Source organism: Simochromis diagramma, unplaced genomic scaffold, assembly GCF_900408965.1.
Source record: "Simochromis diagramma unplaced genomic scaffold, fSimDia1.1 OVJJ01000545.1, whole genome shotgun sequence".
Taxonomy (NCBI): Eukaryota; Metazoa; Chordata; class Actinopteri; order Cichliformes; family Cichlidae; genus Simochromis; species Simochromis diagramma.
The window spans coordinates 7,367,107-7,437,509 of NW_024387371.1; the positions used below are offsets into that span (position 1 = coordinate 7,367,107).

The 70,403-nt window shown below is 40.6% G+C and overlaps 6 protein-coding genes and 3 long non-coding RNA genes across 10 annotated transcripts in view; 8 read left to right on the top strand and 1 right to left on the bottom strand.

Annotated features, from left to right (window-relative positions):
• The window catches only part of scrt2 (scratch family zinc finger 2), a 5,860-nt gene extending 2,686 nt beyond the window's left edge, over positions 1-3,174 (top strand). The window contains exon 2 of the mRNA XM_040008224.1: positions 1,164-3,174. Coding sequence (XP_039864158.1) covers positions 1,164-1,963 — 800 coding nt within the window. The 3' untranslated portion in view covers positions 1,964-3,174. The remainder of the gene's footprint in view (positions 1-1,163) is intronic.
• Positions 3,175-9,444: 6,270 nt separating this feature from the next.
• LOC120719226 lies at positions 9,445-12,858 on the bottom strand. The gene is made up of 2 exons (XR_005692636.1): positions 12,671-12,858; positions 9,445-12,580 (listed from the first exon to the last, which is right to left on the bottom strand). It is a non-coding gene; the product is annotated as an uncharacterized LOC120719226 (long non-coding RNA).
• Positions 12,859-12,919: 61 nt separating this feature from the next.
• On the top strand, positions 12,920-15,058 carry srxn1 (sulfiredoxin 1 homolog (S. cerevisiae)). The gene is made up of 2 exons (XM_040008263.1): positions 12,920-13,223; positions 13,979-15,058. The coding sequence occupies exons 1-2, from the start codon at positions 12,984-12,986 to the stop codon at positions 14,186-14,188; spliced, it is 450 nt and encodes a 149-aa protein (XP_039864197.1). The 5' UTR covers positions 12,920-12,983; the 3' UTR covers positions 14,189-15,058.
• Positions 15,059-22,992: 7,934 nt separating this feature from the next.
• tcf15 (transcription factor 15) lies at positions 22,993-24,646 on the top strand. The gene is made up of 2 exons (XM_040007629.1): positions 22,993-23,987; positions 24,387-24,646. The coding sequence occupies exons 1-2, from the start codon at positions 23,508-23,510 to the stop codon at positions 24,447-24,449; spliced, it is 543 nt and encodes a 180-aa protein (XP_039863563.1). The 5' UTR covers positions 22,993-23,507; the 3' UTR covers positions 24,450-24,646.
• Positions 24,647-24,782: 136 nt separating this feature from the next.
• LOC120718929 lies at positions 24,783-29,109 on the top strand. The gene is made up of 3 exons (XR_005692595.1): positions 24,783-27,148; positions 28,484-28,537; positions 29,037-29,109. It is a non-coding gene; the product is annotated as an uncharacterized LOC120718929 (long non-coding RNA).
• Positions 29,110-35,682: 6,573 nt separating this feature from the next.
• On the top strand, positions 35,683-40,507 carry LOC120719231. Of its 2 annotated transcripts, XM_040008270.1 has the most exons (5): positions 35,683-35,813; positions 35,922-36,047; positions 36,142-36,352; positions 37,192-37,364; positions 40,251-40,507. In XM_040008270.1, exons 1-5 carry the CDS (start codon positions 35,787-35,789, stop codon positions 40,299-40,301), a joined length of 588 nt encoding a protein of 195 aa, XP_039864204.1. In that variant the 5' UTR covers positions 35,683-35,786; the 3' UTR covers positions 40,302-40,507. The 2 variants fall into 2 exon arrangements, with proteins under 2 accessions (XP_039864204.1, XP_039864203.1); XM_040008269.1 differs by having other exon boundaries at positions 37,192-40,507.
• Positions 40,508-49,404: 8,897 nt separating this feature from the next.
• On the top strand, positions 49,405-50,658 carry LOC120719228. Its single transcript, XR_005692637.1, has 3 exons — positions 49,405-49,609; positions 49,702-49,819; positions 49,909-50,658. It is a non-coding gene; the product is annotated as an uncharacterized LOC120719228 (long non-coding RNA).
• Positions 50,659-58,194: 7,536 nt separating this feature from the next.
• slc13a3 (solute carrier family 13 member 3) lies at positions 58,195-70,195 on the top strand. The gene is made up of 13 exons (XM_040008248.1): positions 58,195-58,646; positions 59,262-59,527; positions 59,766-59,944; positions 60,563-60,632; positions 63,974-64,153; positions 64,254-64,379; positions 64,514-64,606; positions 64,711-64,815; positions 64,927-65,024; positions 66,268-66,380; positions 66,752-66,913; positions 68,375-68,512; positions 68,591-70,195. The coding sequence occupies exons 1-13, from the start codon at positions 58,539-58,541 to the stop codon at positions 68,771-68,773; spliced, it is 1,821 nt and encodes a 606-aa protein (XP_039864182.1). The 5' UTR covers positions 58,195-58,538; the 3' UTR covers positions 68,774-70,195.
• A 157-nt stretch (positions 70,196-70,352) lies between these two features.
• LOC120719212 (osteoclast stimulatory transmembrane protein) overlaps positions 70,353-70,403 on the top strand; it is a 3,581-nt gene continuing 3,530 nt past the window's right edge. Inside the window, exon 1 of the mRNA XM_040008249.1 lies at positions 70,353-70,403. This exon is cut by the window's right edge and continues 1,088 nt beyond it. The gene's annotated coding sequence lies outside the window, so the exon portion shown is untranslated.

A 70,403-nucleotide genomic window follows, 5' to 3' on the forward strand; every position in this document is an offset into this window, starting at 1 on the left:
ACTGATTTCTTAATGGCTTGTTTCTTGGAGGTACTTCAGTGTGCTCACTGCTGCAGACAGGTGACCTTCTTCACAAAAAACGTGCATGATGCCATTTTGCACAATATCAAGCACGCTCTCAATAGACTGCTATTGTGTGTTGCAGGTACTTGATCTGTTCCTCGCATTATTTCTGTCTTCTCCAGCACTCAGCTGTTCTAACAGCTGCACTATTTTTACAGATGATAGCCTATTGATCACTTCAAAACTTTGAATTTCATTAAAAAAAGAAGTCAATACCTAATTTCCACTGCTTGCTGCACACGGTGCAGGAATGGCTTTTTTTCTGCAGTTATGCACTATTTGTCAGGGGAAGGAAATTTCACCACATTTTATGTTTGCTCGCTTATGTTTAACCTATAGAATATCAACCCTGAAGGTAGTATATGCTCCAGAGATTCATAACGTAAGGCTAGATCGAGTTACGTTTTGATGCATTTAGCTGCCAGCCAGCCTTCTAGCTCCTGTAGCACTGAGCTGCTTCGGAGAGAAAGGAAAGACTTGAATGATGCCAATAAAATATATCACTCTGAAACCATGCTCTGCGCAGTTTAAATCACTTAGGGGCCTTGCTCTACTGCATCATGTTTAAACCTGCTTGAAGAAGTAGCACAAAAGACCTGCATTAGATATGCATGTATCACATTAGTCTGTTTCACAACAAGCAAAGAAACACATTTAATTTGTTAAACCTGTATAAAAAGCTTTCAAATAAAATAGTAAAAAAAGGGGAGATTTTTATTCTAGGATTTAGTCTTAAAACATAATTCTCTTTGATGTCAGCAGTCACAGTGAAAGACGGGCCAGTCAGTGAGCCTACTACATTTAAGAAGGGTTTTAATATGCATCTTCCTACACAGGAGACTTCTTTGATGAGCTATTATCTAGCGCTCATCTTTATTGTAAAATTGCAACCTCTCTAAACGCAGCTGAGCTTGCACGTTTCCCTGCATCACTGAGCTATTGTCTGTACAACCTGTGGGTTGTGGAAAAAATGAAATTAGCTCTGCCACTCAGTCTTTCACCATCATGCAACACTACAATCATGTAATCATTAGCATGTCACTGTGTCCTTACTCATCACAACCCTTGGCCAACTGTGTTTGTGTGTTTCTCTTGTCCAGGATACATCCAGGATTACATCACGCCATCTGTATACCAGGGGGAGAAGAAGATGGAGCACAAGCTTGCTTCACCAGTGTCAGACCCCCTGTACACCCAGGTGAGCAGCGGAGGGGAGTACTGTGACCCTGACCTGAAGCACCCCGACAGCCCCCAGTCTGGCATGACCGCCAGCGGCTTCTACACTGGTGAATCGGAGGCCCTGGCCGAGGGTTACACCATGGATGCCTTCTTCATCTCTGACGGGCGCTCGAGGCGAAAGGGAGATGGGGAGAGTCGTGGTGGAGGCTCCAGAAGCAGCAGTGCCAACGGTGGGGCTCAGGAGAGGGGAGCCGGCACGCCTCGCCACACCTGCAATGAGTGCGGCAAGACGTACGCCACCTCCTCCAACCTCAGCAGACACAAGCAGACGCATCGCAGCCTGGACAGCAAGATGGCCCGCAAGTGTCCCACCTGTAGTAAAGTGTACGTATCCATGCCAGCGCTGGCCATGCACATCCTCACCCACGACCTCAAGCACAAGTGCGAGGTGTGCAACAAAGCCTTCAGCAGGCCGTGGCTGCTTCAAGGTCACATGCGCTCACACACGGGGGAGAAGCCCTTTGCCTGCGCCCACTGTGGCAAAGCCTTTGCTGACCGTTCAAACCTCCGCGCCCACATGCAAACACACTCTGCCTTCAAACACTACAGATGCAAGCGCTGCAATAAGACCTTCGCTCTCAAGTCCTACTTGAACAAGCACTATGAGTCAGCTTGCTTCAAGGGCTCTGCAGACGAAGATGACTCTGGATCAGACAACTAACCACAAGGAAGAAGTAAAACACTGAACCCCTGTTGTAGGTTCACAACCAATAACCCTGTTCACTCTGCCCTCCATGCCTTTTTTCTTCCCTTTTTTTAGAAAGCAATATTTTCACTGAGATTACGTGAAGAAACTCTAATGATTATGGCAAAGACAATTTCAGAAGATGCTGGATTTTTTCCCCTGCACAGTAGCTAATCGTCCACAGAAACATACAATCAAACAACCTTCCCCCAAATAGAGACTGTAGATGATAGATGTACACAATTCAGCAACATGCTTGCCACGGATGTGGGAACATGGAAACACACAAAGACATGCGTGCACACACAGACACACACAGACACACACACACACACACGATAATATATGAGGCCTGGCATGTGAATTTTTATCAATGACTAATATGATATTGATATCAATAGTAATAATATTTAGAATCCTGATATTTTATAGGAAATAGTAATGAAAAAAGAAAAAAAAACATAAAAAAGGACTAACAGTGTTCTTTTGTTTTTTAGAGACAAAATGACCTCTTGTATTTTTATGCTGCTTTTTATTTGCTAAGAATTGAATTCTTTTGCAACTGCCAACATGAACTTTTTATGAAAATGTGAACTATGACAGTATTTGCAAAAAAGGGAGATCATTTTAAAAGGTAAAAAACACAAACCCCTTTTCCACACCAGTGTTTCAATTCAATGGATGTTATTTTTCTATTTGATTTTTCTAAATTTATTTTTTTGTGCTGATTATCCCTTCTTAATCAAATGCTTCTTTGTAACTGTGGGTACTCACAAAAAAAAAAAAGCTGAGTTAAATAAGCTATTTAAGATCATAGGTCATCCAATTCAATTCTGCAAGAGCAGTGGTTTTAAAACGTTGGCCTGTTGAACAGGTTATCACGCACTCCGCCTGATCAAATTCATAGTCTCACCCTGATGCACAGACACTGAGAGCCAGACCAAATGATCTCGTCGTTATAATAAGTGCCATGTGCGGTTGACTCGTCTATAGCAATGAAAACTCGTTGTTCTTCCTCCACCGTGGTGGCTTCCATAAACTCCAGTCTTTACGAGCAATCTTCACCCAGTGTTCGAGGTGCTCCCCCCCCCCTCCGCCAGTGTTACCTCAGAGTGAAGGTATGGACTCACCCACCCTCAGTTACAAAGTGACAGTCAAATTTTTCTGTTTGTCTGTTTTATATGTCGCTAAAAGCTCCGCCCACGGTTTAGATGCATACCATCTATTTATCATGTAAATACTTTATTTATTTACCTATTTATCTATTTATTTATTTATTTACCTGATTTTGTGTATTTATTGAAGACTTGCTTATTTATCATGTATTTATTTATGGTTTATAATTTTTAAAAAAGGAACATCCATTGACCTTGTAAGATGCTGCTGATTTTCAAAGAAAATGTTTATATGCATGAAAACTGTAGAGAGTCCATGGGACTTAGTTTTTTAAAGAGGAACAATGTACAGTAGCAGCGCTAGAAGACTTCAAATGAATGACTGCAGAAGTATTTTTGTTTTTGTGGCAATAACTTACCTGACATAGCAATTGACATGTATAACAATCATAACTCCACCTAGGGCAATAAAATGAAACAACTTTATCTCACGGTTTCTCCAAAGTCCACCTCCCCCTCCTCTTCCTCCTCATTACTGAAGATTTTCCGGGACTTTCTGTCTTTAAATCTCAGGCGACAAGGAATTTTTATAAACGGCCGACATAGACATGGATGTAGATGTAAAAACAAGTCAAATGATGTAGGTGTAATTAAGTTACACCAAGTCTGCAAAGGTGAAAAAGCAATAATAATTGTGAGAAAGTATCCAAATCTGTTCGTATTCACCTGAAAGTATTACTGTTGTTCAGACCAAGCAGGTGCAAAAATATCTTCTGGCAGCTTGAGTAACTGAATTGCTAGAAGGTTTACAATAAATCTCATTTAACACACTGACATAATAAAGCAATTAAATATAGTTAAATAAAGTCGCAACCGATCCCAAACGTGTCACGTGCCGTTGAAGGAAATCTCTGAGGCAGAATAAAGCTGGCTGCACGTACATCTTAACCAGCACTAATGAAAATGATCTTGACATGAACTGCCTTGGTGGAGAAAGTTTTCAAGACTGTTGCAATAAAACGACGCGCTGTAATGCACTTCTAACTCCCACATCATTTGTCCCGCATCCCTCCCCACCCCAACAGCCGTCCTCATCCTGTCCCAACTGCTTCTAAACAGACGCAGCGAGGATGAGATGTGCTGAAGTGGGATTGGCGGAGGGTGGCGGAGTGTGGGAGGATAACAGGTGTTTGCAGACAGACTGCAGATAGGGAGCGTAATTGAGTCGGTGAGCGACCTCCAAGGGGAAGGTCAAGCACCAGCAGGCAAATGCACTGTCAGCTATTTGCATATTCCAAATGGATGGCACGATCACAGTAATGCTGAGCTTGCCCTTAATAAAACAAAAACACAATGCTGAGGATAAAAGAGCGTAAGGATGAGCTTCTGCTCTGTTTGTCCGTCCTCTCCTCCCCGTTTCACCATCATCCTGTCAATGCTCGCCTAACCGCTACAGCTGAATCACTGCATGAGAGCATCCAAACCACCTGTCTCCTGATTAACTTGCCGAACACACGTCGCTGTATTAGTGAACTAATGCAGAGATCACTGCTTCCAACTTACTCTATGTTTTACATTTCACCATGGCATATAAGGCATCTCCAAAACCTTTACTAAGGCAGAAGGCACCAAGATCATTAAAAAAAGATTGATTGGACATATATTATACCTGTAGGCTTCTATCTAAAACTGCGAGTATTACAGCTAGTCCTCAGAGAAAATACTAATTGCAGAGAGGGAGGCACAATTTGATTCCAAACTACTGATTTAGACGTAGGGAAACATTGTTCCTCTTTGATAATTTTGTAAATATATTTGTAAATATATCACAGCAATAATATGACAATGCATGTAGACATTTAATTGCTCTTTTTCTATTCATGCTGTCTTTTTTTATTTAAAGAAAAAAAAAAAGACAAATACAGGTACCAATTGCAGTCTGGGTGGCCACGTGAATCAGGGAGTGTCTTGATTAAAAAGCTATCTGTTGTAAGTTACAAACAAAAAAAACCTTCAAACTCTGTGTATTCTCAAAGATTTGATCATGTTCTGTTTTTCTTTTTAGTTGTATTTTTTTTTTCTTTTTAATTTATTTTCTTCTATTTATGTGCCCGGCTTGGCTGCGCAATGAAAAAGTGCCAAAAAGTATGATTTCCATGACAAAAGCCTTCAACATATGGTTGGCTGCTTGAAACCTTCCATATGGTCCTCAAAGAAAAAAAAAACTGATTAAGATTTTCCACTTTCATCCTCTCTTTCTCTCTATTTATCTTCCTTCTCTCTCTCTCTCTGTCTGTCTTTCTCTGTTCCAGCTGAGTATGAAGAAACTTAAGCCATGATTGCTGAGGGGTGTTTTGATTTTATCTTGTTCTGCTACAATTAATAATGATGACAACAATAGCAATGATAACGTTAATAAAAACAATAGCACAAGGAACCTGCAAGTCCACTCTTCCCTTTAAAACAGTCAAATATGATTTTATTAAATGATAACGGGGTGTTTTTGTGTTTTTATTATCAACACATGCACACACACATGTATCCTGCAGATGTTTGCCCACACACTTAGAAAATGGCCAGCCTGGTATCTGTTTGGAGTATCCCTTAGTCAACATTAGCAGAGTGAGTAATTGTAATTATGACTATAATGTGCCATCAGCTGTAGCCTCCTCTGTCAATGTTTGAGGGATTTTATGAGCTTTACTGTCAATTTACTAACTTTTAATTTCACCGCTCGGAGGCACAGAAATGCCAATATCCTTTGTTTTTCACAACAGCTCGGAACGGGAGTGGTCAGAGGACCTGACAGCACCAATGTAGCTTTGAATAAGAGTTCCTGAGATGTCGGCGTTATCAAAAGCAGAGGCATCTGTTCCACCACTATTAAGCCCTTCCTGGTCATTAAATTTTAATGGAACATTGATTTTATGCTGGAACTACTCTTTCTGAGTGACTCAAAAGCCAGAGAAAAATATGGAACAAAATAAAAATGAATCATGACAGCGGACAGGGATTATTATTCTGGGGCTTTTCTTGATTGGTTTCCAGGGAATATACAACACTTGAATTCAATCGCTTGTGTCCTTCAGTGTCCTCCAGCAGCACAGCAGCAGTATAATGAGACAGCAGGCAGAGCAGAGCAGGGGCTCAGAAACAAGACGCTTAGCTGCACACTCCTTCCTTCAACATGGGGAAGCGGTGATTATCCTGGCTCCTGCCTCCATGGTAGTTATCCTAAAGTTAAACACGTAACAAAATAAAGCGGCATATCGGTTTTCACGTGTGGAGTCAAATGACAAGTTTATAGCCAAGTGCTGATTAAGCTCGCAGCACTGCAGACCGCACATCAACATTCACATGCGGCGCTCACTCAAACTTTACCCCGGCAGATGTTGTCCCTTATCAGATTTTATGATGAAAGTAAATAACTGATTTCATTACACGGCAATGGACTGTAAAATGGGGACCCACAGAATCCAATTACATCACCCATGGGTGTGCTGTGTGTGTAACAACAGCCACTGTGAGCGATCGCCATCAGGAGGCAGGTAGGGCAACTGTGGCCCTGCATACTATATCACACCCCCTCATCTGCAACGCTCCAAAACCCGGCACACAGCCAGCACCTCCCACTGCCCTCTCGCTGGCAGCAGATCAGGTAAATTATTTAAAACAACCTGCAAAATTGAGCGTGCTACACCCACACTTCAAAGATATTGACTTGAGAACACCATCATCTTCTGAGTGACTGTCTGAGAGAAAATATTTCTGCCTTCTGAAGGAGTAAGGGGTTAATAAAATGCTACCGCACAAATCTAGAGCAACAGGAACCGTTAAACCTCGCACACTGGAAAAAGGGTAACACTGCACACAAAATGAAGTAGCTGTGTTTTCTTTGCTAATACGTCAATATATTTGCCAATTTTGCTAATATGTTATCTGCCTTAATCATGCAGCGTTTGATAAAGGTTTGATTACAAAACTGTGATTAAATTTCTTTTACTATATTATGACATTTGTTAGATTAATCAGTAAATTGGGAATCTAATAATAACAATAATCTTTAAAGTATAGTACGTGCTCTGTCCAGCATGATCTTCTCTAAAAAGTTGAACTTTAAAAAAATCTATCAAATAGAAATTAACCTGGAAAAATTTTTTAATACTCAAGTATCTGTGCAAGAATTTTTAAAGCAGAAGTACTAAAATACTTTGTTGTTGAATATTTATTTTAATTCTTTAGCAGCTTTTAAATGAAAGATTTGAATATTTAAAAAACCCAAAACACTCCTTTCCTATATTTTAAATATAAACTAACTGAAAAAAAAAAACATCTGCAGTTTTTTTTTTAAAATTATTAATTTGATGTAGTTCAAATTCTGATTTGCTGCTCTGCACAGGAAAGTCATACACAGGCTATTGTGGTAAACACGGCAAACAAGCAGAGCTTAAACAACAATTTTGTTAATCAGTGAGTCCTTTCAGGTGCTCGCTCCCAAACATTTCCAGGTTCTGGCTTCTGACATGTGAGACAAAAGAGTTTTATATAAATAAATATTTCAGTGTTTGGGGCACATGCCGAGATCTCTTTTTTTCACCGTTCATGGAATAAATGGCTCATTAATTCATCAAAGATCGGTCATAAAATAGACTTAATGGATGCTCCTGCTGAATTTACAATCACTCTTTATTTCAGTTGCTGCAGGTGTCTCTCAGTTACTGGCTGGTGAAAAAGCAAACAACTAATCATTTTTGTAATTATCTAAATTATCATTAACTAATTCAACTCTCCTTTATCTGGTGCCGGCCCTTGCTCTGACCCTTTTCATACATCTGGCGCCATCTGTAGGCTGTTCACCAACTGTCAGCGTAAAAAAAAAAAAAAAAAAAAAAAACAGGCTTTGATGTTGATGACAGTGCTGTCAGTTCAACTGGATGATTCAGCTGAAGGAGAAAATCTGCTCTGCATCGTTTTCAAGCTCCTAAAATCCACATGCAAACAGTGCCCCACTGCATAACCAGCAGGTATGCACCCTGACCAAAGTCACTCAACAAGAGGTTGGTAAAACCAGCCAGGACCAACCAACTGTAACTGCCCCTTTAAGAGCTAACAGTTTGTCTTTTCACATTCTGCATCACAGGAGAGATGCTCATTAAAAGCGCCTCCATTCCTCACTGTTTCATCAAGTGAGACTGCCAAGCTCTTTAACTCAGTGTTCTTGATGTTTGTGCTGTTTGTGTAAAACCCATCTGTTTCCTCATCTCTCTGTTGGCAGAGGGTCCACCTCATCCGTATGCTTCTCTTTTTGAAGTCATGTCAAAATCGCATTTTTATGCATCTTAGATATCCAACTTGTCATCAGCACTCAGGCAAAAGTCAAGGAGGTTATTCCTTAAATAGCTCCTTTTTCCTTCATATACAATGTACGCAGTAACAAGGACAGCACTGCATTGCATTATAATTAGCAGAGCTGCAATAATTAGCTGATTAGCGTATAAGTTCATCAATCAGCAACTATTCTGATTACAGAAAAATAACAAAGCAAATTTTAGACCAAAATTCAAAATATTTACTTCTTAAATGTGAGGACGTTTACACAAACTTCAGATATTTTTTTTGTTCTGATGAGGATTCAAAAATATTTTACAGAATTTGCTGATTATGAAAAGGGCAGTTCAAACCCATATTCAATTGTTGTGCTTTTTTAAAACATACTAATTAATGTCAGTTGAAACATGATAAGAAGATAGTACTGAATTGTGTTCAACTCGATGAATTCGGTAGGCATGTCTGATTATTTTATCACAGCCTTTTTGTCAGGTCACTCTAAAAAGGACTAGTGATTCATCTGAAAATGGAAATGTGCCTGTAAAATAGCAAATATGACCTTCATCGTTTTTGATGGAGACACATTAAATGATCACGGTGTATAAATTCTGACCAATCTTGTAGGAGAACTGACTCTTGTGAACAATGAATCAACGGATGGACAGACAGACGCTTTGCCACATAAAAAATAATCGTTAACTTTCTTTATTGTGTGCTTTTTCTCATTTTTTTGTGAATGAATTACACTCAGAAGATGAGCGTTGGGTGCAGGCGACCATAATTGTGTAAAAGCTAACTAACAGAACAACTATCTAAGATTTTTCAGTACAATTGTGGCTTTAAAATAAACACAATCCATTTTCTAAATAAACATCAACATATAACAATATAACAACAATAACAATAATATAATTACAACAATATTAAAGAACTCAAATCATTTTCTGTCCTGTTATTTCTTGTTTAGCCAACTCAATTTTTAATACCTTTGTAGTTCAGCATATCACACTGGGAAAAAATTACTAGAACTATTTTTGAACACACACATTGTCCTATACATGCATAGATAAACAACGAATAATTTAATAGGGATCACTTTGCATGAGGTTACTGTCTGTCTGATTTAAAGAGGCCAGATGCTTATCCATCAGCTGTTATGTGTTCACATGTGTTTAAATGTTGGCTTGCTTAAGTAAGTGGAGCGCCCTCTGTTGGGTTTGAGTTAAACAGCAGTAAAGACTCAGTGTAGTCAGTCACCTCCAGGTTAACTGATATTTACTGACTTTTGGAGGTTGTTTTGTTTTTCTTTTATGACTTCATGAAATGAGATCATCTACAGGCCGGTTCTGGTCCTCAGAACAAACTGTTTTGATGTGAGTTGGTGAGTTATAGAGATACACTCTCTGGTCACTTTACTAGCACACCTGTTCAACTGCAAATATCTAATCAGCCAATCACATGGCAGCAACTCAGAGCATTTAGAAATGTATACATGGTCAAGATGACCTACTGAAACTCAAACTGAGCATCAGAATGGGGAAGAAAGGTGAATTACGTGCGGTATTTTCGCCACACAACCATCTCTAATGTTTTCAGAGAAAGGTCTGAAAAAGAGAAAATACCCAGTGAGGAGCACTTCTCTGTGTGATCCCTTTAGCAATGCCAGAAGTCAAAAGGAGAATGACCAGACTGCAATCCTTCCTTGTATCAGTGGTTCAGGTTGGTGGCAGTGGTGGTGCAATGGTATGAGGGCATATTTTCTTGGAACCTTGGGTCCCTTAGTACCATGTGAGCATTGTTTAAACACCACACCCTACCTGAATATTGATGCTGACCATGTCAGTCACACATCTTCTGACGGCTGCTTTGTCACAAAACTCTAATCATCTCTTGGAACAGGAAATTCACATCATGGATGACAAACCTGCAGCAACTGTGTGATGCTATCATGTCAACATGGACTGAAATCTCCAAGGAATAGTTCCAGCACCTTGTCGAATCTATGCCACAGAGAATTAAGCCAGTTCTGAAGGCAAAATGAGGTCCAACACAGTACTAGCAAAGTGTATCTAATTAGATGGCCAGGGAATGCAAGTTATACCTTGTGGTGCCAAAAAAGAAAAGAAAACTCAGCAGCAATGTCTATTGGAAGAAATCATGATTTAGTTAATCAAACTTGCGTACAAATCTCTTTCTATACCAAACCAGATCTGCCAATCCTATGATTCTGCAGAAGAAAGAGTCCAACTACCCGTGACGAGATCTCATGTTGGAAAGAGCATGACAGGATAAAAGCTGAAGTGTTAGCTTCACTGGAATGGCAGACGTAGACCGAAGAAGAAAATAGTTCCTACATGAGACTGCTCACTAGATGGTTTGTGGATTTTTGTTGAGTAGCCAGGTCGTGATTTATATAAAGAGACACCGATGCAGACTTTCTCACATGCATTTTTTTTTTATCACCTCGAGCGCCACAAGATGAGTGACGTTTACTTCTTATATGTTTAAGGGGAGACGGAAAACTCCAAAAACTGGAAACTCACACCAAACAATCTGGGAAAAACAGCACTATAGGCAAGAGGGAAATCATGTTAATTTGATTTTTGGATGAACTGTTTCTTTTGGCTTTACTGTTGGAAAAAAAATGTCTCTGTGCTTTTGTTTTTGCTATAAGGTCAATGAATGGTGCACTGAGTGTGACTGCAGTTTAATCCACATCTAAATAACCTCTCTCCGAAGCACCACTTGTTCTCTCTCTGTAGATGAGATTTGGGGTGCAAATTTATTTCAAGGCGAGGAAGATCATTAAACAGAAATCTCATTCTCATGTACTTGAAGGAGATAGTGCAGAAAATAATTTCATAGATTTCGGCAGCGACAGCCATCGGCGAGTAATCAACATCACTGAGCGAATCAGTCACACGTTCGGCCGGAAACACGCAGACATCCGCTGTTGCTAAACTGTGCTAAGATCTCACACACATTCATCTATCACAAAGAAGACTGAAAAGCAGCATCAGAATAATTATCACTTTAAAAGCATGTCAACTTGTAAAAAAAAATAATACTGCGTAAATAAATATAGCTCACTTCCTTGTCTGAAAGCTGGCAGGTAATTTTCTCCAGCTGCTCTAAGTGTGACAATCCCACGGGGACTGAAATCTAATATTAACAGCAAATCATTATGTGGGAACTGTTCTTCCGTGACCTGCCGCTGTACCTGTGTGACTAACTCAATCTAAGTAATTGAGATATGTTAACAACTCGCATACCACCCTGCTGTGACAGCAGAGGGTCACGCAGAGTGTAGTGGGACTCTGAACACACTTTAACGCTGGAGATGATTTAAATGTCTATACTGCTTGACTGACACGGTCTCTTGTCTTCATGTGACGCTGGTTTCTTTTCAAACGGCTTTTGATTGACGGCAAAGCAACAATTCGACTATGGTATGAAGTGGTGAATGAGAGGGGAGAGACATGTCACCGTACTTATTTACTATACTGCAGTTATTCATGCAGGAACACCAAATCGTGGAGCCAATGTCAGCATATTATGATCCATGTCACTATATTAGAGTTTAAGTGGGGTTTTCAGTATTCTGGTGTCAGCTAAATTGCTCTTTCGGAAACAAAGTAGAAAATGTGAGGCAGTTTTCAAAGCTAAGCTGTTCTCCAGTGAAATAAACAGATTGCTGTTTCTACACAATCACCTGACAATGAGGCAAAAAAAAAAAAAAAGCTGATTACACCCACTGCAGCATAACAGGATCCATTTTGTTCAGCTTTAATCTGTAATACTATATTATATGCTGATACCTCTGTTAATGATTACACACTATATATAGGCCACTTTCATGTTCTAACTGATCCCCGTGTGACCAATTAATCACCATAAAAGGCGCTGCCACTGCATTTCAAAGAATTTCTAATAATTCAATATACTAGGCTGCCTCTTCTGTCCAAGAAATCAGTTTTAATTGTCTCATTAGAAGATGATGCTGTAGCTTGCTGTAGCTGTGGCTTGGAGAAAACAATAGTTGTTTCCGCTCCACCGCCGCAGATCTTTTGAAGTTTACTTACCTGTGTGAGCCCAGACATCCTTTTTTTTTCCATGTAGCCACAGCAACCTGGCTGGGTCTTTGAAATCCCTGCAAAAATAGAATATGAACAAGTAAGGAGGAGGAGGAGGAAGAGGAAGAGGCCCATATCGTGCAACAGTCCACAAAACAAACAGTGACCTCATTAATAGAAACCACTGCCACCGAAGGGCTCTGGGGTTGTTGCAGCTCTACATAACTGCACGATTAATTTCTGGAGTGAATTTTAATGGGACACAGCAGTTTTGCAGGCATGCGTTATATCTACACGTCTTTAAATGCTATCAAACGCACACCTAAAGTTTCTACTTCGGTTGAAACCCTGTGACCGCTGCCCTCGAGAGGGCATGGCAATTGTGTGATTGACAGAGAGAATAACCAATCAAAACCTTTCATTTTTAACAACAGGAAGTAAAGAAACAGTCGAGTGTACTGTAGTCGGGGGGTGTGCTAAATGTTTCGGCTGTACTGTGGTGCAAAATCTCCGCTGAAGCTGGTGTTTTTAACCGGCAGAAATATGTCGATAGCGCCCACTGACCGTGGACCGGCGGGCGGTGACCAAAGCACCGACAACAGGTCGATTCACTCGGACACCGTGGAGGAGGTCCATAACATCCCGATGCAGGTCATCATCAGACCATTTCCTCCAGTGCTGGACGAGCAGAAAGTCCAGAGCCTGATGGACACAATAAGGGTGACACGGTTGTTTTATGTTATCATTTGTTTGTGGATGATGAAGTTTCAGGGTAAATATTGGCCTCAGTTTAGCTACACACCTCTGCAGTGACAGGTTTTACTATAACAGTGCCAAATACGCTAAACCAGGCACTGTTGCGTTACAAGAAAAAAAAAAACCCCAAACATCTGCAAACATTGGAAAACATCTTTGTTTTCCAAGTGCCTTTTTAACTTCCCAAACACTGCCCCAACTCCTCCCAATAAATGACGTACTTGTGATGAAGACCGTTGGCGCCCCCGGTCCAGCTGAAGACATGGCAGTTTTTTTCCTGCATTAACCTGCATGGCTTCTCTGCTTTCTCCACTTTCACTGTATGCAAAACAACTACAGAAAAGTGGCTGTCACCTCATTAAAAAGAAAATCAAAAGAAGCTGGTATTTTATCAAGTGTTGACTTTTGTAATTTTGAGCCAATCACAATATAGGACATTGTTTCAGTATGATAGATAGATAGATAGAGATTACACAGGATTGGTGTTAAAGGGTGGGATTTTCTTCAAAAATCAATATATATTTAGTTAGAAATAGTTCCTTCCTCACTTTATTGGGAAGATTTTAGAATTATTTTAGTTCTTTGGTTTATCAGAAGAGGTAATAAATAGAATATATGTATGACACTTTTTACTTTAAGACATTTTCTTGTCGTACTTGCTTAAATTTCACTCCACACCTTGTTGTAGGCTTTAACTGACACTTTATCTTTCCTTCCAGGAGACGGCAGACATCAGCGTTGTTCCTCCTATTGATGTGCTCTGGATCAAAGGCAGCGAGGGAGGAAATTACTACTACTCCTTTGGAGGCTGTCACAGGTTTGCTGCCTATCAGAGGTTGAACATGCAGACCATTCCAGCAAAGATCATCAAATCTAACATCTCAGACCTAAGCACTTACTTGGGGGCTTCAACGCCTGATCTGCGGTGATGCTGGAGCAGCTTGGAGCTTTCCACCTCACTCCACCCCCCGCTTCAAATGTACTTGCCTCAGGTGGATCATACATAATATGGCTGTAACTCTCCTGTTGGTGACTGCGGAGCAAAGGCTTTGCCAGCAGGGGGAAATGTAGCTCTTTAGTTAAATATGTTACATTTTGTGATTTGAAACCACTTAAATGTATGCATGTTAATCATGTGATAGCTTTAATGTTGCCAAATACCATCTGCACATACACATTTAACAGTTTTCTTAAAGTTCTTTATTTAAAAAATATGACAGCTGAGATTGGGCTAAGATAAGTTTTTTTTTTTGTTTTGCTTTTTTTTTTTTTTAACTTAAATCGACTTATAGTGTGAAAGTATGAAAGAGAAAATGAATTTAGCACATCTTCATCTTGGCTATAAAATGAAACCTTAGCATCGAGCCCAATAACAATAGACAAAAGTGAGAGTGTCGGTCATCTTACTTCATGGTAGGAGAAAACGAGGCACCAACTATTCCATAAACCCAATTTTAAAAGTATAACCCTATATAAAATAATTTACTACAAGCTCTCAATTTTGCTGGTTTTATTGGTGATCATGGAATAAATATTACAACTAATTTACCTACATTTATTAATGATTCATTTTTTAAAAAGAAATAAACACCAGTCTTAAATTAAATGAACCTTTTATCCATTTGCTTTTTTCCAGTCTGCATTCTCAGCTGTTTGCTAATATCATAAAGATGATGTGAAGAAGATTTTTATAATATCAAACTTCTTAAAAAGTGACATAAACAAAGACATGCTACATATGTATACGATTCAACGCTGCAAAAAATTGTAAAGAGAATACGACTTGCATCACTTTTTTTTAAAGCATGTAGAGCCTCTATTTTCTCTTTTCCATCATCCTCTATGGTGTCACAACTCTGCTTCATCTAAATCTTTGCATATATAATGCCAGTTACTCATTATTTTGATGCTAGTTGTCTGTGGATGCTCAGATGCAAGTAGTGGATCAGCTCAACCCCGTCAGGCTTTTTAATGATGAAGCAGTTGTTTTAGCAGTGTGTTTATTCTGTAAACATAATCGAGTAACCCCCCCCGTGGAAGATGGTTGGAGATGATCAGGTGTTTTCACAGCAGACGTTTCTACTTGTCAAAGTTGGAGAAAGCACAGCTGTTGCTGATAAAATGAACAACTTCTCATTTCTGTCGAAGCTCTCCTGTGACAGCGAGCCAGCCTGCACAGCGCGGCAGCAGAAAGAGAAGCAGTGAAACTGAATTCAGCTATCATTAATTTTACTTATATGCTTTTACTGTTGTGACACTTGCTTACAAAAAAAAAGCCTGTTGTATCCACCAGTGGCTTTTCTTCAAATTCACCTCTTGAGGTGCTTCTGAGTACTGAGGAAGATTTAAATACACCTTCCCTGTCGCTGGTTGAAGTTATTTTTGTCTGAATTGTATCAGAAGGTCCCCATGGATCTAGTTATAATTTTAGAATCAAATAGATGACTTTATGTTGCAGCTGCATATTTTCTTTTCAATAACTAAGAGACAATTACTGCAAACTGCTGTTTTTCTGTTTTTTATAAATCCCTGTAGCTCTGGTGTCACACAACCCTGCAGTTTTTCAGTCATATTCACCCACGTTGTTCATGCACAGTCAACTTTGATTTTGATGTTCCAGACAGCATAAGACAACGAGTTAATAGAAAGGAGCCTATAGACCAGATGGCTTGCCGAAGGAGTGAGGTGTTATGAGAACATCAAGCTGACAAAATGCAAGATGTTAAGTCTTGCTGAATCTGCTCATTGTGCTTGCCGTCAGTCTGTCTCTTTCTGTTGTTTCAAAGTGATCCCCAGTGTAACCGTCCAGATTGTGTTTTGACAAAGAAAGCGGAGGATCCTTCATCGTACAGGTCAGCTCGTATCAAATACTTTAACCAAGGCGATCTCAGATGCATACGAAAAATACCCTGATTAGTTGCTCGCTCTTCAGGCTATGGTCCAGACTACAAATGTTTCTGTCTTGCCCTACCTCACATAAATAAATGCACACCTCTTTTATGTAGCACCTTGTTTATTGTTGTGGTTGACCTTGAGGCAGGCCTTGCTTACTAAATCAAGCCAGACAGCAGTTCCTTTGCCTCAGTCTTAGAGGAAGGAACTGTCGTCTTACAGAATAATATAAGTACGCTATACATTGAGTCGTGGCCTTTCCAACATCAGCTGAGAGCAACCTGCTGATCTCCCTTTGTGGCCATCAAGGAAGTGAAGGGAGACCCGGGGCAGCTTTTACCGAGCGGCCCCTAAAGGACTCTAAATTTCACCTTTGAATCGTCGCGTGTGAGAAGATTTCCTGTGGCTCCCTCACTGTCTGGAAGTAACCGTATCCTCAAAGGGGTTTTGACACGCAATACTGGTATGAAAAAATACATTGCACCTGTTGCTTCAGGGGAGCGGTTTCCATGGGTGGTTCTGCACACTTTATCTTTGAGGATTTAAACAGATCAAGGGGATTTGAGGGTTAAGAAGAGGAACTGTTTGAGGCAAATGGATGGATTCTAACACACACACACACACACACAACTCACAAATGAATTTTGTTTTTGGGAGAGGTGGTTGGTGACGTTCTTGCCAATTGTTTGCCCGACTTGTGTTTCAGCCAATTTCCTGTTTCCGGGCTTAATCACATGTTGAAGGCTGTCATTATTCAGAAAGAGAGAGAAACGCCTACAGTTTATGAGTATTTAAAGAGCCTGCTCCTGTACCTGAGGAAATTATTTTATTGATTAAAACAGTGCAACACATTGATCAATAAAACATTATGTGACCACAGCAGCGTGACGAGGCACCAGGATAGCACACGGATAAATTGAGGCCACGCCACTTCCATAGACTGGATTTCCATTTCTCATTTACTTTTTGGCTGTTTGCTGATGTATTGCTTTTACTGGTATTTACTTCATGTTTACAAGCCTTTTATTTGGTGATGCTTTTTTGCACTGAACAGGGTTTGATGTAGTTACAAATATTTAAAAAAAGAAGCACCGAAACAAATACACAGAAGTGGACAAATGAAACAAAAACTGGTTATTTTTGTATCAAACATCAGCATGAATAATAATGGAAGACTATAAAACAAACTGACTGATATTAAAATTTATGTTTTTGATGTGCACACTTATAAAATAGTTCTGACAGTATCTTAACTGTCTTTCCTTTTTTGTGCTATTTTGAGGGAACCCATGCAGATTGTGGGGCTCTAAGCAATAACTTTTATAATGAGGAGGTTGGGAAGAGTTAATAAACATGTTGGACTTTAAAAGCTCTATTCACATTAAAAAGCACTAATTAAGGAAAAGGTCATTAGATGAGTATCTTGTTTATGTAGCTGTTAGAGTGGCTTCAGATTTAAAAAAATTAAAAACGTTAGACTTCAGTAATGAATGGCTTTTGAACCTTTTCTGATTACAGCAGGCTTTGTGTCTGCAACACATAGACATCAAATATCTTGGATTCAGTAAAAAAAACAACCAAAAAACACACACTTAAAATCAGAACATGTCTTTCATCTTCACTTTGTTTTGGTCATATCTGCTGGAAAAGAACCGGAGTATCATCTTCACTTCAGCATCCAAATCCTATTGAAAAACATTTTTATCATTGTTGAAATTATATGCCAACTGTATGAATTAAAATGATGCAATTTTCTACAATACTAACCAGCTTATTGTTGTGTCAGATATTCCAGTAAAAATCTGTGTAGAAATCAATTTTTCTCCATGTTTGTGGATTTCATTTTTGTGGCAGATTCATCTTGAAATGCATTATAAAGTCATCAATCTTTATCTAGAAAGTGACTCAGTGGCGCAGTCAAACTGCTTACATACTATTAAGTTGATTCTGGCTTCCTTGTTTAGTTTGTCCACATTTTAAAATGAAGCTGAAAAATGATCTCTGGTTAGCCAGCTCACCCATTTGTTCCACTTGGGGAGGCATTACAGCCAAACCCTCTTGAAAGAGTTTAGGTTTAACTCCGTTTAAGTCGATGAGGACTTCTCACAGCTTCCTATCCGGAATTCCCTCAGACTGCTGGTGGCTGCAGGCGTGTAATTTGTGCCAGATTTGCAACGCCGTATCCACCCTCTGACCTAAAAACAGAGACACATTGTGCACAAACTTTCTACTCTATGTAGCTTTGTGAAAGTGTTCATGTGGCTTAATGACAATAGGCTGTATTTCACTCAGCCTGCAGAACTGTGATGTGGCTCTTTTGGAGAGTTTCCACTATAAATGATGATCAAAGTAATTGGAAAGCATTGTCAGTGATCAATTATCGGGTATTTAACATCTGCTTACTTCTCTAGAATTGCTCTGTAGACTTTAGTTGGAGGTGTAGGAAAAAGCCCAAGACGCCTGTTGTGGCATCGGCTAAATATGATACAGCCAGGGGACAAACAAAAACTCTACACAACATTTTTGCTCAGCTTGCATGTAATAACTTTAATGCAAAACAGAACTATTGTTAAAGGGAACACAGTCTTTTCATTTTCAAAACCATATTTGCATTATTGGACTTCCTTAGAAAACCTACGCTTTGGTACAGCCCCTCCATTCATTCACTTATGGAAACTTACTTTTGATTGGCTGCCCCTCATAAACTGAAGATTGTGAAAAGGAAAGGGTGCGTTAATGAAAGTATGAATAGCAAGACTCATCTTCTCAAAACTTATTCATAAACCTAAAATCTGTAACAATTTTATTTATACAGCGCCAAATAACAGCAACAGTTGCCTCAAGGCACCTTATATTGAAAGGTAAAGACCCTACAGTAATATATAGAAAACAGGGAAAACCCTAACAATTAGATGAGACCCTATAAACAAGCACTTTGGTGACAGCGGGAAGGAAAAATTCCCTTAGAAGAAATCTCCGGCAGAACCAGGTTGAGTAAGTCCCTTCTGAGGTTAGGGGAGGAAAACAGGACAAAGACACACAAAACTCAACGCATCATGGGAAGCCGCTGGCAGCCTCGGGGTATTGCAGTATAACGAAGGGAGGATTCAGGGTCACCTGATCCAGCCCTAACTATATGCTTTAGGAAAGGAAGCTTTAAGCCTAACCATAAAAATTAGAGATGGTGTCTGTCTCTTAAATCTGAGAGTTGGTTCCAAACAAGAGAGGTCTGAAAACTGAAGGCTCTGCCTCCCATTGTGCTTTTATATACCCTAAGAACCAGCAGTCTGAGAGCAAAGTGCTCTATTGGGGTAATACAGTACTATGAGCTCTTATGTGTGAACTACAATTTCAAAAGATCTTTGAATGGGAGGAAGAAACACGATGGTAAGTGACACAAGAGAAACGAAACAGACATTTAGAAACCTCTTGAGGTGGGTGATGCACCCAAAATCTAAGGTCAAATGACCGTGAGCATCTTTTTCCAATGAATCTTTACCTAGCCTTAGTGCTGCTGAAAGAAAAAGTCCCCAAATCCTAAAAGACCCACAATAAATAAGTCCCTCCTACTGATATTTTAATTTTTTCCAGCCTGTCTGTGGCTGCAAGCCTTGAGCTACTGATGATGTAATTTGATCACAAATGCAATACATCATCTGTAAAATGGCTAGTTTCTTTCAGTGTACCCAACATCACTAAACCGGACAAAATACTGCATTTACTGGAATCTCTTTGAGCTCCAGATTTAGTGTTAAAATGTGTATTTAGCACAGCAGGAAAGTGTGTCTGAGGTCAGCTCAAAATAAACTTCAGAGCCCATGCTGATTGTAAAAAAAGAAACATGTCACATTGTGCAATAGTGTTGAGCCCACTGATGTCTTTTTAATAGCTTTTGAACAACAATGGAGCTTGATGTCACAGAGGAATAAACTATAATTGCTAATACACATGCAACACTGGTTAGTAGGAACTATCCATTGTTGATTTTCTAGCATATGAGTGGATTTCTTGACAGCAGAACAAACACAGTATCACCAGACATGCCCTTTGAAGGGATGTATTCATTAAAAAGGGCATTAATCATCTGTTTTGTGTCACAGCACAGGACATCAAAGGCATGGGGCAGAGCACCAAAGTGGTGTTGTCATGCTCTGCACAGCAGTCAGTGACATAAATCAGAATTTAAAGATAGAAGACTGGACAATACTGTGCCTTTGCCACCTCACAAAGAAATAGAGTGAATTTCTTTCAACTTTTTTTTATCCGCTCTAATTGTGGAGTTAATTAGACACTAGCTCTTTGAAGTTGCACTTGAGCAAATATCTGTTTTGATCTAAATGTTCATGTCAGCGTATTCAAATACTCAGAAATGTCCATTTTTGATGTACACTGCTTAACAAATTTATTACACCAATGTAAGGTCTATGCCACAGCCGCCCTACAGTTACAGTACTGATAATTAACCAGTTCATTTTTCATGGTTCTGTAATGGTTAACTCACCAGTAGGCACACCTACCTAAAACATTTTTTTAAATGCTGAAATGTAATTATTGTAATTATTGATTAATTTTCAAATATATTGTTTTACAAGAAGCAGAACAAGATAGTAAAGTACTTCATTATCATTATTATTATTAGTATTATTAAAGCCACTTTTAAATGACTAACCATTTTATGCTTTAGTAAATTTACATCTATTTCACAAAGTATATTTTCTAAGTTTTGTTGCAGTAGTAGTGCTTTTGTACAGGAAAAAAATGCATGGTGTGACTGTAAGTAGCAGTTCCTGCACCAACCTTCTTAAAATGTCGGTGTGTGGCATTAATAACAGATGCAGCCTGGTCCTTGGTAAAGTAAAATCAATGGTTTATTTCTGTTTATCCCAAGAGTGTGTACTAAATGTCATGAAAGTCCAATCAGAAGCTGTTTTAACTTAGCACCAGACTCATTAGACTAGATACCTCATAGAAAAAGAGAACCTGAATGCAGGACACCAGCAAAAGAAAAAAAAAGTTCAAATAATTTTAATTCAAGGATAGAATCATACAGGAAAGCGTAAGTCATTAAGATAAAAAAAAGGAACTGGCAAGAGGAAGACATGAGAAATACCTGGAAGGACTAGAAAGCTACGCTACAGGAAACAACAATCTGGCCTAAAACAAAGGCGTTGGTTACCTGGCATATCAGTTGTACCTAAAGCCAGAAATGTCAGCCTCACCAGACAAAAATCACAGGATCTTAGTCCCGATTCTCATCCTCTTTAAAGACCACAAATTTATATACAGAATTCTGCACCCCTGACAGCCATCAACAGAACAGCAAAATGTCCAACAGCTCACACAGAAAACCTTCATCTGTGTGATCTGCTGTTCTCAGAGATATCTAAAGCGCAATGATACAGACCTCAGTGGGTGGCAAACACAACATGCTTTTACTTCATCACTCTAGATAATTTGAGCTTCTCCTTTTTGCAAAGGCACAAAAGTCTATCACAGTTCCATGAAATGCGAGAGTTGTTCTCAGAAAGCTTAATCTTGGTGCCAAGTCAGAATTCTCACAAACTACTGTAGGGCACGCGAACCGGAGCAGCTGCAAATTCACATACTGCACAAAGATAATAAATTCCCGGCAAGACTTCCTGATAGATGTAATTAACCGTACAGCAATCTAATTTGTTGGTTAATAGTTGAGCGGCTTCGTTGACCTTTAATGTGTTATTACTGGATCATCAGATTTCAAAACAAATTAAAATCGTTTGGCGTATCTTCTTCTAGCTCATAATATTTTTAATTAATTCAGATGAAGTTGAATCTCTGGAGAGAGTATCTTAATTCTGAAGCTGAACATTCACACAGCCTTTAGCTCTGCGGGGTCCTGTGTTTGATTCATTTTGTTTTGTAAGCCCTCCCTCAGCAGACAGTTTGGGTGTCTGACTGTTGATGCAGCTGAGACACACTGAAGTGGCTGAATGTGCTGCCGACTTGCCTCTGCTCATGTGGCTTCAGAGACACTGAATCATCCGTTTTGCACCACTTTGTTTTTTTAAACTATGGGCAGCAACTGAGTAAATTCTTGTGATTCCAGGATCATCTGTTCATTGTTTGTTTACTCTTACTTAACTTTCTCCCACTGTGACCTGTGATCCTCAGTAAGAGCTAAAAACAGCTTTCAATATGGGGGGACACAACAGTAGTATTATTTACTCAAGCTAGTCTAAGTCTGTTGCTGTGCAGTAGATATAGTTAATGTATTCTCCCAAAGAAGAAATAAAAATAAAAATACTTTATTCTTGTTATCATTGTTACTACTAGTACTACTACTACCAAATATGACAGTGGAGAAATCACTTTATAAACTGCATGTGTATGCTTTAAGTTAATTTCGTTTTTGTGTTTACCGATGTGCTTCACCAGCACACAGAAACAGACCTTGGTGGGCGGCAGAAACAAATTTCCTGTAAAATAACTAGAGAGCAAACTTCAGTACCTAAATGCCTTTAAAGCTTTACACATTGATCAGTGCTTTGAATTTTGAACATTTCTAATCATGCAACTTCTAATGAAGCATTTATTATATATTAATTAAGAATGGTTGCATCTCATGCACTGGAATGTAGTAGATTTAGTTCAGTACTACACCTTGTACTTTGAATGCTTCTGTGTGATGCTACTTTACAGTTAAAATAAGTACAAATAAAATAAAACAAAAATAAATAGAGCAAAAGAAGTAAAGTGTTTTTTTTTACCCCACTTCCCCTTTACTAACAGTTATTAGTTTGGTTTTACATACAAGGCAAATCAGGAAATTAAAAACTTTAATATTTTTAGACTTAATGAATAATTTAAAGTGGTTTAAAGTAAATAAATACAACATTGCCATGCCACTTAATAAATAAATTCTACTATTCCTACTAGCTACTACTGCTATTACATTAGATGTCATATTCCCATATGCTCCACCTTTTTGGTGACCACACTGTGTTTGTGAGTCTCCAGAGATCCCTTTTTCTTCTAACAACTCTCTCTTGAGTCTCTCCTAACGTTTCCCCTTTAAGTGGAAAGGACCGCAGTTTATTGAGTCCGTTTCACTGGAGAGGCTAGTGTAACTGTAAATGTTGCTGTCAGCTCCTCCCATCCAGCTATAAGAGCCCAGCTGACCAGGTAGTCTGTGTCCATCCCTGAATAGGCCCTGCAAAACGGACTTATGAGAAATTGGTGAGCTTTATTAGAGCCGTACGTTTTTGGTTGTACGTAGCAGGCTTTGTGCCGTATTGAGATGTAGGTAGGGACGGTCCCTGAGGTTGTTTTCCGACTGGTTGCACAGCGGATCGGGAGTAAGGACTGGTAACTTTTTCAATGATGACTTTTGCCATGCTGCGGCCTGTGGCGACGCACATGATCTACTCGGACTTCACTGTCACCTCCGAGGACGATGAGAACCGCAGCGAGAGCGATGGCAGTTCGGAGCAAAGTTACTGTAGCTCCACCGACAAACGAAGACGGATTTCCAGCAAACTGGAAGGAGACTCCACGGTGGTCGTGAAACAGAGGAGCGCGGCTAACGCCAGGGAGAGAGGCAGGACGCAGAGTGTCAACACCGCTTTCACGGCTCTCCGGACTCTCATACCCACAGAGCCCGTGGACAGAAAGCTCTCCAAGATTGAAACTCTTCGACTGGCATCCAGCTACATTTCTCATCTGGCCAACGTGCTTCTGATTGGAGACGGTGGCGCAGATGGGCAGCCGTGCCTCGGCGGGGTCCATGCGCAAGGAGAGTTTGGGGAGAAGCAGCCGCGGACCATCTGCACCTTCTGTTTGAGCAACCAGAGAAAAGGGGTAAATGTTTTATATGTCAGAGCTCGATTTAAAAGGCTTAGATTTAACTGCTGGGTTAAAAATGCCGACAATTTTATGTCAATAATCGTGCGCAATGAAATGCACCATGCCTATTACTTAGCAGTGCAGCTCATTTTTAACCTATGTATTTTTTATGCTGATGTTTGTTCGCAGTATAACACAGTGTATTTCTTAACCATCACTTTAAATTCCTCACACATAGTGTCTTTTTAATTCTGCAAGAAAACCAGAGCCACGCAAAACACTTAGTTGTTGATAGGAACTACGTTTATTCACGTGACATCGCTTTTGTAAGCCTTTATGGCGCAGATTTTTTTTGTTTTTGTTTTGTTTTTTTTGGAGTGCTTATATATGACCCAAGAATGTCTTTCTTTCCAGATCAAAGATGGAAAAGACTGTTTGAAAATGCGAGGGCTTGGTCCGCTGCGAATGACGCGCTGACTGAAGACCAGTGAATGACTGACAGCCTGAAAACCCTCAAAGACTTTCTCAGGGAAGAGTCGAAGCTGGTTTTGGAGAGCGTGCTCATCTACATATACACATGCTGGATCAAATAATGGAACCAAAGAAAGGAATATTTATACTTGACTGGAAATTTACGCATAAGCCTTTCAAAGATGCAGTGCATTTTTTTTTTTTTTAAAAAGTTGTGGATTATTTTTTGTTTGGTGTCTTTTTTGTTGGCAACATTTTAAATAAAATATATTTTATAAAACAAAAACAATTCCCGTCTTTAAAAGAAAAAAAAAACAACAACAACACATTTGACAAAAACAAAATGATTTGAATCATATCATAATGTAGTTCAGATTTCCTGCACTAAAGAGGAGATTAATGGAGTGTATATATCTGAGACCAACAATCTGTTGAGGTCTTCTATTTCACCACCCACTTTAAAAAAAAAAAAAAAAGAGTACTTCCAATATACAATAAGCAGCTGCAGTTTGCAAAATTGCTGCTCTTTTCTAATAAACATTTGAAAACATTGACTCTAATAGCAAATTTGGAGGTATAAATGTTTTTTTATGTCTTTGCTGAAAGATGTCAGACATACAAACATTTCCACTGTTTACAGTGATGGTGCCAGTGTGTTGTTTATGAAGCCTTGCAGACCCACGGCAAAAGGTTCAGGGTTTCCAGTGTCACTGAGTGGTGTGTTTTTCCCAAAACTCATGATTGGTGTTTTTTTGAAGTCTGTTATCGATTAGTCACGGCAAATAGTAGCCCACACTCTGTTCAGAGCCCCCAACACAGCTGTTGGTATGTCAGAGGGATAAATCACTGCTGTGGGCCCAAAAGACAGGGAGATGGGGTGAGAGGTCAGAGGTCACAGTGTAGTATTGAAGTGAAAGCTAAGTGACACTTAGTGACTGCAAATGATGCAAATTTAATCTCAGAGCAGATTTTCAAGATATGTATATTTTTATCATGTCATTTCTTATTAGTAGGAAACATCGCTGTATTTGATATTCAGGTTCTCACATCGCTATCAGCATGACAAATGATTACTGTTTTATTTATTTTCAGCTGCAAAAGAGAACTTTCTCTTGTGCTTGCCATCTTTTCGTGCACTCTGGTTTCTGTAGCACATAGCAAATTCAGATAGCTTTCACTGACAAATGCAGATAAAGTAAATGCTATCATAAAATGTCCCAGTAAAGTGTTCAGGCACCACATGCTGTCAGAAAAGCTCCAGTGTCCCTTGGCACTTGTTCTCTGAGCCCCTGAAAATCTACTGGAGGGAAGGAAGACCAGTCTTCCAAAAGATTTTCCCTCATTTGACATTTTGAGGATGATGATGATAATGATGATTATGATGATGGTGATGATGTTGGAGACCACTGTCTAACATGTTCTTCCACAATCTCCATAGCTATGCCAATATCAATCGCATATCTATCACATTATCCCTTTTCAAGCATTCCAGTAGATATCATAATACTCCAGTGGAGGGGGCATTATCCTCCCAAAGGACACCTTTCCATGAGGATAAACAAGCTTTAAATGGATAAAGGTGATAATTCAGAACTGTAACTTGATTTGTAGTGCAGCTTTTCTCTAAGACACATACATGCACATCAGATAACTGGCAAGATGAAGAGTAGTTTAAATGCTTATTAAGTATTTAGTTTGATTTATGTTTGCAGTGCTTTTATTACCTATAAACATTTTTGGATTAATTTTTCCAATGCGTGGCCTTCAATAACTTTATCTAAACCAGTACGATCCCCTGAAAGATAACTAACTAACTAACTAACTAACTAACTAACTAAATAAATAAATAAATCAAAATACAACCAGACTCAAATAGTGGCTGTGAAATGCTCCCCACAGCACAAAAAAGATCCCCTACCTGTAGGGGTCAAGGGTTCAACTTTTTCCTTTAATTTGCCATGTGTCTGTATTTCATAATGCTGCAAAGCAAAAGCCGCCCAGTCTCTGTGGGCTTCTTCTCCAGTCTGTAATGAAAGCTGTAACAGGCAGATTGCAGCTCAGCGACACACAGCTGAGCCCAAGTTCCCTTCTGGCATCTCTTTGAATAAGACTGCAAACTCAGTCCTCTGAATGACAGAAGAAAGCTCCCTGGTGAAACAGGAGGCTGTATGGAAAGTTAATTTTAAGGCAGCTAAAGGTGCATGCTGGGGGTCTGAGTTTCCTTTGCCGTCCCTCCCCCACCTGCTCTGTCAGGATAAGTCGAATTTGTCCTCCTCACTCAGGGACCGGGCCTCCTCAGATGGCTCCCTGAGGCTCCCCCCGGCAGGAAGATGTCACGTAGGCAGAGGAAGGGAAAACAACACGCAGCCGACCTCTCTGAGGAACTCTCTGTGCGGCGGGGCTTTGGGTCATCGCCAGTCTTGACATCATCCGGCACTGGGACCCAGATGTACGGATCTCTAGTGATGCTTTTCAGAGTGAGCGAACAAAATACTGAGTGTTCAATCAAATCAACAATTTTTTAGTTTTTAGTAAGATGAAATATTTAAAAAAAACATGGCGGAGATGATCAGAAGGAAAGGGCGGGAACAAAGAACTCAAGTAAAGTCAGTAAAAATCAGTCTGGATCTGTTTAACATGTCTGACAGGCGAGCGTCCAGAGGATCCACCTGGAGATCACTGCAAAGGTTTACCGCTTCACTTTGGTAAGTTTTTCCTCCTCCTTGGACATCCCAGTCCCAGCAGAGAATTTTAGCGGAGCTTAAATGAAGCCAGACGGCAGTTCCACCTCCTCCTGCCAGTTTTATGTTCTGTGACATGACGATAATAGATGGAGCTCTGCTGTCTTACCTAAAACTACTAGAAACAGAGCATTTTCTACTAAATTAGGTAAATTATTTCTGCTGTATCATGTATCTTCATTGAAGGAAGGTTTTATATTTTTCTTCTCTTTTTTTTTTTGTATGTATAGCCAACTGGATACTGGATTTTTCACATATTGCTCATTGCTTATTTTTCCAAACTTTCAAGCGAAAGCGTTTTGGACTTCCCCAAATAAGTGTTGCATGACTTGGGTATGAGATGCTACAATAATGTTTAATTGTGCAATAAAATGCAAAGCTCCAACTGCACTGTGTGTGTACAATGTGTTTCTTTGTAATTCTCATTGAGAAGCTCAGCGCTTTATTGTACACTACAGATTTATGGTACAGAGTTATTCATGAATAAAAGTAGAGAAAAACTGGTGTCATTTTAGATCTCGTTGTTCTTCTTGGTGATTGACAGTTACTTAAGAAGAGGAAGTGGCACAATTTGGAAGCACAATTTAATGAGTACAACTGAGCTCGGTCTATGAAAACACCTTTGCAAATGAGACACAAATCACGGTTCCGGCAGCTCAAAGTGTTCCTGTCCTTGCCTCACTAACATAAAATAGAAAAAAGTTAAAATAGATGATCCAGAAACAGGAAGGATGTAAAGCATTTTTCAGCATCATCTGGGAGCCCAGGACTGATTCCCACATGGGTGCTTAGCTTCATCATTTTGTAGTCTTGCCAGAGAGCTGTTGTTAGACATAAACCTGCACATGGTAATATTTTAATGGCTTTTGCTCTCAGAGTCTGCTTCAGCATGTTTCAAACACTCGCTGGCTGGAGAGATGGCCCCTGGCTCCACCTGCATGTCAAAGATATTGATAGTTGTGAGTCAGTGGTTCCAGGCTGAGATACCTTTCTTCTGATTTTACTGAACATGAACGCTTTCCCAAAAAGGAGGAAGAGGAGGTAGAGGAAGTCTGTCTGTTTGACCGTCAGCTGAGCTTCGGCGGGGGAGAAGCTCGCCAATGCAAGGAGACAGTTGTGTCTCCTCAAACATGCAAGAACAATTGTTTTCATGTGCCAGACAACTTGGCAAGGCCTTCAGAAGGAGAGGGAGGATGATGGAGAGTGAAGGGTGGGCGGGGAGAGCTGGTAAAAGGAAATCCCAGAGAAGAAATTAGGGAACAATGCACACCGTCTTAACACTGCTCTGTTCTGTTTCAGGCTCGGACAATCAAGCTTTAGGAGTCAGCAGGCTGCCAAAGCCCAGGGCTTGAGGTGAGAATCCAGCAGCACAGACTTGAGGGGTTTTTGCTTCCTTAAATAAACAATTGAACAGGCAGCATGATGCAGCTCTGCAGCGTGTTGTGCCTCACAAAGACAGGATTTATTTCAGTCAGTTTCAAATGAACTGACCAAAACAAAACAAGACATTATCCAGATCAAACGGGAGGGAAAAAAAAAATCTTCCCCACCATGTGGAAGCGTTCATTATTGGATGTTTAGAGGAAGTGTTTGTGTTCATGTAGATACATTTTCTCAGTTTCCCGCAATAAATTCTGTCCCACTATTTCACTATCTTCCCTTTTAAGTTTGGTTTTATTGCTTATTCCTTGTGATTTTTTCTTGTTGGTATGTTTTCCTAGTTCATCCTGTTTTTGTTATCCAATACTTGCTGTTAAATTTGTGGTTATCATGACATATGTTTAATTTTATCACTGATTTTAATTTGTTCTTTTTGTCATATGATCCCTGATGATTTTCTTCACGTGGAAAGGACAGAGGATCAACTTCTGTCATGTTGCACCTATGAAACTTTATATAAATAAAGGCAACTTGACTAAATGAAAGAATTATACAGAATGATTTTTTTTTTCCTATTTAGAGGCTGCAAAAGGAAGCTGAAAACATAACAAACTGCAGAGTTTTTAGTTTCAAATTTTACCTTTGTTAATCACTTTGGAGCAGACAACCTTAGCTACACTAGAATGGCTGTAGGAACTTCATTCTTACTAATGTCAAGCGGGGGGGGGGCAATAACTGGAAATAATGTAACTGCACAGACATCTACAGGAAAATGGACCTTTAGCTCTCTTCATCTTTGACCTCAGTGAATACCTTTCTGATGAGTTTATGGTCTCATTTGCTAGTTTCAAGTCCTACTGAGCACAACATAGGGCTAATTTCATAAATTGTGGTCAAAATTACAGTCATAAAAGACAATGAAGCAGTCACATTTGGTTCTAAAAACTGTGTTTAAAGCACAATTCATGTGGAATTAATATAATGATTATTTTCTTGATTTTAGGACCTAGAATTGTGAAATATTTGTTGCATATTTTCATGCTAGAGACAACCATAAGGCAAGAGGCAGAGTACACCCTGGACAATTTGCCAGCCTGTCACATGGCTAAAACAGTGAGGCAGACCATTTAAAATCACTAAATAACCTCATAACCGCATAAATTAATGGCTGTTTTTTAGGTGCAAGTTTTCAAAATACAATGTATTTAATAATTTTTGTTGTTTTTACATATAAACCTTGTTTTGTAATATGTATTCGGTTGTCCTGCTGTGTTTTATTGTGTTTATGTTTCAGTGTTTTCCCTCCTGTTGGACAATAAAATGAATTGAACTAAGAATAATATGATTGGTTTTAAGTGTCTTTCTCTTTCTTAATTACTGTTTCAGGAACAATGTTATCGTGGAATAAATTAAAGGGGTATTAGATCAGTCTATAGCGTGACCCCCTGCTAGCACAGGATCACCGGTACTGTTATGGCCCATCAAAGAGCTATATATCTGTCAAACCCTAGTAAACATGCGTGGTCTTCATGGGAAAGTCTCTGTGTACAGGGCCTGTGGGAGAGATGGCGGAACCATTGGGATGTTTCATTTCAGCAAACAGAGCAAACAGTCAGAGGATTTCCTCAATCAGAGGCGAAAGAGTTTGCAGTGAACAACCTCGCTGACAGAAACATGGAGACCTGCACAAGCAGCTGGGCGTGCTAACAACCTCTGGGATTTACTGTGGCGTGCAACACCCTTTAACAACAGGACTAAGAGGCAGAATCAGACACACACACACACACACCATACATTCATTCACTCACATTTACACCAGCAATTAAACCTTCAGAGAATCACAACTTCGATGAATCTTACAAGTTTTTGTCACTGACTTTTATGACTGCACTATTTCCTTATAACACATAGTTTGCATGAACTTTAAGACTCCCTTGAGCTTGGTTATGACGCTTTTCTTAATCCAGCACAGGAATATCAGCACATCTGCAGCGCAGAGATATTTAAGAAATGTGGAGTAGCATGTTTTTGTATAAGCTATTTATTTCTCATGCTGGGATTATTCCCTGTCACAGATCTGAAACCGCTCGCAGCTGCACTTAATGGTGTCCAATAGGAAGTGGCCAAAAAAAAAGAAAGAAAAAAAATTGAAAACCCTCATTTCCACCAATGTTCTGCCTTAACATCAGTAAATGTCTATGTCCCTTTGCCAGCTGCTGCTGAATGAGGTATTGTTTAATGCAGATGGTGGAATCCAAAGACCTCACGCTTCCCTTTTCCATAAAGCGAGCCTGCTATTAATAACCATATATCGACCTCCTTTGTCAACAAGAGCGACGCGTACAAATAATATGCTTCAAGGAAGACAATGGGGAGTTCCCTGTGTTAAAAACAACAGGATGAGCCAGACTCATAAGAGTGTGTGTGTGTGTGATTAATGTGAGACAATCTGTCTGTGGGAGAAAGATCTTACTGACAGACTTAAGATCTGTTTCATATCTAACATGTTTTGCATTCTTCCCTCTGGTCAGTGATACATTTTTCTCAAGGTGCAGCTGTACTGAGAATCAAGACATTAGGTCCTGCACACATCTTTTACAGTTAAGGCCACGATTGTTAGACAAAGACAATTTTTGTAATTTTGCCTCTGTGCACCACCGCAGTGGATTTTAAAGCGAACAACCAATATGTGATTGAAGTGCAGATTTTCAACATTAAAACATTTTATATAAAAAATCTTGCATTACCTGTTTAAGTATCACACCCATTTTTATATATAGTTCCCCCATTTTCAGAGGCTCAAGGTTAACTGGACAGACAACATTTTACATATGAGCATTGTTTTGAACGCTGCAGTCAGAAGTCTGAAGTCTAGAACCACTGACATGATAAAATGCTCTGTTCGTTGAGATGCTCTGCTCAGCTTTTACTGCAGTAACCTTCAGCTGCTGCTTGTTTGTAGTTCTTTGTGGATTTAATCTGTATTTAATAACTAAAAAGCATGCTCAGTTGGGTTGAGATATGTTACCTTGATTCCTGGGTTGTTTTTGGAGTATACTTTGGGTCTTTCCCCATTTGCATTGTGCAGAGCTGTCTGGTCAGTTTTGTAGCATTTGGCTGGATCTGAGCAGTACAGCCCTGTGAATTCATTCTGCTACTCCTATCAGCAGTTGCATCACCAGTAAAACACTAGTGACCTGGTTCTACTGGCAGCCATATATGCCTCTGCTATAACATTGCCTATATGTGGCATGTTTCAGATCATGAGCTTTTTTTCTTCTTCTTCATACTGTACTTTTTTATCTCCATCATTCTGATAAAGATCCTCTTTTTTTTCATTTTTCCAAAGTTTTTGTTGTTGTTTCGTTTTATTTCTGAACTGTGCAGACTCTTCTGTAATTTGGCCTTCCAGTTCTTGAGTTTAACAACTGGTTTGGACCTCACCGTAAATACTCAGTAATTCCATTCATGAAGGCGTCTCTTGATTCTGTGGTCTTTCAGGTTTTTTGGGGTTGCTGAGCTGACCGGCCCATTCATTTATTTTGGCTACTCCTAGTAGTCCTAGTTCTTGCTCTCTGTCTCTCTGACAGGTTTATCTCATTTTTTTCATGTGACAGCCTTTTTTACTTACCTCAATTCTAATACTTTTATGCTTTAATACATTTTTAAAATAAAAACTTTATGAATCAAAGCTGATTTAAGATCACCTTTAGTGGTGTCTAAAGGCAAATTGACAAAAACTGTCCCTTTGTCCAACAAGTTATGCACCAAACCTTTTTATGTTTTGTACTGTGAATGTTGTAATTACACATATAATGCTCATAAATTGGTTTCCTTTGTCTTATTGTATTATTGTTTGCTGTGTTTTCAGGTGGGAAAGCTGGTCAACCACAAATCCTTGTGTCCGCGTTTCAAAGTGTTTAAAGACAAACAGTGAAAGGAAACAAGAAAGGATCTTACATGGTAGTTAGCTGCAGCAAAGTGTGAATCATGGAAAGTATAAAAGATTATCATGGCTTCTGCGTCTGAAACATGAAGCCGAGCAGGAGTACCCTAAATCTTTCTTTTTTTAAACAACCAGCAGGGGAGACACCTGGCCTGCAGCAGCTAGATTTCTTACTAAAATGAAACAAAACAAAATGAATAAAGTCTTTGGCTAATTACTTGTGTTTGACAACTCATAAACTCAACAGGAAAGTGTTAACAGTAGTCAAATCAGACATTTTACCACTGCTTTATGACTGAACATCTTTTTCCAGCCAGAATTATTGCCATCTGGTACCTTCACATAGAGTGCTTGTTTTTATGCACTCCTGCATTGTCCTAATTTTTCTGACCTGGACCTAATATTTTTCATGTCAGTTTTCTGAGACATGGATGAACACATCTGGCTTAACTAGAAAACACTTTGGAGCAACTCCTGTCGTTTTACGTCTACTAGATAAATAGAGATCAATAAATCTTTTTTTTTTCTTTTTTTTTTTTTTTTTTGCCTGTCCCGTTTGGCTCTTTTGCCATCAGAATTGTTGTCTAAAGGCAAAGAAAGATGCCCAACGGATTTACTTTACCAAATTGACCATCCCAGCCTTGCCATAATGGTCCATTTGATTCACCTTTTATTGTTTATTTTATTTTCACTTGTTGAATACGAGACAGACTTGACTGGGGGAAAGAAGGGGAGAAAGAAAGAGGGAAAGAGAAACAGCTGAGAAGAGGGACGGGGGAGAAGGGCAAAAAACAAAAACCAACAGAACGGGCAGGAAAAAAAAAAAAAAAGAAAAGAAAAAAAAATGCATATATCGATCACCTGGATCACCTGTTGAGAAAGAAAAAAGAAAACAAGCAGAAGAGAACAAGAGTAGAATAAACAACATCACAATGATAAATGGGAATATGACAGTAAATACTAAATATTAAACATTATTGTGCAGCACATAAGATCAACAGAACACAGTGTGCTTTGAGGTAGGAGCCAAAAAGGGTGTAGTTTGTGGGTGTGATCACCCGTGTGTACACCTGTGAGCATGGACGCGCTTGTTTTTAAAAGGTTTCTTCATGTAATGATCTGCTAGAGGGTGTGGGGGGGCCACAGCCCCGTCCTCCAGGGCATGAAGCAGGTATGGAGGAGATCAAAACTCCAGACATCCAGAGGCCCCCAGAACACAAGAGACCAAGGAAGACTAACAGAGGGGCAGCCGCGCCACTGTCCCAGAAAGAGCTGAGGAGAGTCCCAGATGAGGGCTCACCCAGCAGCCGCGGAGCAGAAGCCAGGGGGAGTTGCAGTGACGCGCCCGTGAGCTCCGCCGGCAGCCAGCTGTGCCTGAGTGACCGAGCCCCAGGCCGAGAGGCCGGGGGCACCCCACCTCCGAAGTGGCCCGAGCGAGTCCCAGGCTCCAGGCCCTGATAAGCGGCCGCCAAGGAGTGAGCCGGTGTGTACCCGGACACCCATCCCCAGACACAAAGAACCACCAACGCACCGATGTCTGAGGGAGTCCGCCACTGGCAGGGGAAGTGGTGGTAGGGGTGAAATCAATAAATCTGCTAAACTTGACATAAAAATGCCCCACATTGCCTCAAATTATACACCTGGTATTTTCTTAAAAATTGCATCATCAAAAATGTATTTTATTCTAAAATGACTTGATCTGACATGAGAAGCTGGACTTTATATTTATCTCTGACGCAGGACAGCGTGAGAACAAAGTCTCACAATTTTTACAACCTTGTCCCCGACGCTGCTCTTTTTTCGGTGCTGTTCAGATTTCTGGCCGAGGAGGTGGTGCTGCTGCTATTTTTAAAAATTCATTTTTATCTCAGATGATCTCTTTAAACTCCATTCAGATGGTGAAAACCAAAATTGGATGACTTAACCCTTTGTATATTTTAACATATCATCCACTTGTGTCTGCTGCACTTTTTATCTTAGACTTTCAGGACTTTTTTATCTTTGACTATTAAGTGAGGCAGCATTATCATTGTCTGGACTTTAACAGACAGCGATACCGAGTGTGAATGTGCTTGGCCCCATTCACCTTGCAGGACATGCTTTGGACTCTGCCTTCATAAATGCAGTCGCTTTCAGTGACCATAAAATCAGTCAAACACATTTTAATGTTACACAGAGATAAAACAATTAAGTACAAAATGCAGGTTTTGAACTGGCCTGGTCCTATCTGAAAAAGTAATTGCCCCCTAGCTGGTTGTGCCACTCTTGGCAGCAGAGAACTCCAATCAAGCTTTTGTGATAATTGGCAATGAGTCTTTCACATCACTGTGGAGACATTTTGACCCACACTTTAAAGAATTGCTTTAAATTATCCACCTGGGAGGTTTTTGAGCATGAACGGCCTGTTTAAGGTTATGCCAAAACAACTTAATAGGTTTTAAGTCCAGACTTGGGCCACTTCAGAACCTTCGTTTTATTTATTCATTTATTATTTTTTTTGTGCTGGTGTGTGTTGGATCATTGTCCTACTGCATGATCCAGGTGTGCGTGAGTTTCAGGGTGCAAACAGTCAGCTGGACACGTTTTTCCTGGTAGAGAGCAGAATTCAGGGTTCAAGCAGTTCTTTAGTTCTGGCCACTCATAGGAAGGCTTACCACTTATCAAAGTTTTCTCCATCTATTAGTCATGGCTCTCTGCATGGTTCACTGAAGTCTCAAAGCCTTATAAGTGGCATTGAGACTGATAGACATCAATGACTTTGTTTCATATATGTTCTTGAGTTTCTTCAGATGGTGGCGTGATGTGCAGCTTTTTCCTTTTCCTTGAGTCAGCAGTTCTCTCATTAATCATACCTGGACATGGCTACTGAAACTGAACTCAGCTTTTCTAAAAAACAGTTAATCTACGATTTAACGAGAGTGGAAAAAACCATGTGTGCTTTTTCATAAAGGGCAAAATTTTTGGACAGCCTCTTTTCTTCAATAAATGAACTGTATTTACTGAGGTTATCTCTGTCTGATATTAATTTTGTTTTATGATCTAAAACATTTTAGTGTGACAAATGTGCAAAAAATAAGAAATCAGGAAGGCAGCAAAGACTGTGGTACACACACTGCACCACATGGGGGCGTGCTTTTCCACTCAGTAAATACCTCCCATCAACATGCTCGGCTTAAAAAGCCCCTTTTACAGGAAACTGGTAAACTATGACTCACTTTCAAGGAAAATGAGAAACACTTGTTACAGTGAACTTAAGTGTTGATTGACTTGTAAAAGATGTGCAGGCTGACATTGGTCATCAAGGTGAGTTAAATCTGAATTTTAGAGCATCATCAAAACTTTTTGCAGGTGCTTCCAAATATTCAAACTGTAGCTCTCTTCTCTCTGAACGCCGTGGTTTGTTTATCTCAGCTGTTGCTGTTGCATTATGCGAGCCAGAGTAAAATCGATATCGAAAAAAGCTGCAATGAAGATGTCTTACTTGAGTGTCCAGTTTCTGAAAAGGACAGCAGTTTCCTCTCTGTGGCATGGTACAAGGTTAGTCATTTACTTCAGGCTTAAAAGTGTAGATTGTATTTTGTAGATGCAAATTTTGTAAACATCAAAACTGCTTGTGTTTGTTATTTAACAGGTAAACAATGGGAATAAACATGGCATTATCAGGAGGGGTAATGGTGAGGATCCAGTGTACTACAACTTTTCTCGTGAGGTCACATTTGGGGAGAAGCAGAATCTACTTCTGCGTAAGGTTTCACCTGCCGATTCAGGCGATTACGAGTGTACCATCAGCGCAAATGTAGGGGGTCAAAACCAGAATTACAAAGTCAGCCTGATCGTTAATGGTAAGCTTTCAATTTAATATCGCTGGCAGAAATATGAGTTTTCGCTACCTCAGGTAGCGCATTGGAACTGAGCTACATATGAGCCTAGACAATGTATTGACATATTTGTTGATCCTGAGAGACAGAGTCAGACTTTATGATTAACGAGTTTATTATGGCAAAGCATCGTCTTCGTACAGGGCAATTAAAGCTCTGTAGGATATACAGAATGTTAAAGGTTTATCAGGAAATGTGAATATTGAACAAATGTTTGCTAATTTAAATTTATTTATTGATAAATGTACAGTGAGGTGTTAATGAAACTGTATATGATAAACCTAAATATACTGTAAAATATATATACAAATATGTCCTCATATGGGACAATGATTTTATAACACAATAAAGTCATCATTGCTTAACAAAGTATAAAACACCACTGAGCAGACCTGTAAGTGTAAGTGGCATCAAAGCCAGTGCATCATATAATTCTCACACAAGTCTCAGGAAGTTAAATCTATCTAACAGTCTTACATAATTTAACCCCCGCCTTACCTCTGCAAACTGTCATGATGCCACATCAAAAGGCAGGAAAAGCATCTCCAGAAATCACATTTTTTCCATTTCCACTGTGACATTTAAAGAGCATATTTTCCATCCAGGCTCTTTTATTAATTCAAGCAAACAAATTTCTAATGGGAAAATGTTTAATTAAACCACATTTGTAACCCAAATGCAGAAATTCTGCATAACTGATATCACAGTTTTTCAGGAAGTAATTTGAAATCAGTTCAAACTGATATGTAAATAACCTCACTTTGTGCTATAGTGATTTTTTATTTTATGTCGTCTAAATACAGAGTGCGTGCCCACAGCTCCGCTGACAACACTGAATTATTTGAACACAACAATGACAACTCCGACCAGTCCGCCATGCCCGAAACAACTCCTGGACCTGCCGGTCACGTGGAGCATAGCTGGCTATGCGGCAGTGGCCCTGGCCAAAATAGTTCTGTCTCTAATCGTCATCTGGGTAAATATAGTCTTTTATTTTTCTGCACACAGAGGAGAAATTAATCAAAACATTTAGGGGATATTTTGGTACACGCAGCACTTCAGATACTTAAACAGTTTTAAGCCTATTTCACTAGCGCCTGATCACAGACACCATGGGGTAAATAGATTCAAAGATGACTTCTAAAGTCACAGCCACTTAATAATTTGACAGTTGCTAAGTCTTCTAAGTAACAGATGAACCAGAAACATTTGTTCATGACCTCTTAATGACACATTAAACCGTTTCACATTGTTCATTTGGGGGATTTTCCTCAGTGTTTCCAGTAATGTGGCTTTTGATTTTTGGGGAAAAGAACAACCGTTGTTGGTAGTTTAAAAAAAAAAAAAAACAGTGTTTTGTTGGTGCATACATCCCTGCTCCTTCATAAATAATAAAAATAAAGTTATTAATTTCCCCCCATTTCCTAGGTCACAGTCAGCAACTTGACCCCTTGCCCCTAAAATTGACCACATTTTGGTCTTGCAGTGCCTACCAGAATGACTAATACTGTCTTTTTTATTGAGAAGACAGTTTCCAAATGTAAAGTAAACAAAGTGAAACGAAAGCAAACAGAGAATTACACAGGACTCCAACTGTAATTTACAGGCTCATGATTGCTACCATAAATTGTTGCCTTTCAAAAAATCATCATAGACAGTTTAGAAAGGAACTATTGGTTAAGTTAGCTAAGTTTAATTAAAACAGATAGAAAAGGGATAAAACTTGATTTTCAACGCACTTGCAAAAATCAAACATCACAGTCTTTTCTGGTTTCAAAACAGAATCAGCGGTGAAGCTAAAATTTCTTCCATGTAAACTGATATTTAAAGTAGGATGTGTAGCCTGAGCTGAGGGAGCAAAACAATTAAAACATCTATGTCTTATCAGTTTTTATCAAGAAACATTCACGCATTCTGTCTGAAAACGTTGTGGTTTTAGGGACCTAGAAACACATCTGGTGGAAACATATGTAGGTAAAAACAGATAAGGCTGAAACTAGAACTGTGTGGAAAAAACACAGAGACAAGTAAAGAAGAAATTCAACTTTTTAACTTCGAAACTCAGATATGTTTTTAAGTGTCCTTACTTTTATTTACCAGCCCTAGAAAAGTTCAAGATGTGGTTAAAGTGAAGGCTTTCAGGTTCAATTCAAAGGGTTTAGCTGTTTCCTAATACCCCATTTCCAGAGGCTCACAAATCATGATGCAAAATAACAATGTCAAATATAAGGAATTCCTCTAATTATTGGATGAACAATTTTTTGTAGTCAACGACTGACAGTAGTATAGAAGCCACATCACTAAATCCTTGTCTTTCCACTCGCCGTCATCTGCAGTAAATGCTCTGCGTGGCCTTTACACAAGCCGCCTTCAGTTGCTGCTCTCTGCGAGTCTTTTGGGGTTTGGTTTTGTATTTAATGACAGGTGTATTTAATCAGGTGACTGACTCGGCTCTTGAGTAATATCCAATTTCTTTGCATTAAAAAACTCTTGGGGGTACTTTTTTTGTATATGTTGGGTTTTTATCCATTGTCACTGTGGACCACAGTGAATCAGTTTTGCAGCATTTGGCTGATTCTGAGGGGAGAGTGTAGCTACGTACACTTACCAGTTACGTCATCAATAAACACCCTGGCTCCACTGGCAGCTGTAGACTTTAACAATAATACGCCTACATTCTCAAGAGTGTTATTCACTTAGTTCATGTGAAGTTGCTTATCTTACCTAGAAAACGATTCTGCGATTTTTTTTACTTTAGTTGTCTTCATTGTCATTCTTCTTAAGAATGTACCAGATTTTTCCGTTTTGTCCTTTTCTTACTTTTTTTGCTGTCTTTTTTATTTTAATTTAGTCAGAGGCCTAATGATGGCCTCCCTGCTCTGACATCTCTTTGGAACTCAGATTTTAAATTACAGTGAAAAACTCTATAAACATAAATTCAACACTTTAAATCTGCTTTAGATGTTAGGTCTGCTTCATTTTGCAATGAAATATCAGGGGAACAGAGCTCACCTGTACATGAAACTTGTGCCAGTTGTGCAATTAATTTTGAGCCTCTGAAAATGGGAGATTATCTATAAAAATAATTAATCCCTAATCAGTTAATACAATGCTTTTGTTAAACCCCTTGAATTTAACATAGAAGGCGCCACTTCAATCTTGACTGTTTGATTTAAAAGCATGGTAGTATACAGATTTAGAGTATATCTATATCTATATTTAGAGCTCTTTACCTTTATTGCAAGGTAAAGAGCAAGTACTTCATGAGAATCAGAAGGAAAAATTCCCCTTTAACAGGAAGAAACCACAAAACCACAAAACCAGGCTCACAAAGCCAGGGAAGTTTGATAATGACTAATGATTAAATGTGGAGTGGTGTATAAACATGCGAGTGAAAAGAGGTGAGTGAAGAAGAAACTAATAATGCCTGATTTCATTTAGTACAAAAATCAAACTAACTAATGAAGAAGTCCGGGAGCATATCTTTTAGTAGAGGACAGACATTACAGAGATAATTAGAGTAATGGCTTAATGTCACTGTTGACGTTACCTCTAATATTCTAAATACTACGTAAATAACCCAGTTAGTGTGAAAACCCCATTTCCTGTTAGTCAGTAATGTCACTGCCTTCCTCCAGTTAATAATGTGCACCCATGCAACAGTTTGGTTGATGTGGTTCATGTTGTTGAGAAAATGTAGGCAAACACCCTCTTTCTCTGCACTGCATTTCCTGTTTAACTCTGATGGTATTTCTTCCTACAGTCAAAGCTGACAGTCTTGTTTCCAGCATAATTCCCTCAATGTATCTCGTACGTACGTACATATATATATATATTTGTGTGTGTTTCTTTGAAAATCCAGGTTATTCGTCTCAGATCTTCAAGGCAACGATATAATAAGTGGCATAACTGAACCAACAATACAGACCCTCTACACACAGCCTTCCACGCGAGCGGGGAATTTTTTTCTTTTTAATTTATTCTATTTCTAAATGAGTTTTGTAAGACTCGTGTATTTTTTTTTTTTACATGTAAATTGTAACACAGTTTTTGAGACCTCTACATAATGAATGTAAATTTTCAAATGTAATAAATAATAAACACTCCGGTTTTAACAAATTCGTATTTTCTGGCAGTTATTTCATGTTTCGGGCGTTACAGGTTTAAAAACACGCCTCGTCTTTTTATTGGTAACAAGGAGGTCAACGTTAACAGGCGAAGGTACACGATTCGTTTTGTTTCCTGTGTCCTAGTTCTTTTCGTCCACCACAATTAGTTTCAGAAATCAAACGTCCACAGAAAGCAAAAGTATTGTATCAACTCTTTAAGAAGTATAATCGTTTTTATGCATAGTCCTTTATTTTACAAAAGCTCAGAAGTATTTCTAGCCTAGTATATTCTAAACTAGTATATGTTTTTCATCTTCGGATGAAAACCTTTGCAGCCTGCCTGAAATCTAAGACCTACAGACTTCTTGGGTTGCTTTTGCAGTATGCTTTGAATCATTATCGATTTGCACTGTGAAGCACTCTCTGATGATCTGAGCAGAGCCCTGTGCACTTCAGAATTCCACTTGCTGCTTCCATCAACAATCTATCCTCAATAAACACTAGTGACCCAGTTCTTCTGGTAGCCTTACATGCCCACACTATGACACTGCCTCCTCTGTGTTCAATAATGTTGTTTGGCTTGGGGTGCTGTTTCTCTCCTTCTTCATACTGTTTTCTTCCTGTCCTTCTGCTACAAGTTAATCTTGGTTACATCTGGCCAAATGTTTTTTTTTCTAGAACTCTTGAGGTTCTTTTAGATGCTTTGTGGTGAAGTGTGATTTAGCCTTCCTGTTCCTGTGTGTAACCAGTGGTTTGTTCCTTGTTGTAAACCCTCTGCACGAAGATGTCTCTTGATTTTAAACTTTGATGATGATAAAACTGGAGAGTTCTTGACTTCATTAGATTTGTTTTTCTTAACCATGGAAATAACTCTGTCAGCATGCACAGTGGTCTTGGGGCTTTTGTGGTTGCTGAGCTTGCAATTGCATTCATTCTTTTTAAGTATGTACCAGACTGTTGATTTGGCCACTCCTGACAAAGTATCTAATAGTTATCTATACTGCTATAGTCAGTAGTTTTATAGTTTCAGTTTCAGTAACGTACAAGAGGAAACCATTTTCTCTATTTTTTAAGTCTTGTTTATAAAAAGTTAAACACACCCTTACTGCTTCCATAGGAATTAAGAGGCCAAGTAACATTGAGGGGGTGCTAATCACATTCACTTAACTGATCATCAGTAGGTGTAACCACCTTTATAAATGCAAAACATTTGGCAGTTTTCTGGTCTGGAGCATTCAGGAGTGTGTTAACACAATGCTACAACTTTCCCCTGAGTGGAGTTTTGTGCATATTGATCGATCATTATACAGTTTTGTTTGAAGAGAGAGAAAGACCAGAAAACCATCTGGTGCTCTTTTATGAGGAAGTAACACCTATAACTAAACTTAGCACAAAAGGTAAGGAAACTTGTTCTTTGTTGTAACAATGCTTCTTGGCAAAAAGTCTTATACTTTTGGAAAGCTTGTTTATTTCCCATCAAGTAGGTTGAGTTGAGTATGTGGGCTGCACCCATGAAAAGCTTCCCAGATCTTTTCTGCCAATGCCAAACAGGTTATGCTGTAATTAACTCTTGTTTGGTGTCATTTATTGACATGACTGAAGTCTGAAGAAACAAGACATATCATAATTTCACAATGTATTAATTTAATGAAAGCATGTAGCATGTGGAAAGCCATACACAGCCACAACAGCCTTGTTGTAAAGCACAGGCGTCGAACTCCAGGCCTCGAGGGCCGGTGTCCTGCAGGTTTTAGATATGTCCTTGATTTAAATGGTTAAATTACCTCCTTAATATGTCTTGAAGTTCTACAGAGGTCTGGTAATGAACTAATCATTTGATTCAGGTGTGCTGACCCAGGGTGAGATCTAAAACCTGCAGGACACGGGCCCTCGAGGCCTGGAGTTCGACACCCCTGTTGTAAAGGCTCACCTTTCAGCACACTCACTTCACCAGATGCACCTTGTTTCTTTTCCTCACCTTTGATTGGGTGTGGTGCTTGCCCTTAATTGCACTCACCTGTCACCCGTTATAAAAGGACTGCACCTTATACTACTGAGTTCATGTATTATTTTGAGTTACTTAAATCACACTTTATGTCTTTTCAGAAATAGCAGTCCACGTGTGTCTTTTCTTTTGCTCATTATTCAATAAAACGAGAAACTTGCAAGTGATTGCTGACTGTTCATTCTCATTTTGACCAGATGAGACATGATGGGAACAATCTCCAACCTCCTCTGAACCTTCCTTCAAAACAAGCCTAGCACCTCCTCCTCACCAGCTTGTTCACACACTGCTGTAGAATGGTGTCCCATTAACAAGCCAGTATTTGTCTCAACTCAGCCAGCGTGGTTTCATTGGTCAGTCTGGCAAGAACAGCACATCCAAGCAAATCCCACAAGTGTTCAGTGGGGTTCAGGTCAGAACTGCAGGTAAGCCATTACATGGACTCCCAAATTCCAGAGGTAGTCTCTGATAAACCCCACCCTGTGGGGGTGAGCGTTGTCATCTTGGAGGACAGAGCTTGTTCCTAGACTGTGGCGATATGGAATTGCCTCTGGTTGCAGAATTCCATCTCGATATTGCTCTACAAAGAGATTGCCTCCAGTCATAACGTGGAAAACAGGCCTGGCTGTGAAGGGCAGTCGTGGCAGGTCTACTGGAATGAGACCTATGAGACCAGAGATTAGCTGTCTTCAGTCTATTCCAGATTGTCCGGGTAGAGAGCTGCCAGCCATATCATCCTACAAACTTTGACTGAAAATCTGCAGGACAGCCTACAGTTTCCAACTCTTGACAGGGTGGTGAAGTTGCCCTATGGCATTGACCCTATCCAGATCAGTCAAATGTGGGCTGCTAGGTGAAGACACCAATTGACCACTGTAGCAGGTCCATGCTCATGGGTGCTGCTAATCAGGCACTTGGCTGTCAGCACCTCAGGTACCAGGGGGTCAAAACAAGAGTCAATAGCAGAATAACCAGTTTGGCATTGGCAGAAAACATTTGTCAAGTTTTTCATGGTTTAACCCACATACTCAACTCTGCTGCTCAAGCCACAAATGTACTTTCCTTACGAACATGGAATTGGTTAAGGGGGGAAATAAACAGGATTTCCAACATGTAATATTTATTGCCAAGAAACATTATTACATCAAAGAAATAAATCAACCAAATATAAATTTCAAAATGAATAGCATTCATTTTCACCCCCACAGAGCAGCTTCTTTTCGGTGTTATGACTGCAGTTTAAGTTGCAGATAATAAATATTTTAAACTTAGACACAGACTGAATGCTTTCTCCTTACGTTATTTTTATCATAAACTCTGATAAAAAGCTCTACTGCTCCACCACAGATTCACATTTTAAAAACATGCTTAACTGCTTTCTTGCTGAAGATCAGTACCCATCATGTCTGCTTGTATCATTATGATTAACTCATCCATTTTCTGGATCAGTAGCACAAAATATATATTTTTACAAAAACAGAAATGAGACTTCTGTGTTAAGAGGAACTAAACAGATTTACTGGCATTTCACAACACCGAGCTCTTCCTGTGTGTACCACCTTTAATTCCTGTTTAAGAAGTGAAAGTGTAGCATAAGCTTGTGCTCTACAGTCTGCACAGACTTGGACTATTGTTGGTGCAGGATTCTAGCAGCTAGAATAAATGGTTCACTCGGTAGAGTGGAGTAAATACCTACCTCTGAGTTCTCCTCCTGCTTTACAAAGTCAGACACAGGATACACGTCATTGTGTTTGTAAATATGGATTAGAGATTATACAAGAGGTGAGGTGTCTCACTGGGAGCAGCATGTACAGTGTGGAAAATAATGTGCAGAGGCCACCATCTACTGGCAAATCCTCAGAAAACATCACAGTCTGGCAAACCGGCACATCAGCTGACTTATCCAGAATGACACTGGACTTTTAAAAAAATATTTAAAAAACAACCTTTTTTTTTCTTTCTTTTTTTTTGTGTCCCGTTTGGATCTTTAGCCATCAGAATTGTTGTCTTAAGGCCAAGAAAGATGCCAAGCGGATTTATTTTACCAAGTGGATCATCATGGCCTTGCCATATTGGTCCATTTGATTGACCTTTATTATAAGTATGAATTTATTTTATTTTCAGTTGCTACAAACGGGACAGACATGACTGGGGGATAGGACAGGGAGAAAGAATGAAAGAAAGAGAGGGAGAGAAAGAAAACCAAAGGGGAGAAGAGACGGTGAGAAGGGGGGGAAGAGAGAAAAAAACAAAAAAACAAAAACAAAAAAAAACAAAACACCTGGATCACCTGTATGGAGAAAAAAAACAGAAGAGAAAGCAAACAACAAAGAGCAACATAATAAAAAAAAAAAAAACAGCACCATCACAATAAACTAGCTAGCAGTAGATATCAGTAGATACTAAATAATAAACGATATTGTGCAGCACGCAAGATAGACAGCGCACAATGTGCTTTGAGGCAGCAGCCAAGAAAGCTGTAGTCCGCGTCTGTGAACACCCGTGTGTACACCCTGTGTGTACACCTGTGTGGATCAGCATGCTTGTATTCCAAAGGTTTCTCCATGTAACGATCTGCTAGGGAGTGTGGGGAGCCATAGCCCCGTCCTCCAGGGTATGAAGCAGGTATGGAGGAGATCCAGGCCCCAGATATCCAGAGGCCCCAGAGTACAAGGACCCGAGGAGGACCACCAAAGGGGGGGGAACCGTGCCACCCTCCTGGGAAGAGCTGAGTAGAGCCCCAAAGGAGAGGTCACCCCGCAGCTACGGAGCAGAGGCCAGAGGGGGTTGCAGTGGCGTGCCCGCGGGCTCTGCCGGCAGCCAGCTGTGCCAGAGAGGACCGAGCTTTTAAATAATGTATGATGTGGTCTAATAATACAATGGCATAATGGCCTATGATTACAAAATGTTTGGATGCACTTTCAAATTGTGCATATGTGCTGTGTTTAATGCACCTGAAGAGCATTCAACATGAAAATAGAGTCAGGGGCCACTAGTGCAATGCTACCATTACACTACCATTAACAAAAGTTATATACTGAACAGGGTGTTCAGTATATAAGTAAGTAAGTACATTTTTTTCAGCTCCAAATTAGGTTAAACAGAGCAGAACATTTTACAAAACTATGATAATGAAATTACTTTAGTCAACCAGTTGGGTGCTTAGTCAAGAAAGTAACTTAAAAAAAATAAACTTCAATGAATCTTCTAAAACAGACCCCAACAGCACATGCTGACTCACAAAAAATAGCACTGGAAAGAGGGCTCAAATGTAGGACACTGAAGCCAGTTAAATACACAAACAAAAAAGGCAAGCCTTTGATGGCCAATGGAAAAACCAAAGATACAAATTCCAACAGGTGAGTAAATAAAACAGAAATTCACACACGGGGCACAAGAAGCTAGGGAAGGCCAGCCAGAGAGCAAACAGTGAACCAGTGTTATAAATGTGGAGAGCTAATTAGGGAATTATATGAATGCAGGCACAAGTAGGTGGGTTTTAAGTTTTGTGTCTTAATGGAATAAAATGATTTCTATTTTTATGTTGTCATCACATGTAGTGGTAGAAAACATTTCAAGAGTCTGCAGGGCGAAGAAGGAAACGGTTAACAATGTTTCTGTCTTCTACCCTTTAAAAGCCGGCAACCTTTGACAACTTCTACACATTTCAGCCCATTTTGACCTTTAAAACCTCTCATTTTTATAACAGGGTTAATGCATAGAGGACTCAGACCACCTTCAAAAGGTGTTTACTTAGTTTAAAACCACAAATCTCTCAGGCAATGGAAGAAAAAAGCAACCTGTGTCAAGGGTTATGTCCTTTATGTTTCCTCATATTTATACTCTAATGGTATTCTTTGTGTGGCAGCATTATGAAGTAGTTTTCCTTTTCTAGGGAAAACAAACTTACCCATGGATGCTGACACAGTAAACACTAAATACAACACAAGTGGATGATTTTTGCAGCAAATACATAGCAGCAAAATAAGTTTTATTTGATCTTTTTCAAGTCTTCTTTGAAATTACTGTCAACAGTTTCTGAGAACAAAAAGCTTTTCTGCACTTTGCAAATAATGTTTGATGTTTTTCTTTTTACATATGTTTTATGGATTTAGAGAATAGAATAGAATAGAATAGAATAGAATGCCTTTATAGTCACAATACAGACGTACAATGAGTTACAGAGCATCTCCTACTCAGTGCAAACATGTGGGAGGAGAAAGGGAGGTGAGGTGCACAGTTTCAGCACTATATACATATGAACAGTATTTAGAAAAAAACATTAAATAAACAAGTAAATAAATAGTGTTATGTATTTACAGTGTGGGTTATTGCAGGTAAAATTAAGTATTGCACAGTGGTGGTTTATAGAGGGAAGTCCTTGGAATGGGGGGTGGAACTGTGTTATCAGTGCATGTATGAGTTCAGGGTGGTTATGGTTCTTGAAAAGAAACTGTTCTCGAGTCTGTACACCTGAACACTTCCCCTAAGGGAAGCAAGTTGAACAGGTCAAAACCAGGGTGGGAGCTGGGGGATACTACGATACCCACCCAAGCCCGCTGCCTCTCACCAAGGGCAACTTCAGACTGAGACAGAGTCCAGCCCCTTTCCAGGAGAATGGTTCCATAGCCCAAGCCATGCGTTGAGGTGAGCCTCACTATATCTAGTTGGTACCCCTCAGCCTCATGCACTAACTCAGGCTCCTTCCCCACCAGAGAGGTGATGTTCCATGTCCCAATTTCTAGTCTTGGTAGCCGGGGATCAGTCTGCCAGGGCCTTCACTCCTGGTACGGCCACCAGACACTTGCTCTCAGGCACCCTCCCTGGGCCTGGCTCTGGGCCAGGGCCCCGGTAACCCTATCCCGGGCCAGGTGAACTGTTCCCTTGATCTTGCACTCATAGGGCTCTTCTGAGTCGCTCTTTGTCTGGTACCTCACCCAGAACCAATTTGCCATGGGAGACCATACCAGGGGGCAAAAGCCCCCGGACAACATGGCCCCTAGGATCCCTGGGACACACAAACTGCTCTACAATAAGGTAGCGATTCACAGAGGGGTAGTGTAGTTACCTGAAATAAAAAAAATAAAAGTTACATTCTAAGAAAAACAGCAAATTTAAATACTTTATATTTACAAACTAAAAAATGAAGCAAGAATGCATTTAATGTGTTTCTGTCTTTGTCAGGTTTAATTTCTTTATTTTTTTAAATTTTTTTGATGTGTTGAAAATTGCTAAAGTGGAATAGAAGGACCTTAAAGCATACCATCTTCATGACTTCTTAGTATGACATTTCTTGGTATTGTGTATTCATGTTTAGATACTTTTACAAGCTTAACAAGCAACTCTGAGGTAGTCTTGTGTGACTAGTTTGTGTCTCTCTGTCCATCTGGAGCACAGAGGAAACTTGCAGGAGGAGAACTAGTGGAGAATGCACAGGTGTATCCTTTTACTCTTGAAGTATAAAAGAGCCATGGCACACAGCTGGAACACACACATCATTTAGTTATTTAAGTTCACCAGCAGCATAACCTGTTCTTTAACTTGTACACATGTCTGAAAAATAAAGCTCACATTACCCGGGGTTGGGCTGGGAAAGGCACACTGTAGCTGCTTCCTTGGCTGGAGTTTGGCGTCTTGTCTTGTCCTGTGTCCTTGACCTTCTTGCTTATTATTGGGTCTTCTCTTTGGTTTTATGGTTGCTTATTGTTATATTAGATTTTCAGATTATTTTATATCTCAAACTTTTGCTCCTCTTTATTGATACTTGTATTTTTGCTTAGGGCTTATTTCATATAATATATATAATAATAATATAATAATTCTTTAATAGCCTTGTTCCTTTCATCTGTGTGAAGTTTAAGTGGATTTTGGTATTTTATTTGTGTTTAGTAAGTTACTTCCTGTTTTACTTTGGTAGTAGTGATGGGATTTCCGGCTCTTTTTAGAGAACTGGTGTTGTGCCAAAAAGTGATTGTCTGCCAAAAAGTGATTTCCAATGTTTCTGTGTATTTTTAATGTGTAATATCTTTATGTATGTTTGTAAACAGACTTCGGTGAACAGGGTTTACAAAGGGGTTATACATAGAATTTAAAAAATATCTGTTTTTCAAGTATCTTTACAACTCTGTGTCATTGTACTTACATTATAACCAATTCGGTCCTTTATCCCCACTTAAAATATTTTTACAAAACTATTGTAATATTTGCTGCCATTTCTGCTGTCCTCTTGGCCAGCTTACTCTTACAAAAGACATTTTTAATGTTAATGAGATTTTTTTTTAACTGCATAAATAAAGGTTATATAAAAGTCAATGCCAAAAACTGATTGCAGCTTCTACCTTGTTACACGAATGTTGTTTGTGGCTCAAGATGACTTTATATCATCCATGAGGGATGCATTTGACATATGTTTCACATAATATAGCCCAACAAGTTACTTATAGCAGTTTAAATACGAGCAATCAGTTTTTGGCAGACAATCAGTTTTTGGCACAACACTGGCTCTTTCAGCTCGGATCACTAAAAAGAGGCTCTGAACCAGCTCTTCAGGTTGTTTTGTTGCTTTAATTAATTTATTATTAACAATAATATAAAATTATGCACAAAAGAAATTACTAATGTAAAAACAAAAAGTGGTTTTATTTATATATGTTTATATATAAATATATGTGCTGGCCCCTAGAGACAAAGCACATACAAATTCCAAAAAGCACATACAAACTCCAAAACACATTCCTAGAGTTAACTGAACTTCCAAAACAGAGCTACCTAGATCACTTAAATTACACAATTGAAAGCATATGTGTATGGTTTGTGTATTTATACACAAGCACTCATATATATTCAAATAATTAAAAAAAAAAAAAAAAAGTTCATTTACCTGTTACTACCACACACCAAATCCGGTCGTTGGTACTTGTGTTAGGAGGTGGTGGGTAGGTGTATTGTCGTTGTTTGGGTTTTTGTTTTCCTTTTGGTTATAGGTAGGCGAGGCGGGGCTTGATGGCATTCCAACACACCTGCGACGCATCGGACGTCATCAGTGAGCGCTTTTAGGGAGCAGAGTCACGGACGTCTGGTGTCGGAGTATTGTCGCTGTCATAAGTGGTAACGAGTAGCACAGGCTGCATCTGTTGATTTTACGCTGTGGAGCTGTATGTTTTAAGGATCCACGTTTTGCCTGCTTCTCTTTGTCTTAGCCTGTTCCATCGCCTGCCCGCCTACCTAGGATTTTGTGTTGGCTATTGTGGATCCGCGACGGAGTGCCACGTTTCATCAGGCTGCGATCACCGCAGCGGCTGTGGTTTGGGTGGTCAAGTAAGCTCTCCAACTCTCTCCGTCCACTTGTGTTTAACGTTCGGCTATCAACGGTACGCCATAAGCTCTGTTTTGTTCCTTGTTGTCAGGTAGCTCCGGTGCGTCTGCTGCCTACCTGCATGCCTCGGCTCCGTCTCATCTCCTCGGTGTTTATCTCCTGGCACATTTTTATCTATCACTGTATATAGCCCCTTCCCTTGTAAATATTCCCCCTACTTGTGTATATAAACTTGCATCACAAACTATTTTTGCGTCCGTGTGTGTGTTTCTGCCACGTAATCCATCCGTGTAATCCAGCAGACCTGACAGAATACTCCGACCACTTTGATGGATTCGGCAGAACACACAGGTCCCGCGTCCGGCGATTTACTCCAGAAACACGAGGAGTCTTTGTCAAGTTTGTCTCGGCAGTTGGCGGCGTCCGAGCAATGGGCGGGCCGGGTTAATGAGACCCTGTCGGCCATTCAAGAGACTTTGGCTCGGTTAGTTCCTCCTACTGTTCCCGCTGTTCCTGCCCCCCCGCCCGTACCGTCTGCCTCACGGGGTTTGGGCTCGGTTCGTGACCCCGCTCCCCCGGCTCTGGTGCCTTTTTCGGGAGAGTTGGGCCGTTGCGGGGGTTTTTTGATTCAGGTTTCTCTGCTTTTTCAGCGGTATCCCCAAGCGTTTTCCGATGATGCTTTTAAGATTTCTCATGTTATCGGTGCCCTTCGTGATCGTGCTTTGGACTGGGCCGAGTCTTATCTCGCTCTGCATCCCGTGGAGACTGTCACGTATGTGCAGTTTGTTCGGGATTTTAAGGCTGTTTTTCATCACCCCCTGCGCTCGGATGAGGCCGCGCGGCAACTGCACGGGCTCCGCCAAGGGGGCCGGTCGGTGGCGGAGTTTTCTATTGATTTCTGGGTTAAGGCCGCGGAGACGGGGTGGGGTGATGACGCGTTGCGCGGGGCTTTCGTCATCGGATTGAACAATCGCATGAAGGATGAGCTCGCCACTCGTGACGAACCGGAGAGTTTCGAGGCTCTAGTTAATCTGGCTATTCGTATCGATAATCGCCTTCGCGAGCGTGAGAGGGAGAGGGGTGGCCGGTTTTGTGCTGGGAGTGGTGAGCGCACCGCGGGGCGCGCAGTATCTCGTCCCCCTCCTCCCGGTTCGGCCCGCGCACGGTCTCCTCCGGCGCCCATCGCTGAGGAGCCTATGCAGTTGGGTCGTACACGGCTGACGCTGGAGGAGCGTCGGAGGCGGTTTGAGGGACGGTTGTGTTTGTATTGTGGCCAGTCGGGCCATTTTGTGTCCACCTGCCCGTTGCGGTCAAAAGGCGGTGCCCACCAGTAACTGTGGGGGTACTGGTGGGTGGCACTTCCTCTTTTTCCCAAATTCCCCGCATGCAGCTTCCTGCTATCGTGAACGCCGCTTCTGGCACTTTCTCCACTAACGCACTTTTGGATTCTGGCGCTGAGCAGAATTTTATTGACGGCGATCTCACGCGGCGTCTCGGTATTGAGACTAAACCCCTGCAGGTTCCCGTCTCCGTTGTGGCTCTCACCGGTCAGTTACTGCCCTCCGTCACTCATGAGACTGAACCGGTTTCGTTGATTCTTTCTGGTAATCATCGTGAGCTTCTTCGTTTCGTTGTTTTTTCCTCTCCGGAGTCTCCCATCGTTTTAGGTTACCCGTGGTTCGAGCGTCATAATCCTCATATCAATTGGTCCTCCCGTCGCATTGAGAGTTGGAGTAGCCACTGCTTGTCTCACTGTTTACAGTCTGCTCTTCCGCCTTCGCCTGTCAGCTCGTCTAAGCTGGCGCCCGAGGAGGTGGATCTTTCGTCTGTACCTGAACAATATCATGATCTGGGGGCGGTTTTCAGTAAACGCTGTGCGCTCTCGCTTCCCCCCCATCGTCCTTATGATTGTGGCATTGAACTGTTACCTGGAGCTCCTTTGCCCACCAGCCGGCTGTATAACCTCTCTGGTCCGGAGAAGGCAGCCATGGAGAAGTATATTTTGGAGTCGCTGGAGGCGGGCCTGATTCGTCCATCGTCTTCGCCGTTGGCGGCGGGTTTTTTCTTTGTGGATAAGAAAGATGGATCTCTCCGACCCTGCATTGATTTTCGGGGTCTTAATGACATTACTGTGAAGAACAAATATCCTCTTCCCCTGATCTCTTCTGCTTTTGAACCTTTACAGGACGCGGTCATTTTTACGAAGCTGGACCTTCGCAATGTGTACCATCTGGTGCGCATGCGCCAGGGAGATGAGTGGAAGACTGCCTTTAACACTCACCGTGGACATTACAAATATCTGGTAATGCCTTTTGGCCTGACGAATGCGCCGGCAGTCTTTCAAGCATTGATTAATGATGTGCTTCGGGACTTTTTGAATCGGTGTGTGTTCGTTTATTTGGATGACATCCTTGTTTTTTCGCGGTCTTGTGAGGACCATGTTCAGCAGGTGCGCAGCGTTTTGCAGCGCCTTCTGGAAAACAAACTTTTTGTGAAAGCGGAGAAGTGTGAGTTTCATGCTCATTCTGTGTCGTTCCTGGGCTATGTCCTTGCTAAGGGGCGGGTGGGGTCTGATCCGGGCAAAATCAGAGCGATTGCTGATTGGCCGACTCCTTCCTCGCGCAAACACCTGCAGAGGTTTTTGGGGTTTGCTAATTTTTATCGCCGATTTATTAAGAACTTCAGTCAGATCACCCTTCCGCTCACCCGGCTTACGTCCCCGGCTCGAGTTTTCAGTTGGTCTCCTGAGGCCGAGCAGGCGTTTGCTCGGTTGAAGGAGTTGTTTTGTTCCGCGCCCATTCTCGCCCACCCGGGTGGTGCCAGACAGTTTGTGGTGGAGGTGGATGCTTCTGATGTGGGTGCGGGGGCGGTGTTGTCGCAGCGCTCGCCCGATGATGGCCGTCTCCATCCGTGCGCGTTTTTTTCGCGGCGCTTTTCTCCGGCTGAGCGGAACTATGACGTGGGTAATCGTGAGCTGCTGGCGGTTAAGCTGGCTTTGGAAGAGTGGCGTCACTGGTTGGAGGGGGCGGAACAGCCGTTTGTGGTTTGGACGGACCATAAGAATCTCTCTTACATTCGGAGTGCGAAGCGGCTTAACTCCAGGCCGGCCAGGTGGCAGCTGTTTTTTAGCCGGTTCCATTTTACGATCTCGTTTCGCCCGGGTTCTCGCAATGTTAAGCCGGACGCCCTGTCCCGTCAGTTTTCCCCCGCGTCTGAGTCTACGGGGGTGGTTCCGATTATCCCCTCGTCTTGCGTGGTGGGGGCCGTGACATGGGAGATCGAGAGCCTGGTGCGCCAGGCGCAGCGGCAGGATCCGGACCCGGGTTCGGGCCCGCCGGGTAAACTGTTTGTTCCGGCGGCCGTGCGCACGCGTGTCTTGCACTGGGTGCACGCGTCTTGTTTTGCTTGTCATCCTGGTGTGCGTCGTACGGTTTCCCTGTTACGGCGCTTCTTTTGGTGGCCCGCTTTGGCGAGTGATGCCCGCGAGTATGTGCTGGCCTGTGACACTTGTGCGCGCAATAAGAGCCGTCATTTGGCCCCTCCCGGGTTGCTGCATCCCCTGCCTATCCCTGGTCGACCTTGGTCGCATATTGCAGTTGACTTTGTTACCGGGTTGCCGCGTTCCGCTGGTCACTCGGTGATCCTCATCATTGTGGACAGGTTCTCCAAGGCGGCGCATTTTGTCCCTTTGTCTAAACTTCCTTCTGCCCTGGAAACTGCTCGCATACTCGTGGATCACGTTTTTCGGTTACATGGGATTCCTTTGGACATTGTGTCGGACAGGGGGCCTCAGTTTGTTTCTCGGGTGTGGAAGGCTTTTTGTACTGCTTTGGGGGTGGGGGTGAGCCTTTCCTCGGGCTATCACCCGCAGTCTAATGGACAGACTGAAAGGGCCAATCAGCAGTTGGAGTCCGCCTTGCGCTGTGTGGCCTCCTCTGACCCCGCTTCCTGGAGTGGTCATCTTGCTTGGATTGAGTATGCTTATAACTCTCTCACCTCGGCAGCGACTGGGTTTTCTCCGTTTGAGGTCTGTCTGGGATATCAGCCGCCGTTGTTTCCTTCTCAGGAGGCGGAGATTGCGGTTCCGGCCGTGCGGGATCATCTACGTCGCAGTCGGAGGATTTGGCGCCGGACTAAGGCGGCGCTGCTCCGGACCGTGTCTCAGACTCGCCGGGCTGCTGATCGGAGGAGAACGCCTGCGCCTCAATACACCGTGGGCCAACAGGTTTGGCTGTCCTCTGCAACTGTTCCTTTGAAGTGCGTGGCCAGGAAGCTTGCCCCTCGCTTCCTGGGTCCTTTCACCATCCAACGCATCATCAATCCTGTTTCCGTGAGGCTGCAACTACCGGCCTCCATGAGGATTCATCCTACGTTCCATGTTTCTCAACTGCAGCCAGTTTCTCGCAGCCCGCTGTGCCCACCCGTGGAACCTCCTCCGCCCGCCCGGGTGGTGGACGGGGGTCCTGTCTATTCGGTCCGGCGGCTGCTGGATGTGCGCCGTCGTGGCCGAGGTTTCCAGTTTCTGGTGGACTGGGAGGGGTATGGCCCGGAGGAGCGCTCCTGGGTCTCTAGGGCCTTCATTGTGGACCCGGCGCTTATTGTGGATTTTTACAGGAGGCATCCTGACAAGCCTGGAGGACCGCCGGGTGGCGTTCCTTGAGGGGGAGATACTGTTAGGAGGTGGTGGGTAGGTGTATTGTCGTTGTTTGGGTTTTTGTTTTCCTTTTGGTTATAGGTAGGCGAGGCGGGGCTTGATGGCATTCCAACACACCTGCGACGCATCGGACGTCATCAGTGAGCGCTTTTAGGGAGCAGAGTCACGGATGTCTGGTGTCGGAGTATTGTCGCTGTCATAAGTGGTAACGAGTAGCACAGGTTGCATCTGTTGATTTTACGCTGTGGAGCTGTATGTTTTAAGGATCCACGTTTTGCCTGCTTCTCTTTGTCTTAGCCTGTTCCATCGCCTGCCCGCCTACCTAGGATTTTGTGTTGGCTATTGTGGATCCGCGACGGAGTGCCACGTTTCATCAGGCTGCGATCACCGCAGCGGCTGTGGTTTGGGTGGTCAAGTAAGCTCTCCAACTCTCTCCGTCCACTTGTGTTTAACGTTCGGCTATCAACGGTACGCCATAAGCTCTGTTTTGTTCCTTGTTGTCAGGTAGCTCCGGTGCGTCTGCTGCCTACCTGCATGCCTCGGCTCCGTCTCATCTCCTCGGTGTTTATCTCCTGGCACATTTTTATCTATCACTGTATATAGCCCCTTCCCTTGTAAATATTCCCCCTACTTGTGTATATAAACTTGCATCACAAACTATTTTTGCGTCCGTGTGTGTGTTTCTGCCACGTAATCCATCTGTGTAATCCAGCACACCTGACAACTTGCTGGCTTGTGTAGCCACTAGGTAACAAAAGCTCAACACTGCGCCCAGCATGCTGGAGCACTTCTGTTGTGTTTTGTACATGTTTTGGAGTTTGTACGTGTTTTGTCTCTAGGGGCCACCGTAAATATACTTTTATTTATTCACTCCACATAAAATGTAATAAATAAATTATATTATACAAAAACCAACTAGTCACAGTTTAGCTTTTAACTATTTAAATTTTCAGCTTTTTCCTTTTAAACAAATTTAAAATGAAACAACATAAAGCACTACAAACCACAACACAATTAAATATAAATTAAAATATGAAAACAAAAAGAAGATGCACATTCTCTGTCATGAATAAACTTTCTGAATCCTTTATCATCTGCAACTGAAAATAGTTGTTGATGATTACTGTACCTTTCTAATGTGACGTTGTTGTCCCTGGCTCTCTTTCTCTCTCTGTCCCTCCTGCTCTGTTCCTGTGGTACTGCGAGTAACTACCACCCCTCCCCTCTCTTCCCAGCACAAGGCTCGCATGCGGAGTGAAGTGGAAGAAAGTGCAAGAGAGGGTGAGAGAAAGAAGAAAAAAAAAAAAAAAAAACCACGGCTTGCCTCATTCATGTCAAAGATCCGGCTCTAAGAGCCATTTCCTACACGTCACTATTTGGTAGTCTCGTGCCTTTCTTGCTTCTACTTTTCGTCGCTCTGGTTTCACTGTTTTTGACTTACCTACTTAACTTAAAAAAACAAATCTTGACAACAGGTAATGTGTGAAACAGTATAAATAGCCTTGCCCTCAGTCGTTGGGCATCTGTTAGCCCTCCCTCTTGCTCCTTGTTTATTCTGAGTTTTGTTTTATTTTAGGTTTGCGTTGTGGACTTTGTATTTATTTGCACTGCTTTAGCAACTTTATTTAAGGTCGGTTTTGAATTTCGTCCTGCATTTGGGTCCAAATTCACCTTTGGTCTCCTTGTTGCACTTGAGCTATTTCTGAACAGCGCCCATTTTATTTTTCAAAAACGCAAAATCAGGCCAGTAGTGATCCACCATGTCAACTGCACAGTTTATTCAGATTTCACTTTTGTATTACAGGGATAAAATAATAATAGAAAAATGTCAAATGCTGTGTGAAACAAAAAATGTGGTCTGTTGTAGGCATTCAGTTGTTTTTTGACTGCGGTAAAGTGAGCCGTCATTTGTGAGCCGCGGTCAAGCCAGCCGCCTCTTATCCGCCGCATAAATTTCCTTGCGCTTTTACACGAGTCTTTACGGTAGCGCCTTTTCGCTTTATATCCTGATTGAAAGCCTAGATCCGCGCGCACGTGTACGCGCGCGAACAGTCGCACGCGCGCACACAAATTACAATGGAACAGCCCAATACAGCCATCGTGACAGTCTGGTTGCATATTCAAAAATTCATTAAAAATCATTCTTAACAGTTGATGCCAAGCTTTCAACACAATCCTCTTCTGGAACACCTACTTTACCTCTGGGCCAGGTTTTACCCAGATTTACTGTAATATTACTCAGAAATTACAGGAAACTTGTATTCAATGCAATACAGTTAATACACTACAATTATGTCTATTTCAGAAATTCATTAAAAATCATCCTGAATAGTTGAGGTCCAACTTTCAACACATTTCTCTTCTGGGACACCTACTGTACCTCTTTACCAAGTTTCATCCAGATCTACTGTAATATTACTCAGAAATGACAAGAAACTTGTATTCAACGCAATACAGCCAATACAATAGAATTATGTCAATTTCAGAAATTCATTAAAAATCATCCTTAGTAGTTGAGGTCCAACTTTCAACACATTCCTTCTCTGGGACACCTACTGTAGCTCTGGGCCAGGTTTCATCTCAATCCGCTGCATCAATAATTGTTTAATATTGATGGATCAAAAGTGCTGCTGAGAGAGTCATAACAGGGACTATAAAGAGACAGCATATTTGCTTGTCTTCACTGACTCGCTTTGAAATCCAGATTTTAATTTTGGAATATTAGGTGTACTTGTGGTTCCTATAGAATTTTAAGGTTGAACAGGAATCAGAGTCTTCATCTCTCAGGCCTCTCTTCTGTGGATGCAGCTTACATCATTCTGTACAATACGATAATTTTTAATTCTACAACTATTTATAACCTGCATAGTTCACATTTCTGTATAGCTGTATATCTCATATTTCTGTATAGTTTTTTTTTTTTCATATTCTGTATAGTTTTTCATATTTATATCCTGTTCATAGCCTGTACATAGCTTGTACTCACTACAGCCTGTACATACTTATAGTTATAGCATATTCATAACATACTTCATACCGTGTACATTGTAACATACCATAATAGACCCATTTCTGTAATATACTTACATACCTATATTATTGCTAATATATATTGTAATATATCTATCAACCTCAGCCAGTCACAGTATGGCTGTCTCTCCTTGAGCCTGTTTCTGCCAGGTGTTTCTACCTCTTCAAATGGAGTTTTTCCTTCCCACTCACACTAAATGTTAGCTCATATGGGGTACTTAAATTGTTGGGGTTTTCCTTGTATTATTGTTGTGTTTTTACATAAAGTGTCTTTAGGTGACTGTTGTTGTGATTTGGTGCTGTATAAATAGAATAGAATAGAATAGAATAGAATAATGTACTTCAGACCGGGAGATTGGAAAAATGTATAAATAGGATGGCGATTAGGGGAATTGGAGACAGCTGTGTAACACAGCAGGGATACATTGGGAATAAGAAGACAGTGGAAGTAAGACTCAACACAAGAAAGAGACAAGAGGCCACCAAACTAAAACACAGACTAAGACACACGAGCTTGACACAGACAAAACCATAAACAGACAAATCTCCATTGTAATTTGTGTGCGCGCGTGCGCGCGTGACTGTTCGCGCGCGTGCGCGGGTCTAGGCTTTCAATCGGGATATAAAGCGAAAAGGCGCTACCGTAAAGACTCGTGTAAAAGCGCAAGGAAATTTATGCGGCGGAGAAGAAGCGGCTGGCTTGACCGCGGCTCACAAATGACGGCTCACTTTACTGCGGTTATTTTTGCAGTCCGGCAGTTTCCAGTGTACTTTTTAAAATGAACGTATGAGCGGTGACATTTCCATCTCTGCCCCTGAAGATACCTCACTCCTGTCATGCAAGAGTCCATTCATTTGGGAAATTTGGCAGTAAGTCGACTATCCCATTTAACACACCATCACAGGAGGAGTTAACCTGTAGCAAAGCGTGTGGTTAATCTTCTCTGTGCTCAGCCACGGGCTTCAAAGTGTTGCCTCACAGGTTGCTCTCAGCCAGTCTGGACGTTTCCTAAACTGAGCACAACTTCAAGCCAGGGATGAGAATATCTGTACTGTCCAAGAAGCTGTGGTGCGTCCACAAACAGCTAATCCTTGTGCTCACTCCGCTCGTGTTTCTGCCTTTACTTTTTACTCTACCGGAGAAGGTGAGTGTATTTCTTTGTGCCACAGTTATGCATCCACTGTTTTCCAAAAAACGTACACACAGAAAGCACGGTTGTCCTATTATAAATGCATAACACAGGTGCAAGCAGGAGATTTATGTTTAAAATCAGACTAGTTCGCAAAGGGTTTGGTCAATCTTTATACTTGTTTTGATTAATCAGAAACTTACAGACATGCTTATATAAACTGAGATTTTTTAAGTAATAAATTTAGTCAATAATGCTAAAAACACTCATCTTCTACTGTCACTACAACCTCAATGCTTTTTACTCCTGGTTAAGCACAAGAAAGCTTTTGCTGGGAGTATTTTCACTGTTTGTGCATACTCCGTGAACCATCTGATTCAGCCAAAGAGTCAATAATGCAAACCTAAAACTAAAAAGTGATTATTAATGATAATGCTTTCATGTTAACGATGTACAAATTACGGTAATGTTGTCTCTCTGAAACACATATAATGTGAAGGATACACAAGTTACTGAAAACATAACGTGTAATCTGCTTTCTTTTTTCTTGTTAAGTCTTTGCTTTGTTTTTTAGCTTTTTTTTTTTGTATTATTGCACAAATATTATTGACATGTTACTGATCTTTTTAGGAGGGAAAATGTCTTTACGTGGTGGTGCTCATGGCTATGTTTTGGTGCACGGAGGCTCTCCCTCTTGCTGTCACAGCCATGCTTCCAGTCTGCCTCTTCCCAACACTGGGAATTCTTCCAGCCAAAAAAATCTGCCCTCAGTACTTCATCGAGACCAATTTTCTCTTCCTCAGCGGCCTTGTGTTGGCATCATCGATTGAGGAGTGGGGCCTGCATCGCAGAATAGCCCTAAAGGTCCTCAGTATTGTTGGAGTAAAACCAGCCTGGTGAGAAAATAACTTTATCAGAAGGCAGTTTAAAGCTGATGAGGATTCTGTATTTATCCCATTTTAAGTAATACCTGGAACTTATTTTATTTCCCTGTATTGTGAACCTCTGTGCTGTCCAGAAATACCTAAGTCACCCTACATGTCCTTTTCACGTCTGTTTAAATAACATTATTTTTATTTTCATACTTAGGGTTGTTTACTGAGTTTAAGATTGTGGACTGAATTGTTTTTCCAGGCTCATTCTGGGAATGATGCTGACCTCATCCTTCCTGTCCATGTGGCTCAGTAACACCGCCACAACAGCCATGATGCTCCCTATCGCAAATGCCATCCTGGAGAGCCTGTTTGGTGATCTGGAAACCCTAAAACAAAAGTGCAAGTCTGTCGAGGATCACGAGAGTGCCATAATAAATGGTATGCTGTCAGTTTTCAAACTTATACTGATGACAAATCAAGGTTTTCTCTGAAATTTACATCTTAATATACTGAATGAAAGTGATTATCCTTTGAGAGAAAACGTTTGACCAATTTTAAATCTTTTTTTGGCTGAACCAAAACATTGTTTAATTCAGTCTATTGTCTTCATAGTCATTCAAGCAGCAAAGGGCATTGTTGTGACAGGGGCGAATGAACATTAAACACTTCATCTTCAAATGAACAGTGAATGAAGACAGGTTGAACGTTTATCATCCAACCTTGTCTCTTCACAAAATATGTTTCATTCTGGAAAGATGATTGTTGCATTGTTTTAACCTTGTCCCCAAGAGCCTTTAATATATAATCTAATATGTGAACTTTGTGCAGCATTTCCAATGCACTGTCTGACAACAAGTTAGTCAATCCTGAAGTAGTAATGGATTAAGGGGGCTTTGTTGACTCAAAGTCAGCTATTAAATAAAACAAAAGTACACCACTGTGAAAGAGCTGAAACTCACAATTTAACTCATGTTTGGACACTTTGAAGATTGAGTAAGTTAGTTTCACGTGTAATCCTGAACCCTGTCAAAATCTATTTGATTTATTTTCTTGCAGGTCAGTCTAGTGTAAAGCTGCATTCACTGCCCTCAGTGCCAACAGAAAAACAAATAATGGCAACAGAAGGGTAAGAAGCATGTTTTGTTTTATATTTTTAATTTTAAAGACATTTCACTCCACTGATGTCTTTGATAAATAATTGCACAAACAATAGATGTTGAGCTTTGCTTAGCTTATGCCATGGTTGGCTGTGTGGCAGGCGAGCAAGCAGGGGTGGTGGACCCAAAATGCAGAACTCAGACACGGAAGTGAAACTTAAAGCGCAGCTTTATTGCTGAAAATTGAAAAACCTCGTACTAACTAAACTCACCAAAAGACAAACAAAAGTCTGAACAGAGGAACCAAGGACTGAAACACTGGAAAAGAAATACTAAACTGGAGCAGGAGACTCCATAAAACAGAAAATAAGAAACAGACAGACTTGACACTGAACTGAACGAGAGACACAACCTAAGAACTAATTGCTCACAAAGAATAACTGAAACATAGAATAATACTAATAAACAAAGCATGACAAAAAGATCAGGATACAAAGGAATATAAGAACTGAAAATGCTAGGTCAAAATGACCCAGGACTGTGACATGTACAATGGACGGTGGCGTAGCAACCGCAGGACCGGGCGAAGCTGAAGGCTCTGAGGCAGGACCGGGCGAAGCTGAAGGCTCTGAGGCAGGACAAGACGATGTCGCTGCAGGCGGCGGCGGCGTGGAAGCCGGAGACGAAGGCGCTGCAGGCGGCGGCGCAACAGGCTGGATGGATCCCTTGGACCCTCCAGCGACGACAGGAGGCTGAACGGGCCCCTTGGACCCTTTAGCAGAGGGTGACGGCTGGGCAGGCTCTCCAGAAGCCCCAGCGTACGAGGTAGATGCAGGGCCAGAGGTCATTGAGACCACTGGTTGACCAGGTGGGTGAGAGTATAGCAGGCTAGGGGACTGAACTGGCACAGGGGACTGAACTGAAGTCTGAACTGGCGGCCGTTGAAATGGTTGTGGTGAGAGTGGAGTAGGTGATGGAGTAGATGACTGCACTGGCGGCCAGGCGGGTAACTGGGCTACAGGCAACGGGGACACTGGAAACTGAGCCGAAGGTGGCGACTGAGCAGAAGGTGGCTGCTGGGCAGCTAACAGAGCTGAGAGCAGATGACACTGGTTACTGAGCTGCAGGCAGCAGTTATGATTGTGATGGAGGTTTAGCAGGCCGGGCGGCTAGCTGAGCTACAGGGGCTTGAGCTAGTGACTGAGCTATGGACTGGAAAGATGACCGAATTGACGGCAGGGTTAAAGACTGAGAATACCAAGCAGCGAGGGTTTCTAAGAGGGTGGCTGAGTCTACTTTGCCGGGGCCACCAATGCCAAATAATCCAAAACAGAGCCTCGCTCTTAGTTCTGTTATGATTCGAGACAGCTCACTGATGTCTGGAAAACTCGGGGGAAAACTTGTAGTTGACAGGAAATCATCAAAAAAACAAAAACACAAACCACACACACACACCACACACACTACCTGAATCAGTCTCTTGGGAGTGTCCACAGCATGAATTATGGCCCGGCAATAATCCAACAGCTGCTCTAGCAACTCCTCCTCCCAGCCTAAAGGTGAGTCCACTGGGTCCATTTTGTGGTCGCGTCGTTCTGTCATGGTTGGCTGTGTGGCAGGCGAGCAAGCAGGAGTGGTGGACCCAAAATGCAGAACTCAGACACGGAAGTGAAACTTAAAGCGCAGCTTTATTGCTGGGAAAAACCTCGTACTAACTAAACTCACCAAAAGACAAAAGTCTGAACAGAGGAACCGAGGACTGAAACACTGGAAAAGAAATACTAAACTGGAGCAGGAGACAAAACACTAGAACCAGAACACACAGCTAGTTGCGGGTACGACACGATAGGGAACACAGGAACACACAGGGCTTATATCCACAGGGGAGTAATCAGGGAATGGAAAACAGGAGGGAGACACAGCTGGGAGGGTTTGGGGTAACGAGACACGGGGAGCAAAGCTAGACACACTGAGATGAGGATCAACCTTTCACAATAAAATGGAAAACAAGAAACAGACACAGACTTGACACTGAACTGAACTTATACTGAACGAGAGACACAACCTAAGAACTAATCGCTCACAAAGAATAACTGAAACATAGAATAATACTAATAAACAAAGCATGACAAAAGGATCAGAATACAAACCATAATACAAAGGAATATAAGAACTGAAAATGCTGGGTCAAAATGACCCAGGACTGTGACAGCTTACTGCAAAGACTGGAAATGAGGTAGATGTAGTTCTAATGGCAACAAAATCCAAGAAACTATCCAGGTGCTAGTGCTATGAATATAGGGCAAGTTTAAAATACCCAGGATATATTTTCCTCTCTAGCATCATTTACCCTGATATCATGTTAGATGAGAGAGTGGTGTGATGTTCACGTTTTTGTGGTGTTATATGACAGAAGTGGCATATACACAGCCAGACAGAAGACATGTGGACAGGTCTACTTACAGCAGAACTGCAAAGACAAACTATAATATTAGAAAAGCTCTGTACAGTAGTGTAGTATTAAAAAGTGTTGCATGAATATGACGGTGCTGTGGAATGCAAAACTGAAAAAGTGTCATATAAATGCAGACCTTGCAAGTCAACAGACTTATAAGTAACATAATTCTGTCATTAAAATATGAGGACCTGACTGTAACTATAAATATGTTCTGTTAAATTAGCAGGCGATGCTGTTTCATGTGCATCTAAGAGTTTTTGCCTTAGTTTTTCATCTTCAGCCCAGGCAGTGTTAACTGACCCGTAATGAACAGATGAAAACCCAAAAACAGATTTCAGATTGATAAATTTTCTTGGCCTTATGCTTAGGTGCCCTGTTTCAGTGTTGTAGTACTATAGTTTAGGTTTACAGAACAATACGGTTGCTTTAAATTGCTTATAGCAAACAGGTAAAAAGGAGGAATAAAGCTGTTTTTAAAGACCTGTCTTGACTGAGGCTCATCATAGAAAGAAAAGAACTTTAGATGTTCTAGTCCTAGAACATGCTGTTACCGAAGCACTGAAGCCTGTGCATTTTTCAGGAATGGAGGCAGTGATTTTGTACATGATGATCTCTGATTGTGAACATGACCTGCTTTCAATCAGGCTTTCACAACAAGGTTAACCCTTAAGTAACCCTTCTAAGCCCCAAATCCTGCTTCATAGTGCAGGCATCATTCCCTTCGTCTGTGTTAAATTTATGTTTTAATTACTGAGCTTTACATTTTACAGACTGTGAAATACAAAACTAAGCTAACACATATGAAGTTTGCGGATTCATTTTGCCATACAAACTAAAGAGTAATATCCAGCTGTGCAAACTCTGAAGTTTGTGTAATAATTCACATTTTATGTAAAATAATGCTTCTGAAAGGACTGATACACCAGAACTGACGGACCCGAGGACAGCTGAGGAGAGCCGAGCAGAGGCGCAGTATCAGCTCAAAGTCTGGAAGGGGTTTTTAATTTGTATCCCTTATGCTGCCAGTATCGGAGGAACCGCCACACTGACGGGCACGGCACCTAACCTCATTCTGATTGGACAGCTGAAAAGGTAACTCTTTTGTTTTTATGTAGCATTTAAACAATGCTGATTCAGACACAGAAGTGATATGTTTCAGTGTGTTTAACAGTTATAATTTTGTCTTTCACAGCTACTTTCCAGACTGTGATCTTATCAATTTTGGCTCTTGGTTTGCATTTGCTTTCCCACTCATGCTCCTCTTCCTGTTTTTGGGATGGCTATGGATTGCATTTCTCTACGGAGGATTGAATACAAGGTTGTGTATCTTTTCTTGCTAAATTTTTCAATAACACCATCAGCATTACAGGATACAAAAACTGGACCATTCCATGAGTAAGGTCTTTATTTTATGAGAGCCAATGTTTACATTATGTGTTCAATTTTTTGCAGATTGTGCATCACAAAACAAGACAGGAGAACCCAGGCAGAAGCCAGAGCCAAGGCACTGATAAAGGAAGATTACAGAAAACTAGGGCCCATAAAGTGAGGACTCGTGTATGTCTTGAAATCTCATGCAATAGATGCTGGATGTAAACTTTCTAGGACATAGTCTTTGACTTACTCTTATTCTGCATTCATGCTTTCAGCTTTGCAGAGGGAGCCATCTCTTTCTTTTTTGTACTGTTTGCCGTTCTCCTCTTCACAAGGGATCCAAAGTTTGTGACCGGCTGGTCTGTGTTTTTTAAAAAAGGGTAAGAGAAGCTGACTTTTAAAACCTTGTATGAAAGCTAGCACATTGTATTCTGGTTCTGTGCTCTATTAGGTGTCCATTTCTATTTTGTGCTCGTCTTGCTGTCCTTCAGGTACGTTTCGGATGCAGTCACCGGTGTCATCATTGTGTCTATATTGTTCTTTTTTCCTTCACAAAAGCCTTCCCTGAGATGGTGGTCCGACCCTCAAGGTTAGTGATAGCATATCTGCTAAAATGCCATTTATGAGGCATCATTGTCTCATTTCAGTTCTATTTGTTACCATATATAGGATTTTCTGTCGCAATATTACAACTTTGATGAGTCAAAAGTTAATATCTAAGACCAGATATTTGTGGAAAATTCAAAGATTCTGTGTCTCTGTTTCTAGAACAGCTTTTGCAAAACACAGAAATTAAGCTGAGGAATGTTAATAATATAGATTAGAGAGTCTGAGGAAAGTTCCCGTCTGAAAGTGAGACTGTAGTTTCTCTGTTTCTGTGATTAGAATAATCTCTTAAAGCTATGTGGACACACTTTGGGTGTTTTTCTTTGTGTGTTTGTGTACTTGTATTTTGGATTACTCGTGTTGTAGCTACATGCCTGAAACGTCCATTTAATAATCAAATTCTGGTGAATCTTTTTGTCTTGGTGGACAAAAAAAATGTCTTATGGAAATCATTTTATTGATTTGGTTAACTCCAAAATGTGAATACAAATGCGAATCAGCATCCACTAAAATGGAGAAGCGTGTGTGTGTGTGTGAGTGAGTGAGTGCTTATGTTATGTTCAGCTGGTCAAATAAACAACTTGATGCTGGAAAAGAAAGCAAGCCATGTGGTTCATCTGTCACTGAGGGTCACATTATTCGAATAGAGTGGGTTCACTCTATGTCAAACAGAGTAGGACTTTTAGCTCATTAAACTAAAAATAGAGCAAATAAATACAAAAATATGGTAAAACTACAAAAGAATATTTGGTAGAAAGCACTAAAATGTGTATGTTAACATGCCAAATATATTATATGGTAGACTATATGGTTTGCTGCTAAGCAGTTTGGTAGTAGTTTGATTTTCAACTCATCCATATGTTAACGTGTTCTTCACCACAACCCTAAACCCAGAGATACTTCTTCCACCTCTTTAAGATTCAAGACTTTTATTTGCCATTTGAGCACAGGACCAACAGTCCATGCACACTGGAATTCTTGTGCAGAGCTCTCCGGGTCAAGTCAAACTTTTTACAAGATAAAGACAAAGCAACTAAAAAAGGAAAATAGAAATAAAGTAAGGAATGGAGATGTTATACTGAGGCAGAATCTTTTACTACTCATTATAAGGTTAACAATTAAGTTTAAGGATTTTCATCTCACATTGTATCGGTGCACAACAGCCTTTACATTTTTCTACACATGATAAACATTTTCTAATTGTTTTATCTCACATTTTTCCTCAGCTCTAAACACTCCTTATGTGCCTCTCCTTTCATGGAAAAAAGCCCAGGAATCGGTTCCTTGGAATATCATTATGCTGCTTGGAGGCGGCTTTGCCATGGCCAAAGCTTGTGAGGTAAAGATGTTACATATAATATGTATGTAATACATATAATACATGAACAATGTTTCCTGTCTCTGTGCTAAGTTAAAACTGCTATGTGGTGCCTATGGTGGCAGCCAACTTTTTAGCAAATATTTTGGGACCATTTCCCCCAAAATACCAAAGGAAGCTGTTATTTTCAGTTTGCTTACTAATGTTTCTTTAAACCTCTATAGTTTAGAGTGGAAATGGAGGAAATTAAAGTCTACTAAGTCTGTTTATTAAAACGTGTCTCTGCTCTCCTTCGGTTGTCAGTGCTTTGTTTGATTCAAGTTCTCTGTTTTGGTTTCTTATGTTGTTATTTGATCTTCAACCTTTCACCTCTGTCACGTGGCATTCTGCAGGAGTCTGGACTCGCGTCCTGGATGGGAGGCCACCTCCAGCCTTTGGCTCAAGTCCCTCCTGCTGCAGCTGTGATGTTGATCACTGCTTTCCTGGCTTGTTTCACTGAGTTTGCCAGTAACACTGCCACCATTATCATATTTTTACCTGTCATTGCTGAACTGGTAAGGCTGGTCTTCAACCTAAATATATACAATTTTGCATACAGTTTTAGACTGTATGCGAAATTAAAGTGAAAGTATATCATCAGATTATTTTTTTTTATTCCTGTGTTATATTTTAGCTGAGAAAAATATCTTCACATATCAGTTTACCTGTGTGAGGTACAAACTCATTGCACCATGTCAGTGCAATCAAACTGACACAGATGACCATCAGGGAAACAAACTGGACGACTGTCTTACAAGATAAAGAAGTCAAAGTGAAGGGCGAACACGTTTTGCTGTCGACCTTGTCCTTTATGTCACTCAGAGGTTTAGTGGTCTTGTTAAACTTTTGCAATAGATGCTCTTATGTTTGTAGACTGTTGGACATTAACTGTTGTTAGATAATTATTATCTGGAGCTTAAGTACTCCAAGACAATGGCTACACAGGAAGAATAACCACTTAATAGCATGTAATTGTATAGGCTAGGTTTAAACTTTAGGATACTAAGCTGTTATTACAAACACAAACAGGCACAACACACATTTTGCTTTTACTGTATTTGAAGTTGTACACGTGCTAAAATAATAATTTCGTTTATCTTCTGGAGCTAACAAGTGAATGGCATTTCCTATATTTTTATTTTTCTCCCATTCTGCAGTACCTTCATTAGTGGTGTTATTATTTGTTATTTAACTGGTTACTGAATTCCCATCCTTGAGCTGAGTATTTTGGCCATCATCATCTTGTTTTGAAACTGGAAGTTACAAACAATGGGTGGCGCTGACAATAAGACTTAAAACTAGTGATTAAGACCACAAACCCATCAACAAAGTGTTAAAATAGTTTATAGATCGAGGGAGACAAACATCCATTTTCACACAGATCCCAATACAACTGTTTTGTAACTAGCAAAGTTGCCTCCATCTTGATATACAGTCTATAATTATATGATATAGAGTGAACATGTGATCACGTTAACACTAGCATTTAATAAAAAAATAAAAAGTAACTATTCTGTACATAGTTCGTTCATATCAGTACTGTAACATGATTTTTCAGAAATGTAGTCAGTGATGATTAAGGCTTTAGGATTTAAACAATCTGTAGGCTAGGGTCCTAAAGCACACAATAAAAGAATTGACTGATTGACCGTTATTGCATTTACAGCCCATATTCGTTTCTTAATTAGTTTCTTAATTTTTTTATATTAATTTTGTATATTATATGTTAATTGGACTCCAGAGAGCCATGCAAACCCAACTCCTGTATTATCTGTTTTTGCAATGTATTGCTCCAAAATGAAGTATATAAAACTTTTATGCTTCTGTATTTTGCTGCCTTTGCCAAATGATAATGAATGTTCTTTTCACCTTTGTCCCCTTACTGTACTTTAAATTTAAGATTCTGGATTTTCACTCTGAGTAAGCATAATGGGCCTTTTTATACATCCTGTCATAAACATCTTTTCCCTCCACAGGCTATTAATGTCTCAGTGAACCCTCTGTACTTCATGATACCTGCCACAGTAGGATGTTCATACGCCTTCATGCTGCCAGTGTCCACACCACCCAACTCAATTGCCTTTGCATCTGGACACCTTATGGTGAAAGACATGGTAAGATCCTCATTGGCTCTTGACGTTGAAAATATTATACAATATTACAGCTTATGTTTTCCATTTCTGGTTCCTCAGGTGAAAACTGGCTTTGTGATGAACATCCTGGGTATCCTGTCAGTCACTCTGGCAATGAATACGTGGGGCATTGCCATGTTTAATTTGAATACTTACCCTGAATGGGCTCTCCCATTTAACAAGTCTGCTCTTGTGACCAATGCGCACTTATCTGTGGCTCAGTCGCTTAATGCCACGTTGTGATCACACACCAGATTTTAGCAAGAAGTTATTATAGAAGAAGTACCAGAAGAGTGAGCAGGGAGGAAAAACTGAAGTAGATCCATTTGTGATCAGAGGTTTACATTCCCTCATCGTGGGCATGTGTGTCTCTGTAATTTAGGGCCTTTAATGATTTCTTTGAATTCGAGATTTTAATGGGTGGGATGATTACACAGCATACATGTTTCATTGGAATATTTGGGATTTTTGGTCATTAGACATCTACCAATGACAGTGAAGAATACTGTTGATTGACATAAATAAAGTAGTGGGTCACCTAGGCAACCAGGACCTGAAATGTCCACAAGTGACTAGGTGGCAACTTTAAAGCAATATATGCTGTGAAAATTGACCCCTTCCAACCGTACATATATTTCACATACATCACATTGGGAAGACAGGGAGAAAAAAGAACTCCACCCAGACTGAGCTCCTACAGGCAGTTTGAGAACAGAAAAAAACACAGCAGCACAGAGAGCACATGAACACACCATACAACATAAAGGACGGGCATCGGAGGCATTTGGAGGGGGAGGAGGGGGATTGTACATCTGTCTGTCTATATATTTGAGCCTGTACATATACTTTTGACCTGTGGATTAGAGAAAATCCAAAGTAAATTCAAACTTAAGATGAGATAACCTTTATTAGTCCCTTGTGCACCTAATTCTTTTTTAAGTCATAAAAGACGCTGTAAAAGTCATTCCACCCTTTAAAAAGTCTAGTTCAAAGAAATCATTAAAAGCTCAAAATTACCATGACATTCATGCCTATGATGAGTGTATATAAGTTCTTCACTACAATTGTTTCTGTACTGTCACAGTCAGAAAACACATTTTTCCAGCTGTTAATGATGCTTTGAAAAGGTTATCATATATATATTTGACTGCCTTTTTAGGGTCTCAAAGGTCTAGATTTTAAGCTGTGAACAGATTTGGTACAAAAATGTTAAGTTTTAAAGACAATGAAGCAATACATGAACTCAGTTAATGAGAGTTGATGTATTGCTAAGTTTAAAAACTGCTGAAGTATTTTACTCTCTGCTTTCTTAAAACTGAATTAGAGCAACATCTAACCTCAAACACATGCTTTGAGCACTGAAGAGTGTTTTATATTTTTTAAATAATCAGTCAGACTGCAGAGTGTGCTGTTTGTATCGTTACTACAGGCTGACCTCTGCTGGAAGAAGGAATGAGACTGTGAATAACACTTTTTAAAGTATATATTATGGTTAAAATCACTAAAAGATTGTTACTTGTTTATGTTTCACATGGCACACTGCTAAAGCCATACCACATAAACAACATTTTAAATCATTTTCTTTATTAAATTATGAATCTTGACTAATGAATGTGTAACTTTTGTTACATGGTGATCTGCACTCATATATTGTGCTGTCATAAATAAAGCCAGTTTGTAACTTGATGTTGTTTATGTATTTGTTATGCACAGTTTTTTTTGTTTGTTTTTTTAAGTGAGTTCCCCTGTTTGTATCAGGAAAGTTTTTTAAACTCTTGCTGGAACGTTGCGGCCCCTGCACACACACATAGACACACAGCACAAAGCACAAAATTCCTTATAATGTTCTCTTGGTGTTCTCACATGCCCCAAC

What these genes read in the sequence shown, in the direction of transcription:
- srxn1 (XM_040008263.1), top strand. Translation starts at nt 12,984, where the DNA reads ATGTTTCGGCTGTACTGTGGTGCAAAATCTCCGCTGAAGCTGGTGTTT. An exon ending in GCCTGATGGACACAATAAGG is followed by an intron (nt 13,224 to 13,978) that starts GTGACACGGTTG and finishes CTTTCCTTCCAG; the next exon opens with GAGACGGCAGACATCAGCGT.
- tcf15 (XM_040007629.1), top strand. Translation starts at nt 23,508, where the DNA reads ATGATGACTTTTGCCATGCTGCGGCCTGTGGCGACGCACATGATCTAC. An exon ending in TGAGCAACCAGAGAAAAGGG is followed by an intron (nt 23,988 to 24,386) that starts GTAAATGTTTTA and finishes CTTTCTTTCCAG; the next exon opens with ATCAAAGATGGAAAAGACTG.
- LOC120719231 (XM_040008269.1), top strand. Translation starts at nt 35,787, where the DNA reads ATGTGCAGGCTGACATTGGTCATCAAG. An exon ending in TCTCTGTGGCATGGTACAAG is followed by an intron (nt 36,048 to 36,141) that starts GTTAGTCATTTA and finishes GTTATTTAACAG; the next exon opens with GTAAACAATGGGAATAAACA. An exon ending in AGTCAGCCTGATCGTTAATG is followed by an intron (nt 36,353 to 37,191) that starts GTAAGCTTTCAA and finishes GTCTAAATACAG; the next exon opens with AGTGCGTGCCCACAGCTCCG.
- slc13a3 (XM_040008248.1), top strand. Translation starts at nt 58,539, where the DNA reads ATGAGAATATCTGTACTGTCCAAGAAGCTGTGGTGCGTCCACAAACAG. An exon ending in GTTGGAGTAAAACCAGCCTG is followed by an intron (nt 59,528 to 59,765) that starts GTGAGAAAATAA and finishes TTGTTTTTCCAG; the next exon opens with GCTCATTCTGGGAATGATGC. An exon ending in CAAATAATGGCAACAGAAGG is followed by an intron (nt 60,633 to 63,973) that starts GTAAGAAGCATG and finishes TGCTTCTGAAAG; the next exon opens with GACTGATACACCAGAACTGA.